Here is a 72,089-nt window from a genome sequence, read left to right as displayed (position 1 = left end):
TCATCATCGCTTCCTCATAGTTTGTAGGTTCGTCATGGTCAAGTAACATGACCTCCAAAACTGGATTACCGTACCACTCTGGTGCGGATTTCATTCTGGTTGACCTACGAGGTTCGGTAGTAACTTGATCTAAAGTTACATGATCATCATCATTAGCTTCCTCACTAATTGGTGTAGGAGTCACAGGAACAGATTTCTGTGATGAACTACTTTCCAATAAGGGAGCAGGTACAGTTACCTCATCAAGTTCTACTTTCCTTCCACTCACTTTTTTCGAGAGAAACTCCTTCTCTAGAAAGGATTCATTCTTAGCAACGTATGTCTTGCCTTCGGATCTGTGATAGAAGGTGTGCCCAATAGTCTCCTTTGGGTATCCTATGAAGACATATTTCTCCGATTTGGGTTTGAGCTTATCAGGATGAAACTTTTTCATATAAGCATCACAACCCCAAACTTTAAGAAACGACAACTTTGGTTTCTTGCCAAACCACAGTTCATATTGTGTCGTCTCAACGGACTTAGACGGTGCCCTTTTTAACATGGATGCAGCTGTCTTTAATGCATAACCCCAAAACAATAATGGTAAATCGGTAAGAGACATCATAGATTGCATCATATCTAATAAAGTAGGTTACGATGTTCGGACACACCATTACACTATGGTGTTCCAGGTGGCGTGAGCAGTGAAACTATTTCACATTGTTTTAACTGAAGACCAAACTCGTAACTCAAATACTCTTCTCCACGATCAGATCGTAGAAACTTTATTTTCTTGTTACGATGATTTTCCACTTCACTCTGAAATTATATGAACTTTTCAAATGTTTCAGACTTCTGTTTCATTAAGTAGATATACCCATATCTGCTCAAATCATCTGTGAAGGTCAGAAAATAATGATACCCGCTACGAGCCTCAATATTCATCGGACCACAACATCAGTATGTATGATTTCCAACAAATTTGTTGCTTGCTCCATTGTTCCGGAGAACGGCGTTTGTCATCTTTCCCAAGAGGCATGGTTCGCAAGCATCAAGTGATTCATAATCAAGTGATTCCAAAATCCCATCAGCATGGAGTTTCTTCATGCGCTTTACACCAATATGACCTAAACGGCAGTGCCACAAATAAGTTGCACTATCATTATTAACTTTGCATATTTTGGCTTCAATATTATGAATATGTGTATCACTACGATCGAGATCCAACAAACCATTTTCATTGGGTGTATGACCATAGAAGGTTTTATTCATGTAAATAGAACAACAATTATTCTCTAACTTAAATGAATAACCATATTGCAATAAACATGATCAAATCATATTCATGCTCAACGCAAACACTAAATAACACTTATTTAGGTTCAACACTAATCCCGAAAGTGTAGGGAGCGTGCGATGATGATCATATCAATCTTGGAACCACTTCCAACACACATCGTCACTTCACCCTTAACTAGTCTTTGTTCATTCTGCAACTCCTGTTTCGAGTTACTACTCTTAGTAACTGAACCAGTATCAAATACCGAGGGGTTGCTACGAACACTAGTAAAATACACATCAATAATCTGTATATCAAATATACCTTTGTTCACTTTGCCATCCTTCTTATCCGCCAAATACTTGGGGCAGTTCCGCTTCCAGTGACCAGTCCCTTTGCAGTAGAAGCACTTAGTCTCAGGCTTAGGACCAGACTTGGGCTTCTTCACTTGAGCAGCAACTTGCTTGCCGTTCTTCTTGAAGTTCCCCTTCTTCCCTTTGTCGTTTTCTTGAAACTAGTGGTCTCGTCAACCATCAACACTTGATGTTTTTCTTGATTTCTACCTTCGTCGATTTCAGCATCACGAAGAGCTTGGGAATTGTTTCCGTTATCCCTTGCATATTATAGTTCATCACGAAGTTCTACTAACTTGGTGATGGTGACTAGAGAATTCTGCCAATCACTATCTTATCTGGAAGATTAACTCTCACTTGATTCAAGCGATTGTAGTACCCAGACAATCTGAGCAGATGCTTACTGCTTGAGCTATTCTCCTCCATCTTTTAGCTATAGAACTTGTTGGAGACTTCATATCTCTCAACTCGGGTATTTGCTTGAAATATTAACTTCAACTCCTGGAACATCTCATATGGTCCATGACGTTCAAAACATCTTTGAAGTCCCGATTCTAAGCCGTTAAGCATGGTGCAGTAAACTACCAAGTAGTCATCATATTGAGCTAGCCAAACGTTCATAACGTCTGCATTTGCTCCTGCAATAGGTCTGTCACCTAGCGGTGCATCAAGGACATAATTCTTCTGTGCAGCAATGAGGATAAACCTCAGATCACGGACCCAGTCCGCATCATTGCTACTATCATCTTTCAACTTAGTTTTCTCTAGGAACATACATAAAACTTAGGGAAGCAACAACGCGAGCTATTGATCTACAACATAGATATGCTAATACTACCAGGACTAAGTTCATGATAAATTAAAGTTCAATTAATCATATTACTTAAGAACTCCCACTTAGATAGACATCCCTCTAATCCTCTAAGTGATCACGTGATCCAAATCAACTAAACCATGTCCGATCATCACGTGAGATGGAGTAGTTTCAATGGTGAACATCACAATGTTGATCATATCTACTATATGATTCACGCTCGACCTTTCGGTCTCAGTGTTCCGAGGCCATATCTGTTATATGCTAGGCTCGTCAAGTTTAACCTGAGTATTCCGCGTGTGCAACTGTTTTGCACCCGTTGTATTTGAACATAGAGCCTATCACACCCGATCATCACGTGGTGTCTCAGCACGAAGAACTTTCGCAACGGTGCATACTCAGGGAGAACACTTATAACTTGATAATTTAGTGAGGGATCATCTTATAATGCTACCGTCAATCAAAGCAAGATAAGATGCATAAAAGATAAACATCACATGCAATCAATATAAGTGATATGATATGGCCATCATCATCTTGTGCTTGTGATCTCCATCTCCGAAGCACCGTCATGATCACCATCGTCACCGGCGCGACACCTTGATCTTCATCGTAGCATCGTTGTCGTCTCACCAATCTTATGCTTCTACGACTATCGCTACCGCTTAGTGATAAAGTAAAACATTACAGGGCGATTGCATTGCATACAATAAAGCGACAACCATATGGCTCCTGCTAGTTGCCGATAACTCGGTTACAAAACATGATCATCTCATACAATAAAATTTAGCATCATGTCTTGACCATATCACATCACAACATGCCCTGCAAAAACAAGTTAGACGTCCTCTACTTTGTTGTTGCAAATTTTACGTGGCTGCTACGGGCTTAGCAAGAACCGTTCTTACCTACGCATCAAAACCACAACGATAGTTTGTCAAGTTGGTGCTGTTTTAACCTTTGCAAGGACCGGGCGTAGCCACACTCGGTTCAACTAAAGTTGGAGAAACTGACACCCGCCAGCCACCTGTGTGCAAAGCACGTCGGTAGAACCAGTCTCGCGTAAGCGTACGCGTAATGTCGGTCCGGGCCGCTTCATCCAACAATACCGCCGAACCAAAGTATGACATGCTGGTAAGCAGTATCACTTATATCGCCCACAACTCACTTGTGTTCTACTCGTGCATATAACATCAACGCATAAAACCTGGCTCTGATACCACTGTTGGGGAACGTAGTAATTTTAAAAAATTTGCTACGCACACGCAAGATCATGGTGATGCATAGCAACGAGAGGGGAGAGTGTGTCCACGTACCCTCATAGACCGAAAGCGGAAGCGTTAGCACAACGCGGTTGATGTAGTCGTACGTCTTCACGATCCGACCGATCAAGTACCGAACGCACGGCACCTCCGAGTTCAGCACACGTTCGACTCGATGACGTCCCTCGAACTCCGATCCAGCCAAGCTTTGAGGGAGAGTTCCGTCAGCACGACGGCGTGGTGACGATGATGATGTTCTACCGACGCAGGGCTTCGCCTAAGCACCGCTACGATATGACCGAGGTGGATTATGGTGGAGGGGGGCACCGCACACGGCTAAGAGATTCAAGGGATCAATTGTTGTGTCTATGGGGTGCCCCCCTGCCCCCGTATATAAAGGAGCAAGGGAGGGAGAGGCGACCAGACAGGAGGAGGCGCGCCAGGAGGAGTCCTACTCCCACCGGGAGTAGGATTCCCCCCTTCCAAGTAGTAGGAGTAGGAGTCAAGGAAAGGGGAGAGAGAAGAGAATGAAGGAGGGGCGCAGCCCCTCCCCCTAGTCCAATTCGGACTAGGCCTTGGGGGGTGCGCAGCCCCTCCTCTCTCTTTCCCCTAAAGCCCAATAAGGCCCATATACTCCCCGGCGAATTCCCGTAACTCTTCGGTACTCCGAAAAATACCCGAATCACTCGGAACCTTTCCGATGTCCGAATATAGTCGTCCAATATATCGATCTTTACGTCTCGACCATTTCGAGACTCCTCGTCATGTCCCCGATCTCATCCGCGACTCCGAACTACCTTCGGTACATCAAAACACATAAACTCATAATATAACAGTCATCGAACTTTAAGCGTGCGGACTCTACGGGTTCGAGAACAATGTAGACATGACCGAGACACATCTCCGGTCAATAACCAATAGCAGAACCTGGATGCTCATATTGGCTCCCACATATTCTACGAAGATCTTTATCGGTCAAACCGCATAACAACATACGTTGTTCCCTTTGTCATCGGTATGTTACTTGCCCGAGATTCGATCGTCGGTATCTCAATACCTAGTTCAATCACGTTACCGGCAAGTCTCTTTACTTGTTCCGTAATACATCATCCCGCAACTAACTCATTAGTTACAATGCCTGCAAGGCTTATAGTGATGTGCATTACTGAGTGGGCCCAGAGATACCTCTCCGACAATCGGAGTGACAAATCCTAATCTCGAAATACGCCAACCCAACAAGTACCTTCGGAGACACCTGTGGAGCACCTTTATAATCACCCAGTTACGTTGTGACGTTTGGTAGCACACAAAGTGTTCCTCCGGTAAACGGGAGTTGCATAATCTCATAGTCATAGGAACATGTATAAGTCATGAAGAAAGCAATAGCAGAATACTAAACGATCGAGTGCTAAGCTAACGGAATGGGTCAAGTCAATCACATCATTCTCCTAATGATGTGATCCAGTTAATCAAATGACAACTCATGTCTATGATTAGGAAACATAACCATCTTTGATCAACGAGCTAGTCAAGTAGAGGCATACTAGTGACACTCTGTTTGTCTATGTATTCACACAAGTATTATGTTTCCGGTTAATACAATTCTAGCATGAATAATAAACATTTATCATGAAATAAGGAAATAAATAATAACTTTATTATTGCCTCCAGGGCATATTTCCTTCAGTCTCCCACTTGCACTAGAGTCAATAATCTAGATCATATCACCATGTGATTTAACATCAATAGTTCACATCACCATGTGATTAACACCCATAGTTCACATCGTCATGTGACCAACACCCAAAGGGTTTACTAGAGTCAATAATCTAGTTCACATCGCTATGTGATTAACACCCAAAGGGTTTACTAGAGTCAATAATCTAGATGCAGCCGCGAGGAGAACCACGGGGCGGCGGCGCTGCGGCCCGACGGGGCAACGCAGCAGCAGCCCGATGCTCGATCGGCGGAGAGGCGCGCGATACTTGGGACGATCTTCACGGGACCTGCGGAGGCGCGCGTAACCGACAGGCCAGGTCGGTCGCGCGGCGTAGATGAGGCGGATCGCGACGGCGAGCGGGTGATCAAGCCGAGCGCGCGCGAGGTCGAGGACGCCGCTCGGTGGAGGCGGGGTGGCGGCGGAGTCCGCGATGAGGCCGGCGACGACGAACGGCGTGGGACGTCGCACGGACGAGCTTGTCAGCACCAGCACCCGGGCTGCCAAAGCAGCGCCAACGCCCGGGCAGCGAGGCCCGAGCGACCATGGGAGCAGTGGCGCCCGAGTTGAGGCAGCCGACAGCCTGACGTAGCCATCCCGACGCAGCCGAGAACGAGGCCGGCGAGGTAGACCGCCGGGCCACCGTGCAGACGCGGCAGAGGCGGGTGATGTGGATCGATGGGCGGGCCGGCGCGCGAGCGACGACTATGATTGGTCGTCGCTTGGCGCGAGGCCGCCGGGTCGGGGCGATGCAGGTGTCTCGGTCGGAGCAGGGCGTTGACGGCCGGCGCAGGGCGACGGGTGGACCGACGCGCCGACGGCGGCTGGCCCTGACGGGCCGCCTCGGCGCGCATGGCCGCCGGGTCAGAGGAGAGGCCGGTTGGTCGCGCCGGGTCGGAGTAGAGGCGCACGGGGGTCGACGGCGGCGGCGGGCGACGCAAACCGATCAAGAATAGATCGAAAAACCAAAAAAGAAAAACGCCGATCAAAACGACTAGCGAGAGAGCGAAAAAACCCGGAGCAAGGGCTCGGGAAAAAGACTCTCTAGGGCAGCCGGCCAACACGGCCGGCGGACGAACCCTAGGTACGGGCGGCGCGGCCCCCGGCAGCGGTCATGGAGGCCGACCGCCCCAGGGGCGGCGCGCAGGTGCGGAAGTGTCGGCTGCTAGGATTTAGGATCGACTTGCGATAGATACCATGTTAAAAGGAAGAGAAAGGATTGGTAAAATTGTTCGTTGTATTGCTTGAGCCGGGCATATATATAGGAGTATAATTATCTACTTGGTGATCTTTTGAATTGATATGCACATTTCAAAGCAAAGGGGAAGAGATCTATGTATATACCTCAACAAAATTGCGATGGTGCTTTGCTGTCCGCCCGGTCCTGCCTCCAGGCACCAAGTGCTTGAGCTGGAATGACAAAAAAGCAGGATATTGCGTTGAAACCAATTATCCCCACATCCTTGAGTACAGAACCGACCATTTCTCCATGAGATATCGATCCCTCCACATGCGACAACGTCGCTAACAGAAGACCGACGCCAAATAGGAGGAAGAATGACACATCTGCGATCAATCCAAGCACCACAACGCGGGGTAGCCTGTACGAGTCTGGAGCCAACTCCCACTTGATTGCTCCCAAGGCACCCTAAGGACGAAAATTTCAGCAAAGCCACATGGATGGGCATGAGCATTTATGCAGACGAAGTGATGAACTCAAATGGAACACTAGTACTACTGCTACTCATCTGCTGATCTACTAGTGTTGTAATTCGGCCAGAATAAATGTTATTAGATTGAGTTAATTTGCATGATATACCTTCTTGAATTCTGAACCGGATCCAGATAGAACTGCAACCGCGTACGCCACGCAGAGGACGCACAAGAGCAGCGCGGCAAGCGCGAGCGAGACAAGGGAGCTGCAGGCCAAGACCAGGAAAGCCCAGTCCGTGAGCGTCTTGAGGAAGAGGAAGGAGGCGGAGCCCTCGCCCCAGGCGCGGCGCGCCACCACCTTGGCAGCCTCGGCCACGGAGAGAATCCACGCAACGGTGAAGCAAAGGTAGCAGAGGACCCCCGCCACGACGGGGAGGGCGCGCCCGAGCGCCGGCAGCGGGTCGAGGACGAAGCACACGAGCGCCAGCACCGCGACGACGATCTGCGGCGGCGAGGGCAGCACCGCGTCGGCGACGGCCATCGGTACGGAAAACCCTAGCTCCTGGAAGCTTCCACCTTCGATGGGAGTGGAGACGCGGAGTGGGAGTGGGAGTGGTTGGTGGGAGTGTGAGTGTGAGTGGTTGGGTACTTGGGTTGACGGAGCGAGGGGAGGAAATGGGGACTAGCGATGAGCACGGGAGGATTTTTCTTTGCCGCGAGGCGAGCTCCTCCGTTTGCGACTGTGAAGTTTTGAAGACCGAACTCCAGGGAGCTGGTATTTAAAAAAAAATCAAAACGCATATTTAAAAGTTTCAAAAAAATCTGAAAATTTTCATGGAAACATATATTTATTCCATAAGAACTTGTTAAATTTCGTTTCAAAATATTGTGATTTGTAGACTACACAAAAAAACAAAAAATACGGCCCAACAACAAAAAGAAAAGGCCCATTTAAAAATGCATGTTTCTATTTTTTTGCACGCCACGTGTGAAAGTATAATGCTATGAAATTTTGCACATACGTAGTATACATGTGTATGTGTGTCCATAAATAAATTCGAAAATTTTGTGCTGTGGAAATTTGAATTTGAAAAACGAGCTCCCTGTATCTCGGGCTCTATTGGCATTTTCAGATTTTACACCCGCCTATCTAAAAGTTCTAACCGGGTATGCAGCGATGGATCGTTTCAATTTTTTGCAGATTCAATTAAATGTTGGAGAATAAGCAGAGCACAATGAGGTCGAGGTGGGGGTGACACGGCCGACTGTGGCGTCTCCGACGTGCCCTCAGGGGGGCCATGCCAGAGAAGTTGTTTTAGTGTTTACTTGCTGCTGGAAAAGCCGAATAATGACCAGACGGTGAGGGGTAGCACCCTCTCGGAGGACAGTGCTTTTCTAGGCGTATATAATTTGGCATGTTTGCAGCTTTATGTTGGATGGCTACTAGTTCTTCGGAATTGGTTGGTCCTGTGACAGTTATCATAGAATTAATGTTGTGTTTGCAGTGGTCTGCACTACAATTTTGTGGAGTATGTTCATTCTTGTCGTGTGGATATTTCGTAGGCAAAGCTCATATCTTATGTAGCTTACGCTTTAAAATAAGAGGTGGTGATCTTGAATCTATAACTACAAATGTTTAAAAGGAAGGGTTACCTCTTAAGTATTTTGATTTTGAAATCAATTCTTGTGGGTTAACATTTCTTTGTACTGTTCTTCGGATTGTTTGCATTGAAGGCATGCCTCAACTCCGAGGCGTATACATTGTTATATAGTTGCCCAAGTTTTGTTCGTACCAACGGCAAGCAATTCTCATATGTGCATAATTGACTATTATTCACGTCAGTAAATTATATTGAATTGCAACACTATTTGAATATAGTTCCTGAAACTGGGTTATCCCCAACAAGACGGTACAGATATTAGAATGAACATGTTCCGGGGCACACTTTCCTCACACCCTAATCTTCACCTCGTAACCTGGACTCCAAGCTATATTCATGTTCATGATGAAAACCTGGACTGTAAAGTGGTTATGGGTATGAACCCCCTAGCCACTGCCATCCACTTGACTCCATGTGGCACAAAAATCTCATCTTCAGAAACAAGAAATCGAATTCATGTTCCTCCAATCCCATTAGCTTGAGCAATTCAATGATATATATGACCATCCTTGTTCTTCCTCGGATTATCGCTACCCCTGTCTCTAGATGAGGAACTCGCTTGCACACCAAAACCCTAATCGCAACACCTAACGTCTCGGTCTCCGGAGCACCACGAAAGCCCGGCAAGTGCACAAGTCAACCCCCCCCCCCCTAGTCAGCTCGAGCAAGCGTAGTCGGGGGAGAAGATGGACTCGCATGGGATATTGGAACTCACATCGGGAGGAGAGAAATCATAGTCGCGGGGAAACATGAGAAAAACAATTCTCCCAACCGTAAAACACAAATTAACTATTATTCTGTTACACATGCCTAATGGTGAACGGGTAATGTTTGACTATGCCATAGTAATAATGGCACTGCCACATGGAGTGAAGGCAGGTGTTAGCTTAGTTTGTCCTAGCCGAAATACGTTGCACTGATTTCTTCTATTGTTATCCACCCGAACATAAAAATGAATAGTTGTGGTTGACGAGTGATGCATTGAACTTAAAGTCCACCATGGAAAATATATATGCATGAAGCATAGAAGAGTTGGGTAACAAAACAACAAAATTTGCATTTAGTCAAGCAAGATTATAGTAACATAATGCAATGCCAAACGTTTAGCCTGCTTGTGTTCTCCCACCCGACCCTCTTTATTTAGTGTGGACATTTGCGGCTCCAACTAGGTTTTCCACCTCCTACCAGTAAGGCGGCCGATCTGCCTCGTCTATTGTGGCCTTAGGGCCATGGAAACGTGTGGATCCCGACCCTCGCCGAGGGAGGGCTCCTTCTTCCTTTTAGGTTTTTTTGTGTTTTTCTAGGGTTTGTGTCTTACCCAGTAAGGCGAAGCGGCGATGGCACCCTGAATATGGAATAAGGTTCGCCCTGTCTAGCCACGTCCGTGTGGTGTCCCTAGCGTCACAGGAGGACGTGTGGAGGTGTGTCTCCAACAGATCTCATGGAATTCGGTCGGTGTTTGTTTGCGGTGGATCTATTTGGATTCAGTCTTCGTTTGTCTGCATAGGTATGTCTACATGTCGGTGCTACTCACGATCCAGAGGATCAAACTAGGCTAGAAGCTTGATTCCATGGCTATGTAGACGAACTAGTTGTATTACTAGATAAATTCCTCCCGAGCTCTCCCACCTCTGTTCTAGTACTGAATTACAAGCCGACCGAAAGGCCAATTCCTTCTTCGCCAAGTTGATCCCTACGACTAGACTAGTATATTAGGTAATGAGCTTTTACGGGGTTTAGTGGACCCATTCTCGGCCTGCAAGCCGAGCTGGTAGTTTAGCTTCGCGTCTGGGCTGGGCCGCCGGCCCAATAATTGAATTAGAGTTGGCGTCGTTGACAATCCCCCCCTTCTTGAGTACTGACTTGATCCCAAGCCTTTGATCGAGGAAATTGTTGGCGCAATGAATCCAAATCTTCCCAAGTAGCATCTGATGCATCCGTCCCACACCATTGGATGAGAACTTGTGGGATAGTACAGTGACCCTGACAAGCATGGCGATGCAAGACTATGATAGGAACCTACAGTAGAGCATGAGGAGGAGGCAATGTCGATTTTACCTGATTTTGACACTAGTGCATAAATACTTGCACATAATCATAATTGGTGGCGCGCCATTTTCTATCCACACCACTACTATTTTTTTTTGAAATTGTGATGGCATGGGTATATTTCGTATGCAACCACTATCCCATTACTGGTGGCGTGTGAGCAGGAGGCTACACGGCAGATGTGTGGGCCCAATAACCTACCCATTCGCGGACATAATTGGTGCATCAGGTACACGGAACACCACTGATTAATTACCTAGCTATGGCGCGGCCTAAGGCGGTTGGGCATGCACAATTATTAGATGGTTTGATGCTCCGATGAAGAAGCCTTTAGGGTCTGGCACAATGGCACCCATGGGACAGATTAATGTAGCCTCATCAAAGGAAGTGTTGTATTCAACTTCACCATGCCCTTCAATGGTCGTTCCTGGGCATGTCCTCTGTTAGCACTGTAATTAACATAGTCGATCTATTAGGGGATTGAACTCTCTCTCCGTTCACATGTTTCTTTCTCTCCACCAAATGTTCCAAGTACAAACTACAATCATAGTTTGAAGTTGTGCATGGCCAAGAACCGGCGATTTGTAATTTGCATCACAAATTAAATGTTCCAGCAACACTTTCCATGTTGTATCAACTTGGGACACTTCCTTAATTAACGGTTGGAGTCCTCGGGCTTACCAAATAGATGTACTAGTTCGACCACAGGTGAATAGAACATCACAAATCCCCTATTCCATGCTCGCATACCGGCCATTGTGCGCCGACCTTAAGTAGTCGATTTGCTAGGATAGCACGAAATGGTAGAGTGCCATGCGAAGCCTTCTACATGAATATCTACACCTTGGATATAACATGTAACTTCCACAACTTGTACCAACACATGATTAGTATGGGTCGACTTGATGTCGGCCTATCTGTGTTGATGCTCGGTTCTACATAAATAAGCTTATTTTACTGTTAACACTTTAGTCTTGGAGTGGGGCTGAACAAGAAGAAATTCTTTCGTCGATTTGGAGAAGGAAATCCTAAATATTCGCTCGGCATCTACGGGCCAAAGCACATCTCGTATCAACACTACTTCGTCCCACTACTTATCTCGTGTCAACAGTACTTCATCCCACTACTTACCTTTGAATTAGGGTTTTGGAGTTGGAGGCGCAGCGGATGGAGTTGGATCGGGGTCCTTCAAGAAAATGGCTTGGTTTGACTTAGACGGAGCTGACCGCTGGTTCAGGTTTTTGGTTTCCATCGACTCACCTAAGTGGCATACCCATTTGTATATCCAAAGCCAAATTGTTTACTCCCTCCGGGTGTGAACAAGTCAGACACAAGTGTGTAAGTCTTTGGTTTGATTAGCAAAAAATTGGTTTGTCACAAAAAAATAAAAAAATAGTTTTACATTCATCGTTGAGTGAAGTTTCTAAACATACTTCTTTTGGCATTTTTTTAGATCTCTTTTGGCATATTATATATGTTCCACTTGTTAAATTGACCACCTAAGTTCCCGTGCCCATAATGACCAAACTTATATTCCCATCCAGAAGGAGTACTAAATATTAAATACAATTGCAAAAGCTAATCATATCTTCTTTCTTTTTATTTAAACTGAAAGCTAATCATTACACCAATACTTCACGGGGTAGCATCAACCATCATGACCAGACCAATAATGACCCAACAAACTTCATGACTATTGACGGTTACGATCTAGTAATAGCAGAAATAAGCAGGTCTACAAAAGTTTCATGGCTAATGATGATTAGGGTCTACTAATAGTACTCACTTCGTCTGCCAATATATAACCCAACCAAAGATTTGATCAAATTATACCACATAAAAGAGCATTGACATATCAACATTAAGCATCCAATAGTATAGTTTCAAGTACTATAATCTAAAGGTTATGCCACTCATTTTCCAGCAATGAAGTAATTCTACCTTGTGAAATGGTATTGAATTCGATTTGTTCTTGTCCTTTCAGTCGGGAGTGCTAAAAAACACACAACTGATGACACGAACTTGCAACGCCAGAAATTCGTTCTCAAAGGAACGTCTACCAAAATGTAGTGGCATGGCACCACCTTGAAGTACTAGATGTGTGTGTGTCCAATTACTGTCATGTTATTTATTTACACGATCAAACAGTTTACTTCTTTTTACTAAACTATAAAAAAGCATTAAATTGAGTCATAGAACAGGGGACAGAGACACAATGGCACTTCTACCAAAATGTAGTGGGCATAGCGCCAAATGGAAGTTGGTAATCGTTAAAAGGACTAGAAGTGTGCCGTTTTACTGTCATGTTATCTATTTACATGATCGAACAGTACACTTCTGTTTACCAGAGTCACAGAACATGGCACAAAGTCACAATTGCCAAAAGCGGCCAAGTAGAGTATACTCCTATGGAAAATACACAGGAGCACATGGGTGCTCCACCTCCTATACAAAAATTAAATTCAAAAAATACCAGGAAAATTCAAAAAAAAAAATCCAAAATCTTGGGATCTCGAACTTGGGTGCCTAATCTACTCCCGTATGAAGTTTCGTAGAAAAATACCAGGAAATGTATCCGTGGCGAAGAAAATACAATCCGAACTAAAATCCATCCAAACAGGGTTTTTTTCAACATAGGAATTGTTTGTCTTTTTTGCGACGGATACGTTTCCAGGTATTTTTTTCACAAAATTTCACATGAAAGTAGATTGAGCACCCAGGTTTCATATCCCCAAATCCCACATGTTTTTTTAATTTCGTGGTGTTTTTCTGAACTTAATGTTCATATAGGGGTGGGGAGCACCCAGGTGCTACAAATCCTCTTCCATACTCATATGCCAACTTAAAGACATTAGGTCTTTCCATTGCGGTTTCAATAGAGTAATTATCAATGATGAGAGCTCTCAAGAAAGTGGCTTGGTTTGACTTAGACGGAGCTGACTGCTGGTTCAGGTGTTGGTTTCCATCGACTCACCTAAGTGACATACCCGTTTGTATGTCCAAAGCCAAATTGTTTACTCCCTCCGAGTGTTAATACAATTCAGACACAGGTTTGTAGGTCTTCGCTTTGATGAGCAAAAAATTGATTTTCATAAAAAATTAAAAAATATATGTTCAGATACATCCTCGAAAGAAGTTTCTAAACATACTTCTTTTGGCATATTATATATGTTCCACTTGTTAAATTGACCACCTAAGTTCCCGTGCCAAACTTATATTCCCATCCAGAAGGAGTACTAAATATTAAATACAATTGCAAAAGCTAATCATATCTTCTTCCTTTTTTTATTTAAACTGATAACTAATAATTACACCAATACTTAACATCATCACCAGACCCATAACGACTCAACAAACTTCATGAAGATTGACAGTTACGATCTAGTAATAGCAAAAATAAGCAAGTCTACAAAAGTTTCATGGCTAATGACGATTAGGATCTACTAATAGTAGAAAGAAGCAAGTTTGCAAAGACTCTTTTTCCTCTGAAAACTTGTGTCTATTGGGATCACTCACAACCATCACAGGAATGGGCACTGTAGCTCCTTGCCACATTCTCCGGACATCTTCTCTTCTTAGCTTCGTCTGCCAATACATAACCCAACCAAAGATTTGATCAAATTATACCACATAATAAAGAACATTGACATATCAGCATTAAGCATCTAATAATATAGTTTCAAGTACTATAATCTAAAGGTTATGCCACTCATTTTCCAGCAATGAAGTAACTTCTACCTTGTGAAATGTTATTGAATTCGATTTGGTCTTGTCCTTTCAGTTGGTAGTGCTATAAAACACACAATTGATGATACGAACTTGCATCGCCAGAAATTAGTTCTCAAAGGAACGCCTACAAATGTAGTGGAAAGTACTAGATGTGCGTCCATTTACTGTCATGCCATTTATTTACACGATCAAACAGTTTACTTCTTTTTAGTAAAGTATAAGAAAGCATTAAACTGGGTCATAGAACAGGGGACAGAGACACAATGGCACTTCTAGCAAAATGTAGTGGGCATAGCGCCAAATTGAAGTTGATAATTGTGGATGGACTAGAGGTGTGCCATTTTACTGTCATTTTATCTATTTACATGATCAAACAGTACACTTCTGTTTACCAGAGTCGCAGAACATGGCATAAAGTCACAGTTGCCAAAAGAAGCCATGTAGAGTATACTCATATGCCATAGGCAAAACTTGAAAACATTGGGTCTTTCCATTACGGTTTCAATGGAGTAATTATCAATGACGAGAGCTCTCAAGAAATGTGTTCGCGACAGTTTAGAGGCATGCAAACATTGTTATAATCTCACTCGCTGCAAAGATACAACAATCACAGGGGGCGATGGAGGGTAAGAAATTAATATTATTATTTTTCTAATACATGGAAATGATCATTTATATTATCATTACTTCGTAACAAATTAAAAGCATATGGTAGAATTGCATCAGCTGGCTACTCTCACAAATATAAGATCCATGACAATCCAAATTTTATCATGAATGCTAGTATGCAATGACCAGAGGAAATAGCAGAATCCTCATCGATCAGTTTTATATACAAGAACACTCCATCTTAACAAATATCAACACGAGTAATCAGTAAACTAAGATGAATGATTCCATGTATCTATGCGCCATAATATCGTTCCAATTGAAGTGCGTATTTCAAAGCAAAGGGGAAGAGGTACCTCAACAAGACTGCGATTGTGCTTTCCTGTCCGCCTGGTCGGACCTCCAGGCGCCAAGTGCTAGAGCTGGGATGATAAGAATGCAAGACGTCGCGTGCATTCCAAAAAACCCCACATCCACGATTACAAAACCGACCATTTCTCCCCGAGATACCGATCCCTCCACATGCGACATCATTGCCAACAAAAGGCCGGCGACAACTAGCACGAAGAAGGGCACAACTGTGATGAACCCAAGCACCGCCATGCGGGGTAGCCTAAACGAGTTAGCAACCGAATCCCACGTGATTGCTCCCAGGGCACGCTGAGGAGCACAACAATTTCAACAAAAACACATGGATGGGCATGAGTATATTTGCAGATGAAGTGATGAACTCAAATGGATACAGTACCGCTCTTCATCCACTGCCACTAGCGTGTATAGTGCTGTAATTCGGCCAGAAGAAATGTGATAGGGAGTTGATTTGCATGAGATACCTTCTTGAATTCTGTACCGCGTCCAGATAGAAGTGCGATTACGTACGCCACGCACAGGCCGCACAACAGCAGGACGGCGAGCACGAGTAGGACGAGGAAGCCGTAGGTGCAGACCTTGCAGGCAGCGGACGTGAGCGCCCGGAGGAAGAGGAAGGGGGCGGAGCCCTCGCCCCAGGCGCGGCGCGCCACGATCTTGGCAGCCGAGGCCGCGGAGATGGCCCACGCGAGCGCGAATGCCACGTAGGGGAAGACCCTGGCCGCGACGCGGAGGGCGCGCCGGACCGCCAGCATCGGCACGAGGGCAGAGCGCATGAGCGCCAGCGCCGCGACGACGATCCGCGGCGGCGGTGGCGGCGTCGGCGGCGTCTGCGGCGACGGCGAGGGCGGCACATTTTCGGCGACGGCCATCGATCGGTGCGGGAAACGCTAGCTCCTCGCCCTGGGCTCGATGGGGGCGGAGTGGTTGGGCTGCGCAGCGAGGGGGCAGGGGGTTTGTGGGAAATGGGATTAGCGACGAACGCGGGAGTTAAACTGAATGTGTGCATGGTTACAAGCATACATGCGTGAGAAGGAGAGGCTAACCGTATGCCCTCTACAGATGGCCTACGTGAGATCCTACAAACCAGGAGTGGAGTGCATGCGTGAGACTAGGCAAACGTACGACAATAAACACGCATGGCGCTTACTTCAGGACCCTGATTTCCATGGAGACTTCATGGACGCGCAGTTGGGCAATGCTCCATCTCAGGTTTGGCAGGGTATCTGTGAAGGCATTACTCCCTCCTTTTCGGTTTAGAGGCTCAAATCTGAAATCTCATCAACCATGGCATTTTGTGAGTGGAGGAATATATCTCGTACTTTACAAAACTACTTCAACTAAACTTATGCATTAATTTGGATTAATTGCAGTGCATGTTGTTGGATCTAATACATCTCTAGGATGCCATTAGCAGGAACTCATTGCATCTAGATCACCTTAAAAGCATGAACAGAGGAGAAGGGTTTAGGGGATCGTTACAGGTCACGGAAGTCGACATGATCGTCTGCTCGGTGCAGGCGTGATCGAGGGGTGATGTACTCGAGGTAGAGGTTCTCCTCGACGTCTTGATGCCCTCTGGACGCCACCGGCACTGGCCTGGGACAGCTGCGGCCGCCGACTTAGGTCTTCCCGTCGTTGCAGCGCTCCCCCTGATCGGATGGGGTGAAAATATCGGGAGGAGAAAAAACCTTACGTGAATTGTGATCACACAGGTGCCAGCTCTCTCCCGTATCCTTTAATATAGCGCCGGCGACAGGGGACCCAAAACTTGAGTTGGTTTTTGAGCGCCCCCGATCAGGGCGAGTTAGTCCTGATCGAGGCTCACGTACGTTGGTGCGTGGACCCCTTCACTTCTCTTTATCCGTTTACCTTTTTTCGGTTAGACTAATAGATCTAACTGGCCTGCTTTAGCCGTCAGATCGAACCAACATTCTCCCTCTTGATCGTTAGGCTTAACTTCATTCGACCATTCTATATAGGAATGATGTACCAAAGTGAGGTGTTACAATGGCTCGAAACGCCATAGAACTCCAACACTTATAGCACACCCGCCTATTTCGAAATGCAAAACATTTTACTAATTGGGGAGTGGTTTATTTTAATGGTCCTCTCATTCCAGAATCATAAGGCTTCCAGTAATCCCATGCCGGCAACATGCTCATGAAAAATACTGGGTGGTAAGCCTTTAGTTAACAGATCCACAAGCATATGCTTCGTTCTTATATGTTTAACATCAACTGTTTGATCCTGGATTCTATCTTTCACAACACGATACCTGATGTCAATGTGTTTGGCAGCATCACTTGACCTGTTGTTACTTGTATAGAAAACTATGGGTTCATTATCGCAGTATAATAAAATTGGTTTAGATATGTTGTCAACCACTTTAAGTCCGGGAATAAAATTCTTTAGCCATATAGCCTGCCCGGTAGCCTCAAAACATGCTACAAATTCTTCTTGCATCGTAGATCCAGCAGTTAACGTTTATTTGGAGCTTTTCCACGATATAGCCCCCCGACGAGTGTGAATATATAACCTGATGTGGATCTCTTACTATCCACACACCCGGCAAAATCAGAGTCTAAATAACCAACAATTTCTAGGTTATCAGTTCTTTTATATGTAATCCTTAGTTCCTTGCATATAACGCAAGACTTTCTTTGCGGCCTTCCAGTGGTCCGGTCCTGGATTTGATTGGTATCTGCCAAGCATCCCGGTTACAAAACATAAATCAGGGCGTGTACACACTTGAGCATACATGATGCTTCCGACAGCTGAAGCATAAGGAACCGACTTCATCTGATCAGTTTCATACTGGTTCCTCGGACATTGAAATGTCCCAAACTTATCGCCCTTAACTATAGGATCAGGTGAGGGTGAGCACTTATGCATATTGAATTTCTTCAGCACTCTCTCAAAGTATGCCATTTGAGATAGTCCCATCGTTCCTTTGGACCTGTCTCGATGAATCTCGATGTCGGGGACATACGAGGCTTCACCAAGATCTTTCATATCCAAATTGGATGACAAAAAATTCTTGGTCTCATGCAGCGTATCCTTATCGCTACATGCCAACAATATGTCATCAACGTATAGGACTAAAATTGTGAACTTACTGCCTTTAAACTTAACATATATGCAGTTGTCCACAAAATTTTTGATAATTTTATAAAACTTGAGGTACCACTCTCTTGAAGCTTGCTTCAAGCCATAAATTGATTTCTTTAGACGACATGCTAAATGTTCCTTCCCTTCCACAACAAAACCTTCCGGCTGAGCCATGTAAACGTTTTCTTTAGGTCACCATTTAGAAATGTCGTTTTAACATCCATTTGGTGTAGTTCTAGGTCGTAATGAGCTACTAATGCCATTATGATTCTGAAAGAATCCTTCGTTGGCACAGGAGAGAAGGTTTGCTTATAGTCAATTCCTTCTATCTATGTATACCCTTTTGCCACTAGCCTTGCCTTGAGTTGTTCGACATTCCCTTTGGAATCATACTTGGTTTTGTAGACCCACTTGCAGCCTACTTTCTTAGCTCCATCGGGAACTTCTACTAAGTCCCAAACGTCGTTTGAGCCCATAGATTTCAACTCGTCTTCCATGGAAACCAACCACTTGGACGAATTTTCGCTTTTAGTGGCTTCCTTATAAGAGGTTGGATCCTCCACCTTTCCCATATCATTCATATCATCAATCATGAAGGTGACATAATCATCTCATATGGCTTTCTTCCTCTCACACTGGGAGGAGGTGGTGGTGGTACATCATCATTTTGAGGATCATTATTTTCCTGGTGGTCCTCATTTGTGTCTGGATTTTCATTATTAGTCTCCGGATCACCATTTGACTGAGAAACTGAACCGTGAGATTCAGGATCATCAAATGTCACATTTCTTCGTATTGGAAGAACAATCTCTTGGCTAATTGGGGACGGTGCACAAACCCACTTCTCTTTAAGATCAATCTCCCTTAAATTTGTGACCTTATTATCCTCAAATAATACCGCTTGCCTAGTCTCCACAAACTTGGTGGTGTGACTTGGACAAATAAAACAATATCCCTTTCCCCTATGAGGGTATCCAACGAAGAAACAACTAACTGTTTTTTGGATCCAATTTCTTAAGTTGTGGGTTGAAAACTTTAGCTTCGGCAGGGCAACCCCACACCCGTAAGTAATTCAAGCTCGGTTTCTTTCCCGCCCACATCTCGTAAGGTGTGTTCGGTGCTAACTTAGTTGAAGCAAGATTTAGTATGTGTGCGGCTATCTTTAATGCCTCTATCCAAAGGCTTACTGGTAAACTCGAGTGACTAAGCATGCTTCGCACCATAAGGGTGCGATTGTGACGCTCAGCTACACCATTTTGTTGTGGTTCACCAGGCATTGGGTATTGAGCAATGATTCCATTTTCAGATAAAAACTTGGCAAAGGGTCCAGGAATCTGCCCATAAGGAGCATGCCTACCATAATACTCTCCCCCGTGATCAGACCGTACAACTTTGATTTTTGCGTTCAGTTGATTTTCAACCTCAGCTTTATAGACTTTGAATTTCTCCAAAGCTTCCGACCAGTCGATTTTTCTGACTGTTGGTGATGTTTGAAGATTTGTGCTCCCTTTTTTTCTGTTGTGTGATGTGTCTTGTTTTGGACTGGAAATTTTTGACTGGCCTCTCTATTTTGGGTCTATCAATTCCTTAACAGGTCGGCCCATTCGCTTTTGCAATCCAACAAGCTCTATGTAGCCCATCTGAACACCCAGCCCTTCCCTCCCTCCCTTTATTTTTTCTATTTTATGTTTTTATGTGTTTTTATTTTGTTTTTTTCTTTGTTTTTTTTTCAAACAATCTGGTTACTTTTGTGTTGACGAGCAGTGTGCGCAAGAGTGTAATCGTGTGGCGAAGCAAGCGTAACTCAAATGGTTAGGTTTCTTGTGGTGGAACCAGTCCACCAGGGTTCAAATCCTAAACTTGGCACTAGTGCTTGCATTTTCCTAGATTTATTCTAGTCCTTCTGTCAATGTTCCTTCAGTGGAAGGAGAAATTTCCATCGACTATGAGGCGCCCCTGGTGACTTCGTGGATAACAAACATCACCAATTCACCATGGCAAATTTAACCTTTATTGGCATGGAAATTTAACTTTATTGGAATGGAAATTTTTATTTAACATACATGGCAAATTTACATACTGTCACTCATGGCAAATTTACTTCTGTGGAGCATGACAAATTTTACTTTTATTTTCCATAGCAAAAAAAAGTACCTTACGTTGACGGCAATTTTTTGCCTTTTTCCGCCGTTCATGTGATTTTTTCCCCATGAACCTTTCTCTTGTGCCATTTGCGATCTTTTTCGACCATGGCATTTTTTGCTTTATAAAGGTGATGGAAATTTTTTGTTTGAATCCATTGGGTATTTTAGTGGTATCTTGTTTTTTATTTTCTATCTATCATGACAAATTTATTTTTCGATCATTCCAATATATTTCAGAGTATGGCAAATTCTGGCCTTTATTATCCATCGGCAAAAGTGGGCTTATTTTGGTCACAGTTTTTTTGGCCCAAACTGGGCTGCAAACTGGCCTGTGAGGATTGTGTTCGCGCTGGGCGCTTCTCGTCCCGAACAGAATCGTTCGATCGATGGACTGCCTTCTTCCGAACGAGTCGTTCGGTCTGGCTCCTCCCCAGACCGAAAGTTCATTCAATATCGACGTCCATTTTTTTTTCTTGGTTTTCTAGACTGTTTTTTCTTGTTTTATTTCTCTTTTCTTTCCTTTTCATTTTTATTTTCGTTTTTTCCTTCTTCCTTTTTATTTTTTCTATTCTATTTTTTGTATGTGCAAAGTTTTTTCAAAATTGTGATTTTTTTCACATAAATAAACAATTTTTTCAAACCACATTTTTTTTTCAAATTAGTATTTTTTAAATCGACAACCTTTTTTAACATTCTTGATTTTATTTGAAAATAAGTGATCTTTTTCTAAATTCATGGTTTTTCTTCAAAATGTACGAACTTTTTCATATCCATGAACTGTTTTTTCCAATCTGTGATATTTTTTTTCAAAATTCTTGTTTTTTCAAATTCATGAACTTTTGTTAGAAAATCCGTGAACATTTTTCCAAATTGATGAACTTTTTCTAAATTGGCAAATTTTTTAAAATGGATGAACATCTTTTAAATTGGTGAACTTTTTTTCAAAATCCCAAACTTTGTTTGAATTTGGTGAACTTTTTGTTTTTTGTCAACATTATTCTTTTTTATCTTTTTTTCTTGAAAGTCGAGAGTCAACTGCAACCACAAACCTAGAAAACCAATGACTCCCTGAACCAGCAACCGCCTTCTTTTATTGGGCCAATCCATGAGGCATGAGGGGTGGAGCGTGAGCGCCAGCTACTCTTCCCAGCGCTTAAGGCGCTAGGGAGGAGCTCTCGTGCAGCACACGAAAGATCCCCTAGCACGAACACCCTCCCCCAGAGCTCTACTGGCCTTTTTAAACGGGCCTCACCTCTCCCCAACGGTCACCATTACACCACAACCAAAAATGACATTGAAAAGCCCCAAGGTTTGTGACTCCTAAAAAAACTTGAAATTGGAATTTGTACCAAAAGTCTACATAATTTTGAATACACAATTTTTTCCATAAATTACCATGTATAATAAGTTCCCATCATGCTAGAAATGGATCAGAACTTTAAAAACTTAGCAATTATATGTTTTAAAGCTGTGTCGGTACGAATAGATCAAAACAATTATGAAACTACAAAAAAAGTGCCAAAAATTTAAATACATAGAAGAACCTTTGGCAAAATTATGGTGAACTAAAAGTTTGTCATTGTTTCAAAAAAATGTTTGCCAAATTACCATGTTGTATCATAAAATTTGTCATGTTCCAAAAAATAGTTTACAGAAAATGAATGATGGTTAATAACAAGATTCCTTGGTGGTGTAAAAACATGAAGGTGTGAAAACAAGAAAGTTTGCCATGATTAAAGTAATGAAGTTGCCATGGTCTAAACAAAAGCTTTACCATGGTTAAAGTTATCATTTTTAGCTAGATGTAACTTGCCTGGAAATAGAATTTGGGTCAGTTGATATTTCTGACTGTTGGTGATGCTTCATGATTTGTGCTCCCTTTTTTCTACTTTGTGATGTGTATTGTTTTGGACTGACCTCTCTATTTTGGGTCTATCAATTCCTTAACAGGTTGGCCCATTAGCTTGTCCGACCCAACAAGCTCTATGTCGCCCATCGGAACACCCAGTCCTTCCGCCTCTACCTTTGTTTTTTCTGTTTTTGTTTTTATGTGTTTTCGATTTAGAATTTTATTCTTCTTTATTAGTTTTTTTCAAACAATCTGGTTATTTTTGTGCTGACGAGCAGTGTGCGCAAGAGTGTAATCGTGTGGCGAAGCGAGCGTAACTCAAACGGTTAGGTTCCTTGTGGTGGAACCAGCCCATCAGAGTTCAAATCCTAAACTTGGCACTAGTGCTCGCATTTTCCTAGATTTATTCTAGTCCTTATGTCAATGTTCCTTCAGTGGGAGGAGAAATTTCCATCGACTATGAGGCGCCCCCGGTGACTTCGTGGATAACAAACATCACCAATTACGTACCTAGAGCCAGGGCTCCGCCTCCTCCTCCTCCTCCTCCTCCAAGAAAGAAAGTTAAGGTTCGTGCCTCTCGCCGGCGTCGGCGCAGGTCCGCCTCGTCTCCGGTGGCCCTATGGCCATGGAGGCGCGGTGGATCCTGGCAAGAGCCGGCGGAAGGGCTCCGTTTTTAGTCGTTTTTTTCAATCTTGTTAGGGTTTGTGTCCTACTCAGGAAGGCGAGAGGGCGGCGGCTCCCTGGAGATGGAATAAAGGTCTCCCCGCCTAGCCCCCGTTCCGGCGGTGCGTCTAGCATCGTTGGTGGGCGTGTGGAGGTGTGTCTCCGGCAGATCTATCTTTGGTGGATTTGCTCGGATCTCATTGTTGTTCGTCTACGTTCGTGTGTCTTCCGTTTGGATCCTTCCGATCTACGTTATTTTTCATCGGTGGCGGTTGCTGTTCTGGGGTGCTGGTCCTATTGGGCCTTAGCACGACGACTTTCCGACTATCTACTACAACAAGTTGTGCCCGGCTCCAGCGATGGTGGGGCGATGACGGCGCCGCGCCTTCGGCTTGCTTCGGTGCTTGTAGTCGTCTCTAGGTGGTGTACGGATCTAGATGTAATTTTTATTTTTGATGTTCGTTGTACTGCCATGATTGAAGATGAATAGATTGAAATTTTTTTCCAAAAAAAAAACATCACCAATTCACCATCATCAAACGTGGGCACAGGCATCCCAATGACATACACACGATCTGTGGGTAACAAAAGAAGGAAAGAGTAACTGAACCATAGCGCAAAAAAAAAACCACACCTGAACCATAACGCAAAAAAAAAAAATTAACCATATTGCAGCTCGCACAGTCACATCACGTTGAGACGGCGAGTACGTGGTGCCGCGATGGCACGTACGACCACCAGGACAAGCTGCCATGGCGACGCCGTCCCCTAGCTCCCTTGCACCCACGCTACGTAGGGTACAGAAACGTCGTCGTCGTCCACGGAGACCAAGAGCACGTCGTCGGTCCTTGAAATCTACTGGCTCGACTTGGCGAAGCGGCCGTTGATCCTCACCCGGCCGTCGGCGCGGGCCTTGCGCGACTCGTACCGGATCTGCTTCCCGAACCTGATTCAAATCAGATGCAGCAGTCAGCGCTACGAGCTAAAGAAAATCTCTGGTGTGCCGCGGGGCATTTCTCAGATGTATATCTCACGTACATCCTGTTCTTCCTCTTCTCCTTGTAGCGCGAGATCACCTTGCCGCGGTCGGGGTAGACCACGTCGTAACCGCCGACGTTCTTGGTCGGCTGAGCTGGTTGCGCCGGCGCCGGCGCCGCCGCAAGGGGTGCCGGCGACGGGTGATCGTGTCCGGCGTTGGCGGCGTCGTCGGCGCTGCTGCCGCTGCGGCTCAGGCCGGGGCAGACCTCCGACACCTCCACGAACGACGACAGGCTCGGCTCCGCCGACGAGGTCGCGGAGACTTGCTCGGAAAGTTCATTGCAACTCGTCGCGATCCACGCCTCCTGCAGCTGCTGCGGTGTGACAAGACCAGAATCATCATATATTCATATGGCTGGCAAATTTTCTACTGTTGTTGTATTGAAACCTGCAATGGATGGTACTGAAACATGAGCTGGTTGTCATGCATTCTTGGCTTTGTACCGAAAGGGATTTCGGTTGGTGGTGCCCGAAGAAATATCAAGATCCTATTAGTGGCACTATCAAATACTCCCTCCGTTTCTAAATATATGTCTTTTTAGAGATTTCACTACAAACTACATACGGATGTATATAGACATACTTTAGAGTATAGATTCACTCATTTTACTTCGTATGTAGTCCATAGTGAAAAAGACTTATATTAAAGAACAGAGGGAGTATATATCAATGTCATAATGATGGCTCTAAGACTAGTACTACTACAGGAGTATACTAGGCCGTTGCAACCGAAAGGATCCTCCTTAGGTACTCCTGTCGTTGTCGATCTCATGCCTTTTATGTGATGGTGTACAAGTTGTGAACGTTTTCCTTCACTAGATGGATGGCTACGGTCCGCAACTTGGACAGAAATGGAGATGTTACGTCGGGATTACTAATCTAATAATGCCTTGGCCATCTCATTTTCCTACAAATTAGTACAATGGTGGTAATTTTTCTGGATGCATGGCTCCAGTGAGGGAGGGACAATGACAGCGGCGTGCCCTCGGCTTGCTTTAGTGCTTGTATTCGTCGCTAGGTGGTCTGCGAACCTGTACGTAATTTTTATTTCAGGTGTTTTTATTTGTACTACCTTGACAGTTAATATACAATTTGGAAGTTTTTCCAAAAACAAAAAGGAACGGAAAGGGCTCGCGAGTTCTTGATGGATCGGTCTGGTTCACAAATTCAGAGTTCAGTCTACGGTTGCACTTTTTTGGGGTTAATTAATATAATTTTCCAGGGACAAGGCAACTTTGTAAAACTGCATATATTCTTACTGCATTCTGTAAATCTGATGGTATCAACAAACACGCAAATATAGCTAGTCAGGAAGGGAGATCAGCGTACAAAATGGATTAAAAGTCCCAAACCTGACAAGGAGGTACATGCAGGATTGCTGCCGCGCAGATGGCCTCGGCTCCAAGAGCCCCAAGATCACCATCCCCAATAGCAGCGTAATCTGAAGATTCCCATGGCGGTGCGATCGGGCGCCTGTGCGCCAGGGAGCCACGTCCTATATAATATGCTAAAAGAAGTATGTTTAGAAACTTTATTCAACGATAAATGTAAAACTATATTTTTTTAATTTTTTATGACAAACCAAATTTTGCTAATCAAACCAAAGACCTACACACTTGTGTCTGACTTATTCACACCCGGAGGGTGTAAACAATTTGGCGTTGGTTATACAAATGAGATGTGCTTTGGCCTTGATACCAGATGTGTTTTGGCGCGGGCTAAATCGGTTGGCCATGCGCAATTAGATCTGCGGCGTTCCATGTACGTGACGCACCACCGATTATGTTCGCGAATGGGCAGGCTATTGGGCCCACACGTTTGTGGCGTAGTCTCCTGCTTGCACGCCACCAGTAATGGGATAGTGGTGGCGTACGAAATATACCCATGCCATCACCATTTCAAAAATAGCAGTGTCGTGGATAGAAAATGGTGCAGCACCAATTATGATTTTGTGTAAGTATTTCTGCACTACTGTCAAAATCAGGTACAATCGACATTGCCTCCTCATGATGCTCTACTGTAGGTTCCTATCGTAGTCTTGCACCGCTGTGTTCATCAGGGTCACTGTACTATCTCACAAGTTCTCATCCAATGGTGTGGGACAGATGCATCAGATGCTACTTGGGAAGATTTGTATTCGTTGCGCCAACAATTTTTTCGATCAGCGGCTTGGTGTCAAGCCGATACTCAAGAAGGGGGATTGTCAATGACGCCGACTCTAATTGAAATATTGGGCCGGCAGCCTAGTCCAGACGCAAAGCTGAACTACCAGCCCGGCTTGCATGTCGGGAATGGGTCCATTAAAACCCGTAAAAACTCATTTCCTTATATACTAGTCTAGTCGTAGGGATCAACTTGGCGAAGAAGGAATTGGCCTTTCGGCCAGCTTGTAATTCAGTACTATAAGAGAGGTGGGGGAGGTTGGGAGGAATTTTCTGATAATACAAGTAGTTCGTCTACATAGCCATGGATTCGAGCTTCGTATCTAGTTTGATCCTCTAGATCGTGAGTAGCACCGACATGTAGACATATGTATGCCGACGAACGAAGACCGAATCCAAACAGATTCATCGAAGATAAACATTGATTGAATCTCTTGAGATATGCTGGAGATACACCTTCACACGCCCTCCGATGATGCTAGGTGCACCACCGGGACGTGGCTAGGCAGAGAGAACCTCATTCCATCTTCAGGGAGCCGTCGCCGCCTCGCCTTCCTGAGCAGGACAAAAACCCTAGACAAACACAAAAAACACCAAAAAGGAAGCATGGGCCCTCCCCCAACGAGGATCGGGATCCACAAGCTTCCATGGCCCAACGGCCACAAATACGAGGTAGATCGGCCGTTGTACCGGTAGGAGGCGGAAACCCTAGTTGGAGCCGCACGTGGCAAAAAGGGCAGAGACATTTTTTTTCTGCGGGTGAAAAGGGCAGAGACAGTTTTTTTTTGCGGGTGAAAAGTGGTATTCAGAGCAAGGTTGATCACGATACAATTTTTTTCCTGCTATTTGATTCAACTGTTTGAAGATGGTGAACTCACAGCATGACAAATCTGATCATGAGGAGGTCGATGAGCTTCCGGAGGGTATGGAGATAAGTGATGATTTGCGTATTCATCTGATGGCGATCAAGGGAGCCAACAAGAAGCTTGGGACAAGGGTTGAGGAATTGTCTGCAAATATTGTAGGCGTAGAGGACAGGTTGAACGAGCGTTTGACTGCCAGCGACCGACAACGCACTGATAGTCTACAGGTGGTGACTGAAAGTCTTAATCGGCTCACCGCAACAGTTCAGCGCCTTCAGGCGAGAGATGTGGCACCCCGACAGTCCGCTCACCACGACAACGTCGTGACCGCGACAACGACGATGATGGTGATTTTTCTGAGGATTCTGATGCCCGTGGAGGCTTACCTCACCGACCACGGCATGATGCTGGGGCTCACCACCATGCTGGGCGGCGCCATGACTATGGCAGCAATGGTGCCCACGAGGATGATGGTTTGGGTCGAATCAAGATAACCATACCTGAATTCTCTGGACGTTGTGCTGACTCGGAGAAATATTTGGAGTGGGAGATGCGCGTAAATCAGATTTTTGACGGTCACAACTACTCCGAAGAGAAGAAGGTTCGTGTTGCATCTATGGAATTTACAGAGTATGCTCTTGTATGTTGGGATAATAAGAACTATACTCACGAGCGACCAGCGACCTGGGCTGACATGAAGCGAATCATGAGGGAACGTTTTGTGCCTGCTTATTACACTCGCCAGCTTCATAGTAGACTGCGTCGTCTAGTGCAAGGTACAAAATCAGTTGATGAGTACTACAAAGAGATGCAAGTTTTGATGATCTGTACAGCTGTGCGTGAGTCTGCGGAGGCGACCATGTTCTTTGAGGGGTTAGAAGAAAAGATTCATGATCATGTTGATTTAATGCAATATAATGATATTCATGAGTTGCTTCATCAAGCGGAGCGTGCTGAACGTTGGGTATTGGAGAAGCAAGCTTCAGAGACTCTGTTGGAAATATGCCCTAGAGGCAATAATAAAATGGTTATTATTGTATTTCCTTGTTCATGATAATTGTTTGTTGTTCATGCTATAATTGTATTAACTGGAAACCGTAATACATGTGTGAATACATAGACCATAACATGTCCCTAGTAAGCCTCTAGTTGACTAGCTCGTTGTGAAGGGGAACGCAGCAGAAAACAAAAAATTTCCGACCTACGCACCAGCCCAGGACCACTATGGAGACTGCATACATGGTTTGATCTTTTTCGTTACCGACTCGTAGTGCAGCGGGAAGTAGAGTCGATGACGATCGGCGGTGCAGATCCCCGCAGCTAGGATTTACAACCTCCCAACCGTGAGGATGTATACCCTCATCTGCTCCTCAGACAACCCTCCGGGAGGCGGTCGAACAGCCCCCCCGGACGGTGTCGCGGACAGCCCTTCGGGAGGACCTTCGAAACTCGAACGGTCACTCGGACAGCCCTTCGGGAGGACCTTCGAAACTCGGACGGTCACACGGACAGCCCTTCGGGAGGCACTCACGAACTAAGACCGAAACTACGATCTCTCTACAGAGTTGCACACATACGGTGTCATCTATCCGGCAGGGCTTCGCCGTCCAGAACTAGTTCCTGCCGGAACCCAGACAGCCTTACGGCTCTACAAAACTCTTTTCGTGGGAGGGAGAGAAGAAGCCAGATAATGCATGGCATGTGTATGAGAGCAAGGGATGATCCTTTAGGCAGCCCCCTCCACCCCTATTTATAGGCCAAGCCCAAGGGTGGCTTCTCCAAGAAGCCAAGGGGGAAATACCAAAAAGGCCCTCAAGGTGGCTTAGCCAAGCAAAAAGCACTTTCACTATTCATGACGACATTTTTCAGCGTCCATTCGAACTGAAAATATTTATGTGGGCTCAGAACATTTCCAGTACCCACTAAAATAATTTTCAACGCGTTCCGAAACAATTTCGGTTTAGTGATTTTCATCTGTGAAAAGCAAACAAGAATGCGTTTTCACTATTCATGAAGACAATTTTTTCGCGTCCACTAAATCCGAAAATATTTCTATGGGTCTTAGAATAATTCCAGTACCCACTAAAATGATTTTGGATTCGTTCTGAAACAATTTCAGATTAGTGAATTTCATCTGCGAAAAACAGCCAAAGCGGTACCGGCAGCTCTGAAACATTTTCGGTTTTTATTTCTGAAAATTCCAAAAAGTTTCCAGAATGATTCTGGCACCCTCCAAGAATTATCAGGCATGTGCCGAAACCATTTTGACTTAATGGCATACCCCGAAACAACTTTTTCGGTTTCACCGAAACTCATCCGGTGACCTCTCTCTGCAGAACTTTTCCGCTGTCCGAAACTTTTCGGTGTCCGAAACTTTTTCGGTGATTTTCTCTCAGACTCCCTATCTAGTATTCAACAGATAGATGACCCTTAAGCGTGTGACCCTATAGGTTCGGTGAAGTATAGACATGACCCGGAACCCCTTCCGATCAATGATCAACATCGGAGCCGTGGACACCCATATTGACCCCTATACCCACACGAATAAATATTCGAGTGAACCTCCAGTTGCCGTGTGCTATTCCTGTTGCTTCACGATATATCACAAACACCTGAGGTGAGATTTATTGCATCCCCGTGGGCCAACACTTTGTCCACTATGCAAGTTACCTCGTTACCGGTTTTGTTCTCTTTTCTCGTTTCGTGTTCCGGCATCCCCGTGATCAAATCACAAAGTGTCTGGCCAGACGATGATGGACACCGTAACACCGAGAGGGCCCGAGTATATCTCCATCGTCGGAGGAGCAAATCCCAATCTCGAGCTATCAAGTTACTTAACATACTTTCCCATGAATCCGTAAGCCGTTGTAATAGCCATCCAGTTATGGATGACGTTTAACAAACCCCAAAGTTCATGAAGCAAGCATGAAGAAACTCGATACTCTCATGGTCTAAGGAATTATGCAAACATTAACTATCTCTGTGTTATAAACCATTAACTTGTGACGAATGTATCTCATAGCATAACATCAATTTGGGTCGATTCAACACAAATGTCCTTCCTGACATTGTGCCCTCAAAGTTGCTTGGCATAGACATGCCCATGATTGGGAAAACATAATCATTATGCAACACTTGAGCTAGTCTTAGAGGCACGACTAGGAATACATTTTACCGTTTATTATTCCACACGTGCATATGGGTTCTCCCCAGAGCCTTTATGGATATACGGGCTCGGGAACCAAAGCAGTTATAGCATGGAACATAAACATAATTATGAATAGGGAGATAATCAATAACATTTATTATTTCCTCTAGGGCATATCTCCTACACGTTGATCAATAGATGGTTATGGTTTCTTGACCATGGACATTGGATGTCATTGATAACGGGATCACATCATTAGGAGAATGATGTGATGGACAAGACCCAATCCTAAGCATAGCACAAGATCGTGTAGTTCGTTTCCTAGAGCTTTTCTAATGTCAAGTATCATTTCCTTAGACCATGAGATTGTGCAACTCCCGGATACCGTAGGAATGCTTTGGGTGTACCAAACGTCACAACGTAACTGGGTGGCTATAAAGGTGCACTACATGTATCTCCGAAAGTGTTTGTTGGGTTGGCACGAATCGAGACTGGGATTTGTCACTCCGTATGACGGAGAGGTATCTCTGGGCCCACTCGGTAATGCATCATCATAATGAGCTCAATGTGACTAAGGAGTTAGCCACGGGATCATGCGTTACGGTACGAGTAAAGTGACTTGCCGGTAACGAGCTTTCTTAATGGTGACACTTAACAGCCATTCGTCGGAATCCGGGCCCACCATCAGTTCTCCATAGCTCGTAGGTTCATTGTTGTCTAGCAACATGACTTCCAAGACAGGATTACGTACCACTCTGAAGTAGTACGCATCCTTGTCGTCCTATGAGGTTTGGTAGTGACTTGATCTGAAGTTTCATGATCACTATCATAAGCTTCCACTTCAATTGGTGTAGGTGCCACAGGAACAACTTCCTGTGCCCTGCTACACATTAGTTCAAGTGACGGTTCAATGACCTCATCAAGTCTCCACCATCCTCCCACTCAATTCTTTCGAGAGAAACTTTTCCTCGAGAAAGGACCCGTTTCTAGAAACAATCACTTTTGCTTCCAGATCTGAAATAGGAGGTATACCCAACTGTTTTGGGTATTCTATGAAGATGCATTTATCCGCTTTGGGTTCGAGCTTATCAGCCTGAAACTTTTTCACATAAGCGTCGCAGCCCCAAACTTTTAGAAACGACAGCTTAGGTTTCTCTAAACCATAGTTCATACGGTGTCGTCTCAACGGAATTGCGTGGTGCCCTATTTAAAGTGAATGCGGTTGTCTCTAATGCCTAACCCATAAACGATAGTTGTAATTCGATAAGAGACATCATGGTATGCACCATATCCAATAGGGTGCAGTTATGATGTTCGGACACACCATCACAATATGGTGTTCCAGGCGGTATTAGTCGTGAAACAATTTCCACAATTTCTGAATTGTGTGCCAAACTCGTAACTCAGATATTCATCTCTATGATCATATCACAGACATGTTATCCTCTTGTCACGACGATCTTCAACTTCACTCTGAAATTACTTGAACCTTTCAATAATTCAGACTTGTGTTTCATCAAGTAAATATTCTCAGCATCTACTCAAATCATCTGTGAAGTAAGAACATAACGATATCCACTGCGTGCCTCAGCACTCATTGGACTGCACACATCAAATGTATTACTTCCAACAAGTTGCTCTCTTGTTCCATCTTACTGAAAACGAGGCCTTTCAGTCATCTTGCCCATGTGGTATGATTTGCATGTCTCAAGTGATTCAAAATCAAGTGAGTCCAAATGATCCATCTGTATGAACTTTCTTCATGCATATATACTAATAGACATGGTTCGCATGTCTCAATCTTTTCAAAAATGAGTGAGTCCAAAGATCCATCAACATGGAGCTTCTTCATGCGTTTTATACTAATATGACTCAAGTGGCAGTGCCACAAGTATGTGGTACTATCATTACTATCTTATATCTTTTGGCATGAATATGCGTATCACTACGATCGAGATTCAATAAACCATTAATTTTAGGTGCAAGACTATTGAAGGTATTATTCAAATAGACAGAGTAACCATTATTCTCCTTTAATGAATAACCGTATTGCGATAAACATAATCCAATCATGTCTATGCTCAACGCAAACACCAAATAATAATTATTCAGGTTTAACCCCAATCTCGATGGTAGAGGGAGCATGCGATGCTTGATCACATCAACCTTGGAAACACTTCCAACACATATCGTCATCTCACCTTTAGCTAGTCTCCGTTTATTCCGCAGCTTTTATTTCGAGTTACTAACACTTAGCAACCGAACCGGTATCTAATACCCTGGTGCTACTAGGAGTACTAGTAAAGTACACATTAATATAATGTATATCCAATATACTTCTGTCGACCTTGCCAGCCTTCTCATCTACGAAGTATCTAGGGTAGTTCTGCTTCAGTGACCGTTCCCCTCATTTCAGAAGCACTTAGTCTCGGGTTTGGGTTCAACCTTGGGTTTCTTCACTAGAGCAGCAACTGATTTGCCGTTTCATGAAGTATCCCTTCTTGCCCTTGCCCTTCTAGAAACTAGTGGTTTTACTAACCATCAACAATTGATGCTCCTTCTTGATTTCTACTTTCGCGGTGTCAAACATCGCGAGTTGCTCAAGAATCATCATGTCTATCCCTGATATGTTATAGTTCATCACGAAGCTCTAATAGCTTGGTGGCAGTGACTATGGAGAACCATCACTATCTCATCTGGAAGATTAACTCCCACTCGATTCAAGTGATTGTAGTACTCAGACAATCTGAGCACATGCTCAACGATTGAGCTTTTCTCCCTTAGTTTGCAGGCTTAAGAAACTTGTCAGAGGTCTCATACCTCTTGACGTGGGCATTAGTCTGAACTCTCAATTTCAGTCTTTGGAACATTTCATATGTTCTGTGAAGTTTCAAAACCGTCTTTGGTGCCACAATTTTAAACCATTAGCATCACACACTGAACTATCACGTAGTCATCAAAATGTGTATGTCAGATGGTTTGTAACATCTACAGACGACGCTCGAGGTTCAGCACACCGAGCGGTGCATTAAGGACATAAGCCTTCTGTGCAGCAATGAGGACAATCCTCAGTTTACGGACCCAGTCCGCATAATTGCTACTATCAACTTTCAACTAAATTTTCTCTAGAAACATATCTTAGTAGAACTAAAGCGTAAGCTACGACATTATTTGCAAAGACCTTTTGACTATGTTCATGATAATTAAGTTCATCTGGTTATTTAATGAACTCCCACTTAGATAGACATCCCTCTAGTCATCTAAGTGATACATGATCCGAATCGACTAGGCCGTGTCCGATCATCACGTGAGACGAACTAGTCATCATCGGTGAACATCTCCATGTTGATCGTATCTACTATACGACTCATGTTCGACCTTTCGGTCTCTTGTGTTCCGAGGCCATGTCTGTACATGCTAGGCTCGTCAAGTCAACCTAAGTGTTTTGCTTGTGTTCCGAGGCCATGTCTGTACATGCTAGGCTCGTCAACACCCGTTGTATGCGAACGTTAGAATCTATCACACCCGATCATCACGTGGTGCTTCGAAACAACGAACCTTCGCAACGGTGCACAGTTAGGGGGAACACATCTCTTGAAATTTTAGTGAGGGATCATCTTATTTATGCTACCGTCGTTCTAAGCAAATAAGATGTAAACATGACAAACATCACATGCAAATCATAAAGTGACATGATATGGCCAATATCATCTTGCGCCTTTTGATCTCCATCTTCTAGGCGCGACATGATCACCTTCGTCACCGGCATGACACCATGATCTCCATCATCGTGTCTTCATGAAGTTGTCTCGCCAACTATTACTTCTACTACTATGGCTAACGGTTAGCAATAAAGTAAAGTAATTACATGGCGTTTTTCATTGACACGCAGGTCATACAATAAATTAAGACAACTCATATGGCTCCTGCCGGTTGTCATACTCATCGACATGCAAGTCGTGATTCCTATTACAAGAACATGATCAATCTCATACATCACATATATCATTCATCACATCCTTTTGGCCATATCACATCACATAGCATACCCTGCAAAAACAAGTTAGACGTCCTCTAATTGTTGTTGCATGTTTTACGTGGCTGCTATGGGTTTCTAGCAAGAACGTTTCTTATCTACGCAAAAGCCACTACTTTGTGTTCTACTCGTGCATAGAATCTACGCATAAACCTGGCTCTGATACCACTGTTGGGGAACGTAGCAGAAATTTAAAATTTTCTATGTATCACCAAGATCAATCTATGAAGTCATCTAGCAACGAGAGAGAGGGGAGTGCATCTACATACCCTTGTAAATCGCGCGCGGAAGCGTTCAAGAGAACGGGGTTGATGGAGTCGTACTCGTCGTGATCCAAATCACCGATGATCCTAGCGCCGAACGGACGGCACCTCCGCGTTCAACACACGTACAGAGCGGGGACGTCTCCTCCTTCTTGATCCAGCAAGGGGGGAGGAGAAGTTGATGGAGATCCAGCAGCACAACGGCGTGGTGGTGGAAGTAGCGGGATCCCAGCAGGGCTTCGCCAAGCGCAAGCGGGGAGGAAGAGGTGTCACGGGAGGGAGGGAGGCGCCAGGGCTTGGGGTGCTGCTCCCATGCGCCTCCCCACTATATATAGGGGTGGAGGGGGCTGGTTTCTTGCCCTCCAAGTCCATTGGGGCGTTGGCAAAGGTGGGGGAAAGAAATCCCATCAGACTCGTCCAACTTACAACTGTGGGCGACGTGGTTCTTCTCCTATTGATGGTGGGTTTAGTGCTAAACCGACTCTTTCTTATAAGTCGGGAAACATTGAACAGAGCAAAGTGGCGGCTGCGCCAAAGGAGGTTTCTCAAGTTTCATCTAGTGCAACGTCTTCTCATCACCATAATATTATTTGCCACAAGTGTGGAGGACGTCGACACATGAACCATGAATGTTCCAATCAAAGAAGGGTTCTACTTGTGGATGCAGAATATATTTCAGAATCTGAAGATGAGACACCTAAGTTAGAGGATGGAGTCGAAAGAGGTCATGGTGATACCATACTATGTTATCCTCAAGATGATCCTGATATGGAGAGTTTGCTAGCACATAAGGTCCAGCGAGATGACAAGACCATTGTTGAACAAGGACAACGACGGAGTATTTTTCAAACTGCATGTACCATCAAGGGAGAAGTGTGCAAACTGATAATTGATGGCGGCAGTGCTAGCAACATGATTAGCAAGGATGTGGTGGAGTCTCTTTCTTTGCCAACTTGGGAGCACCCAAAACCATACTATATGAAGTGGATCAATGATGTGGGCAAAGTGAAGGTTACTCACAGGGTGAAGGTGCCTTTTTCTGTTGATGGCTATGTTGACAAAGTGGAATGCGACGTTATGCCACCGCATGTCTGTCATCTTATTTTGGGGCGTCCGTGGCAGCATGACGTAATGCTCTTCATAATGGACGAACAAACAAGTATACTTTTATGCATAAGGGTGAGTTTTATACTATTCTTCCCAAGGATGCAAAGAATATAAAGTGTACCGTTGAGGTGTTCAAAAGAAATACAAGGTATAGGTTAAAACCGAGGACGGTTTCCCTTCAAGGTTGATGAGTACTACTACTGTGCCTACCTGCTATGTAACCGAGAAGCATGATGTTGTCGACAACACCGAGTGGGGCTGCTCTCGTTCTGGTTATTATTTTTGAATAAGAAGAAACTACCATGTCCACAACTAAATAAAAAGCGTGGGAGAACATAAGCAGACTACATTTGGCATTGCAGTAATTATGTTACTATAATCTTGCTTGTCTAAATGCAAATTGTGTTGTTTTGTTACGCAACTCTTCTATGCTTCATGCATATATATTTTCCATGATGGATTGTAAGTTCAATGCATCATTCCTCAACCACAACTATTCCTTTTTACATTCCGGTGGACAACAATAGAAGAAATCAGTGAAACATATTTCGGCTAGGACAAACTAGGCTAACACCTGCCTTCACTCCCCGTGGATGTGCCATTATTACTATGGCATAGTCAAACATTACCAATTCACCATTAGGCATGTGTAATAGAATAATAGTTAATTTATGTTTTAAGGTTGGGTGAATTGTTTTTCTCATGTGTCCCTTGCGAGTATGGTTTCTGTCCTCCCGATGTGAGTTCCGATCTCCCATGTGAGACCTTGGTGGTGCTCCGTGGCGGCGAGTTCCTCATCTAGAGGCAGGGGTAGCGATAATCCAAAGAAGAAAGGATGATAATATCATTGAATTTCTCAAGCTAATGGGATTGGAGGAACATTAATTCGATTACTTGTTTTTGAAGATGATATTTTTGTGCCACATGGAGTCAAGTGGATGGCGGTGGCTAGGTGGTTCATACCCATAACCACTTTACAGCCCAGGGTTTCATCATGAACATGAATATAGCTTGGAGTCCGGATCATGAGGTGAAGATTAGGGCGTGCGGAAAGTGTGCCCTGGAACATGTTGTCCTAATTTCCCTACCGTCTTGTTGGGGTTAACCCAGTTTCAGGAACTATATTCAGATAGTGTTGCAGTTCAATACTTCAATGTACTGTACTCAGAAAATGATAAGGGTGATGTGAACAATAGTCGATTATGGACACGCCACACATGAGAATTGCTTGAGACAGGAGGTTTTGAACCATGGCTCGTTCGAACCTAGGATCAGCGCCGTCTGATCTAGAGTAGCTCACATATGGACACGGGCCATGTCAAGGTTCAAATTTCTCTTATGATGTACTGTCATCGTTAGTACATCTCTCCGTAGGGAAGCCTAGGCCTGGGCGGGCTTTAAATTTTTTAGGACATGTTGGCCTGGCACTCCACCCTATTCCACTATACCACAGTTGCCCAATGGCAAGGATACAAAAAAAGAAATATTGCATGTCGGCACTATTCATCTTCCTTCACCATTTTAATCCCAGCTTAGGAGCGTAGCAGACCAGAACTCCATTGTTCTTCTTGGGCTAAAGTAAAAAATTGATAAGTTTCTAAATATTTCTAGCAAAAATAAACTATATGTTTTGTTCTGTATCCTGTACAAAGCTGATATTTTTTGAGTTTCTTATAGTTAGAATTACTAGTCAGGGATCTATGGTATAGTTAGAATTACTAGTCAGAGATCTGTGGAGTTTTTCCTTTTACGAAGCACCGCAGATTAGTACATCACGGAATCTTTGCTTGAGCTCACCATCTGCTACTATAATTTTTCTTTATAAAATGATTAGTTTTCGAATAGTTTTTTATATATTTTTAGTTTCTTGTAGTTAGAATTGCTCTTCAATTATCTATAGAGAATTATTTGCAATAGACCATGGATAGTACAAGACAGAATCCTTGCGTGAGCTGTCGTTCTACTCTAATATTTTTATTATGCTATTCCTTCTCCCTAAGCACATATATGAATCCTCTCGTTTTGACCGGGCATGCATGACACAGATGACCCGCATAGCGATGCACTAAACAAAGGTGAATAGTAGACTGCATGGGAGACATCATTTGTTTCTTCCGAGACCAGTCCACTATTTTATTCGGTATGATGGTAGAGTCCGGTAGGTTTATTAACGCAGGATGTCCGTTGATCCTTCCCGCCAAAGTCTACCACACCCGCCATGCACAATCTCCAAAAATGCTGTCTTGTGATGTGTGGCACCGAGTATAGGTTCGGCAGAACCATGATCCTGTACAATATTATCGGAATTGGTTGACATTTTTACCGTTGGTACGAACAAAGAACTTGGGACAACAATACCCGCTGAGGCCACGTCAGAGACGCCACGGTCGGCCGTGTTACCCCACCTCGACCTCGTTGCTCTGCTTCTTCTCCAGCATTTAACTGAACCTGCAAAAAATTGAAACTATCCATCATCACATACCCGGTTAGAACTTTTAGATAAGCCGGTGTAAACTAGCAAACACACCATCGCCGCATACCCGGTTCGAACCCGAACCCACCAGAGGAAATGGGTTAGAGAACCCGCAAAAGGAAGAGCTGGCGGCAAAAAAAAACAAAAGCTCCCGTGCTCATCGCTAGTCCCCATTTCCCAGAAACCCCCGCCCCCTCGCTGCGCCAACCACACTCCACTCCCACTCCCAGTCCCAGCCACTCCCACTCCCACTCCCAGTCAGCCCCCATCGAAGGCCGGGAGCTTCCAGGAGTTAGGGTTTTCCGTACGGATCGATGGCCGTCGCCGACGCGGTGCTACCCTCGCCGCCACCGCCGCCGCGGATCGTAGTCGCGGTGCTGGCGCTCGTGCGCTTCGTCCTCGACCCGCTGCCGGCGCTCGAGTGCGCCCTCCCCGTCGTGGCGGGGGTCCTCCGCTACCTTTGCTTCACCGTTGCGTGGATTCTCTCCGCGGCCGAGGCTGCCAAGGTGGTGGCGCGCCGCGCCTGGGACGAGGGCTCCGCCTCCTTCCTGTTCCTCAAGACGCTCATGGACTTGGCTTTCGTGGTCTTCGCCTGCAGCTCCCTTGTCTCGCTCGCGCTTGCCGCGCTGCTCTTATGCCCGTCCTCTGCGTGGCGTACGCGGTTGCAGTTCTCTCTGGATCCGGGTCAGAATTCAAGAAGGTATCATGCAAATTAATTATTCTGGCCGAATTACAACACTAGTAGATCAGCAGATGAGTAGCAGTAGTACGAGTGTTCCATTTGAGTTCATCACTTCATCTGCATAAATGCTCATGCCCATCCATGTGGCTTTGCTGAAATTGTCGTCCTTAGGGTGCCTTGGGAGCAATCAAGTGGGAGTTGGCTCCAGACTCGCACAGGCTACCTCGCTATGTGGTGCTTGGATTGATCCTAGATGTGTCAGGCCCTGTTTGTTTCATAAGTCCTAAGACTTTTTTAAGTCCCGAGTCCCTACCTGTTTGTTACAGGATTTATCATGGGCTAGAGGTTATTAAATGACATGCTAAAAGACCCAAATCACCACTATAAGTCCCTATAAGTTCCTTCCTGAGAGTCTTTTTTGATAAGTCCCAAATCACCACTTTAAGTCCCTATAAGTCCCTCCTGTTTGGTTTAGATGGGACTTATAGGGACTTTTTTAAGTCCCTAAACCAATATGTCCCTGGAAACAAACACCCTCTCATTCTTCCTCCTATTTGGCGCCGGTCTTCTGTTAGCCACGTTGTCGCATGTGGAGGGATCGATATCTCATGGAGAAATGGTTGGTTCTGTACTCAAGGATGTGGGGATAATTGGTATCAACGCGATATCCTGCTTTTTTATCCTTCCGGCTCAAGCACTTGGTGCCTGGAGGCAGGGCCAGGCGGACAGCAAAGCACCATCGCAGTTTTGTTGAGGTATATACATAGATCTCTTTCCCTTTGCTTTGAAATATGCACATCAATTCAAAAGATCATATGGCTCACATGTACATGGATGGAGTCATATATCTTAGTTTACTGCCTACTGGTGTGGATATTTGTTAAGATGGAGTATTGTCGTATATTAAACCAACAAGGATTTTTCTATTTCCTCTAGTCATTGCATATTAGCATTCATTATAGAATTGGGAGTATTATATTATGGATCTTAAATTTGTGAGTAGCCAACTGATGCAGTTTTACCATATGGTTTTGTTACGAAGTAATGATAAGAGAAATGATCAATTTCCACGTATTAGAGGAAAATAATCTTGATTGCCTGTGCTCCATCATCCCTTGTGATCGACTGATCGTTATATCTTTGCAGCGAGTGAGATTATAACAATATTTGCATGCCTCCAAACGGTTTGCAAGCACCTTTCTTGAGAACTCCTGTCATCGATATTTACTCCATGGAAAGATCCAAAGTTTTCAAGTTTTGGCTATGACATATATGAGCCTACTCTACTTACCTGTTTTTGTCAATTGTGACTTCGTGCCATTGTTCTGTTGCTGGTAAATAGAAGTAAACTGTTTGATCATGTAAATAAATAACATGGCAGTAAAATGGCTCACCTCCTTTAACAGTTATCAACTTCTATGTGGCGCTGTGCCACTGCATTTTGGTAGAAGTGCCATCGTGCCTCTGTTTCCTGTTCTGTGACTCGGTTTAATGCTTTTATACTTTAGTACAAAGAAGTAAACTGTTTAATCATGTAAATAAATGACATGGCAGTACCTGGACGCTCATCTAGTACTTGTAAGGTGGTGCTATGCCACTACATTTTGGTAGACGTGCCTTTGAGAACAGTTAAATTCCAACATTGCAAGTTCATGTCATCAGTTGTGTGTTTGTTAGCACTACCAATTGAAAGGAGAAGAAAGATTCATACTCATAAAAGAACAATCATATGGAAAATGAGTGGCATGGTCTTTAGATTAGATTTACAGTACTTGAAACTATCCTATTGGATGCTTAACGTTGATATGACAATGTGGCAATATGAATATATGATCAAATCTTGGGTTGGGTAATTTGCAGATGAAGCTATGAAGAGAAGATGTCCGGGGAATGTGGCAAGGAGCCACAGTTCCAATTCCGCTGGTGGTTGTGACTTGTGACTTAGGAGTGATCCCAAGAGATGCAAGTTTTCAGAGGAAAAGGAATCTTTGCAGGCTTGCTCCTTTCTACTATTAGTAGACCCTAATCGTCATTAGCCATGAACACGTTTGCAGACTTGCTTATTTCTGGTATTACTAGATCGTAATCATCTATAGCCGTGAAGTTTGGTGGGTCATTATGGGTGTGGTGATGATGTTTTACTCCGGGCTACTTGCTTAGAAGTTTGCACCAGAGTATTGGTGTGTATATGATGGTAGAATTCGTGCTCTCTGTTTGTAATAGCCATATCGGAAGACAATGATTCCACGAGACATTAATCTGGTGATGAATTGGTATGACTGTCGTCGGTTTGCACTATTCTTATGTTGAATGGTACTACAAGGTAGTAACAATTTGCAATGAAGTGTTGATACGAGATAGATGTGCTTTGGCCCGTAGACGCCAAGCGTATTTAAAATTTCCTTCTCCAAATCGATGAAAGAGTTCCTTGTTCGGCACCACTCCAAGACTAGAGTGTTGACAGTAAAGTAATACTCCCTCCGGCCCAAAATTCTTGTCTTAGATTTGTCAAGATACGAATGTATCTAATACTAAAATGTGACTTGATGCATCCATATCTAGACAAATCTAAGACAAGAATTTTGAGACGGAGGAAGTATTATGTAGAGCGGAGCATCAATACGGACATAAGTTTCGTAGAATGGCCGACATCGAATCGACTCATACTAATCATGTGTTGTGCAAGTTGTGGAAGTTGCATGCTATATTCAAGGGGTAAAAATTCGTGTGGAAGGCTTTGCATGCCTAGCGGATCGACTTCTTAAGGTCAGCGCTCAATGGCCGATATGTGGGCATGGAGTAGGGGATTTGCGATGTTCTAAACCTGTGATCAAGCTACATCTATTTGGAAAGCCCTAGGACCCCAACCACTAATTAAGGAAGTGTTGCAAGTTGATACAGCATGACAGGTGTTGCTGGAACATTTAATTTGTGATGCAAACCACAAATCACCGGTTCTTGGTCATGCACAACTCAAACTATTGATTGTAGTTTACATGGAACGTTCGGTGGGAATGAAGGAAACATATGACACTAGTAGAAAAGGGGGCTTTTGTCCCGGTTGGTAAGGGCCTTTAGTCCCGGTTTTTGAACCGGGACTAAAGGGTCGTTACTAATGCCTCCCCCCTTTAGTCCCGGTTCTTACACGAACCGGGACTAAAGGCCGTCCATGTGGATGCAGCCTGGAGCTCCACCTTTAGTCCCGGTTGGTGTTACCAACCGGGACTAAAGGAAATTTTATGATATTTTTTTTTGAAAAAATAAATTTCGATTTTTTTAATTTTCAAATTTTTGAATTATTTTAACCTCTAATCTCTAATCACCACCCCTCATCACTGCTCAATTTATCCTCTAATCTCTAATCACCCCTCATCATTCCAAATCATCTAACTTCCCGGACGGTCACCCATCCTCTCACTACTCCAGCCTGAGCACGCTTAACTTCCGGGTTCTATTCTCCCTCTTCCAAGTCTGCACTTGTTGTTTTCCTAACAATAGTAAGATGTCAATTCTATTAACCCTCAGGAATTTAGCTTGAGCATGAAGTGACACATTTCACTGTTTGAGTTTGAAACTATTGTTTAAAAAATAATTATTATTTAGTAACACTAATATTTCTGAAATAATTAGTTTGACCATTGTTTGACCACAGTTTGACCAGATTTGACCAAAATTCAAAAAAACTGAAATAATTATTTAGTAACACTAATATTCTAGAATAATTAGTTTGACCATTGTTTGACCACAGTTTGACCACAATTTGAAATTTTTTGAATTTTTTTGCCTCTCCAGATCTTAAAAGCCTCGTATCTTTTTTTCTGTTAGGTTTTTGAGGATTTTGAAAATGTTTAATGGGGTTTCCCCAGTTAAATTCGGATGTAACTTTTCGAGTAGATGATTTTTCATATAAAAAACTTTTTCATCCGAGTTCGTATGCAAAAGTTATGCCCATTTTAAGAAATTCCAGAGAGATTTTGCAAATAAAGTCGAAATTCATATTTGTTAATTTTATCAACAACTAGACCACATATCACATGGAAAACTTATTTTATTTTATTTTATTTACATTTCCATCATTTTTTTTTGTTTTTTCTAAAACTGAAAAGGCGATCGGGGGGTAGAGTTTGATGGGCCCTTTAGTACCGGTTCGTGCCATGAACCGGTACTAATGCCTCAAAGCCCATTAGTACCGGTTGGTGTTGTTTTTTCTAAAACTGAAAAGGCGATAGGGGGGTAGAGTTTGATGGGCCCTTTAATACCGGTTCGTGCCATGAACCGGTACTAATGCCTCAAAGCCCATTAGTACCGGTTGGTGCCACCAACCGGTACTAATGGGCATCGCACCCTTTAGTCCCGGTTCGTGGCACCAACCGGGACTAAAGGGCCCTGGTGAACCGGGACTAATGCCTTAGCCGCACGAACCGGGACCAATGCTCACATTAGTCCCGGTTCGTGACTGAACCGGGACTAATGTGAGTATTGCCCTGTAACGAAAGCCCTATTTTGTACTAGTGTGAACGGAAAGCGAGCTCAGTCCCCTGAGAGATCGACTACGTCAATTACAGTGCTCACAGCTAATTTTGGGTCGGCTCTAAAAAGAAGAATATTGGGATTAGAAGACATGCATGGGAACGACCACTGAAGGACGTACATGGTGAAGTTGAATGTCAACACTTCCTTTGATGAGACTACCACCTTAGGTGCCATTGTGCGAGACTCTGAAGGCTTCTTCATCGGAGCATCAAACAATCTAATTGTGCATGGGCAAGCGGTAATTGATGCTATGAAACCCTATTGATGCTATGAAACCATCTAACTGTGCGAGAACTTATACTCTAAGCTAACGGCGCGGTAGACGAGTTAGATAGGCAAGCCAGTAGAAACCTTATCGATCCATGGTTGGATGAACCTCCTAATTTTCTTCTGCCTGTGCTTGTAAAATGCTTGATGCTCGTTGAGCAATAAGAGGTTGCTTTCGCTGTAAAAAAGAGCATCTCATGCAAAAAATTCTAGTATCCCACAAGAGTCTATGCATTCAATGTTGCTAATATTGCTGAGTGGTACTTAAGCTAGGATGACGAGTAGTACTCCCCTACTGAGTACTTAAACTTTGGAGCCCAGTATATTTTTTTGTCGGATCAACTGCTGCTCATCAAAGCTTGGTCAGCTTCATACGCCTCTCTTGCCTCCCTCACGTAATGGGCCAATAGTGGTAGCGTCTTATTCCTAAGGCCACGGGCCGACACCATTTGGTCGAAGGCAATCTTGCAAGGCACCTTCAATATTTTACCTTCGTACAGAGGTCCATGATGCACTAGCTTGAAAAACTCATCTCTTGAGAAAACCTGAAAAGATAGTATACTTTAACCCATTGCTTGATTAACAGGTTCCCTGCAAAAGCGCACATCGAGAAGCCAAGAATATATCAGCTAAGTGCCATGGTTTACCGGTCGAGGATCACCGGGAAGTCCCTCGTCGGGGTAACATAGTATCTTGAGAGCAGCCGCTATTTTAACTAAACCCCAATGCCGAGAGTCGATGTCTGATATCTTCTTAAGGTGCTCACCAGCAGACCGCATAAAGTCGGAATGTTTGTTGACACAAACATCAGAACTATACAGAATGCCTGTCTTCTCAATGATAAGTTTATTAACCTGGACAGTAGAAGAAGAAATCAAACGGCAAAAATATGGGGGGGAATTGCATCAAAATACTTTGGTCGCTGGAAATTGGTGGCACTAGGCGCACAGAAGTGTAACGATACGTGACTGGAGTAATAAAGCAGAAAGGAATCGGCGCACTGGAAAATGAAGGAGGTGATGAACTCACCATCTCCAGTTCGACTTCAATTTTATATCTACGCAGGAGAATTTTCATCCCTTCACTCATATGAAGGCGATCCTCCTTAGTCAGCTCCGACTTTTCTTCAGGCACTAAATACTGCATGCAATTCTTCAGGCCCCACATCAACTCCATGATAGTACCATCAAACAGGCAGGAAATTCCCTGAAGAAAGCCACAACAAAATCGGTACTCTAATTGTTCAGAATAAGCAAACAAGAGGGTTAACACCGACCAACTTGTCTTCAATGATATCTTTATATTCAAGCTTTCCAACAGCTATTTTCTGCTTAGGTTCGATGTGCTTCTGAATCATGGTAGTAAGCTGTTCGTTAACACCAGTAACAGGGTTTATGGCGCTGGTCTTGTCCTTGAAAGTTTGAAATTCTTCAAACCAAACAACCTGATACAAAAATAAACAGGTACAATCATGTTAAGGGGGAAAGATACAATTATCATGTCTCCCAAAAATGGCTGGAGGAGTAATTCAGTAGGTATACAAGCTCAATTGTATGTTCAAATCCTAACCTATTACAGTGTAACTCAGAATATATTAATGTGCTAAGCTAACACAATGTATTCTGAAAAAAGAACATATGGCCGCTCTTTGGTATTAAATACCATCATCATGTCAGGAAGGACTGATCATCGATCCCTAGCAAATAGGAACGGTGGGATTTTAAGAACAAATGCCAATCGATCTTAGATATATCTTCGCACCCACGGTGGCCTTCTAGGAAACATAGTTTTGGGACAGAACACATAATAAGTAGTACTCCCTCCGTCTTTCTTAAATGAATGTATCTAACACGAAGTTAGTCCTAAATACATCCATTTGAGGAACAAGCTTTTTTGGATGGGGTTAATATAATAATAAGAGGATACTACTTGCTTTCCAAACTGTTTAATTTAACGCGGACTGCATAGAAGTTATAGCAGTGGCAAACACGAACGGCGCGATCACTGCCCAGTTTAAATTGGCTGGCATACAAGGAATAATCAACCAGAAGGAAAGGGCAGGGGCACTAACTCGTTTTGCCCCTTGGGCGCCTCGTGGGCAGGGGCACGAGGCGCCCAAGGGAGTTCACCGGCAAAGCTGTGATTTGGGCGCCTCGTGCGTGGCGATTGCTGGATGGGATGGGATTCAGTCATGCGCACCTATGTTTTTTCCGACCGTTTGGTTTCAGGAGGAAGCGGCGCGAAGCTCTACTATTTGTTGCCATCATGGGACATGTCGACTTTTTCGTTTCATGGTGAAGTCAGATGCAGAGATTGTCATGTAAGCTGTGATTTGAGGACTAATAATGGTGGTTCGAGTGTTTGAGGTGATGAGGAATTTGCTTGGTGTTACGGGACTCTAGCAGCGGCATGCAAGTGGGAGCGATAGCACATGAGAAATTCAAGGTCTTACCTTTCAGGGTAAAAATACAAGGTCTGGCCTTAATTGGTTGTGCCTGGCAATGACCTTTTTGAAGGCATTGTTTTGAGAGCGTGGAAACCTATGATTTGGCCCAGGGTGAAAACCTATGATCTATGATCGGACGACGACGACGCTTGTGCATTGTTTTCTTTTTAGAGTCGTCGTTTTTGGAGAATTTGGACTTCAGATGCTGTCTTGGTGGTGTTTGTACTGCTGCTTCAAGGACTAGATCACTGTAGCGGGACTTTTCTTTTTAGCTCATTTTTTTATGTGTGCATCCGTAGTGCCATTAAAGCATTGCATTGTTGCAGCGGTATAGTATCTCCGTGATATTAATATGTTTCCTTTGGTCGAAAAAAAATGGCTAATGCCTATTTGGCGCCTTAAGCGTCCGAGTTATAAGGTAGCGTGCAAACCAGTGCACAACCCCCTCCCTTCCTACAATTCTTAACAGGCCGGCCCATGAAGCGCTTGAGGGTACGAGATGGTAGGTTGACCCATTTATATTTTGTGGCTCCCGTCTTATTGTTTGCGCCATGTCGAGAGGAATCGTATTGTTTCTTGTCTAAATCATTGTTGCGGCAATTTTTGTCTGTTTTTTTTGCTTTGAGCTTTCCGGTCGGTACTTTTAGCATAAAACATAACCTTTTTATAAAAATGTGAACATATTTTAGTTACATGAACAATTTTCGAAAATTTCATATAATTTTTTGAAAAAGAAAACCATTGAGGAGTTAAATAAAAAAGCATGAACCTTTTTACAAAAAGTTCACGGTGTATTGAAGAAAAATGGTCACCCCGTTTTAAAAAAGATGACCATGTGTTTAAAACATGCTCATCCTTTTTAAAAGAATGTTCACGGTGTACAAACAGTAATGTTCACCGTGTTTGAATTTTCTTTTCACTTTGTATCAGAAAAAATTCATCATGTTTTTAAGATGTTCATCTTATATCTAAGAAAATGCTCATCGTATATTTAAAGATGTTCAATGCGTATTTTGGAGGGAAAATATACACAATATTGTGTCTATGTATAGTATAAGAAGATATATTCATCATGTATTTAGAATAAATATTCATGGCATATTGAAAAACATGATCACTATTATTTTGAAAACATTAATGTGCACATAAAATATTTATATAAATGAAAAGGTTGGGGGAAATGAGAGAAAATAAATAAAAATGAGAAAACAGATGGAAAAAAACAGCTGGAAACTAGAAAAGGAATAAAAGAAAACCAAAAAACCAAAGAGAAACGGGAAGAAGAAACGCAGAGCGCTCTCAGAACCCTACGGAAGAAAATCTAAAACTATCAGACTCCTAGCGGTAAACATTGCCGTAGACCGTAATTCGGCTGGCCCAACTCGTGGGGTGGATCGTTTACCTCCAGAAAAGAAACTCACAGCCGTGTTGTTTTCGTTTTCCTGATTAGCACTCGGAGCTCAGATACGTAGCCGGCACGGTCCAGAGGAAACTCGTAGTCCACACGTACTCGGACCTCAGATTAGAATCAAAGTCAGAGCACCAGCCACCTACAGTGAACCTATAAATATTTTTTTTAACACAGTACAGATACAAGCGCTCATATACACGCGCATACACTCACCCCTATAAACGCGCACACACACCCTACCTATACTAGAAGAACGCCCGTGTGTTGCAACAGGGCCACGTTAACTTTAAAAGTTCAATATTAATATTCTCATATATATCAAGTGACATTGGCGACCTTTTTTACCATCAAATCCTCACACGCACTCTCTCCCTCCCTCTTCCTCACTCTCTCTCCCCCTCTCCCTCTCTCTCTAACACACACACACATATCCATCTTATTGGGTACGAGACCATAATCCATCTATTTCACACATACACACGCTAGTGCATAACAATATGGATTATGTGTATTATATTTACCACCACGACTGAGGGAATTAATTTCATGTAAATCGGCCAGCCACAGCTCCAAGAATACGCGGAGGAGGTGGCCCGGGTCGGCGTCGGCGCCGTCCGGCGCGGGCCACGGGCCTGCTTCCAAGTGCGCTGCGCGCTGGCTACCCACGCCGGGTCCTTCAAGTGCCGCTTCCACCGCACCAACTCCCAGGGCCACGGCCACGGCCAGGGCCAGGGAAGCCGCCCTTCTTCGCCCCCTTCACCAGCCGCGGCCAACGCGTTGCCGCGGCACCCGGCCTCGCCGTCCTCATCCTCTGGCACCGTCGTGACCCAGTGACGCAGCCCAAGCATCAGCCTCGAGAATCAAGAACGCTCGACAACGGAGAGGGAAGGGAAGATCATATACATGTCATAAGAAACGGAGTTTATTTACTGCTCCCTCGATGTATTGTTCCTTTGTTTGGAGATTGATTACCATCCGTGAGTTAAGGTAAGGTTAATGTGATTGAGCGATTTTTCTGAAAATTAATTATTTGTTTTCTAATTAATGTGATTGAGTGATTTAAGGTAAGGTTAATTAATTTAGATTTGATCTTTAAAGATTGTTCGTGATTGATTCTACATTACTAAATAACTTGCGACGGTATGGAAAGTTCTGATCTGTTCAGATTTCTTTCGTTGTGTGAGAGGGTGACGCGAAAATAAACCGATGAAGTGGGGGAGGGGACGAAAAAAATCTACGAAAAAAACCAGCAAAAGTGGGAGGAGGTACCAAAAAACCATGGGAGGTGGGACGAAAAAAACCCTAAAAGCGAGACTACCAACTGCTCCATTAGGAGTAGAGATGAGCACTTCCGAAAGACTGCGCCGGCATATTATCTTGAAATTTACGAAGTCACCGAATAAATGCGAGCACCAGAACATGAAGATACCACAGCGTACGAATATAAAAGACACATATTCCAAAGGCCTGGTAAAAATCTGGAAAAGATATACTTTGTATTTTCAGAAATACAAAAAAGAGAAAATTCTGACAAATGGCACCCTTTTTATCCTATATACTGTGAGAAATTTATTATTTTTCTATAGCACAAAGCAAAACGAGACTTCTGCCGAAACTTGACGTGTGTAATTGAAATGTGTATATGTATCCCGGGAAAAAATTCACATTTTTTTGAAACTTCAAAAACTCGAATTTCAAAATGTTCAAATATAGAGAGCAGTGGAGCTCGGTTGCTGCAATGCCTCTCCCCGGCCGCTCACCCTATTGTCTCCACCAAAAAGCATCGACCGGACCAGATAGAAATCCGCCGAAAAGACTCGAGCACTTTAGCCAACGTCCACGTGCGTACGATGAGCTCGACCTAGTAAATTAGCAAAAACAATGGGCTGCTGCATGAGCCGGTTCGTCAAGGCGACGATCGCAGTCGTCTTGCTCGTCATGATCTTCATGTCCGGCGCAACGGCAGCCACCAGCTTTGATGCCACCAAGATCCAACAGCTGCCGTTGGCGGACGGACTTCTTCAAGGGCCAGAGAGCATCACCTTCGACGCCCAAGGGCACGACCCATATAGCGGCGTCTTCGACGGCCGCGACCTCAGGTGGAATGGGGACAAGATAGGCTGGACCACTTACGCATACGGCCCTGGCTACGATGAAGACATGTGCAGGACTTCGATATTCTGCCCGGCAACTTCCACGGAGAGTCAGTGTGGCCGGCTGCTTGGTTTGCAGTTTCACCACAAGTTTGGGGATCTATACGTGGCCTACGCATACAAGGGACTCATGCGGGTTGGTCCTGGTGGTGGGGAAGCCACATTATTAGTCAATGCGGTTGATGATTTACCTCTCCGCTTCACCAACGGGGTTGACATCGACCAGGTCACCGGTCAAGTCTACTTCACCGATAGTTCTATGAAGTATGACAGGACGCATCATGAAATGGTCACAAGATCAGGGGATTCAACAGGGCGTCTCATGAGGTACGACCCACGTACAGGTGATGTCGCGGTGCTCCAAACACGCCTGGCGTATGCAAACGGCGTCGCTATCAGCACCAACCGTACACATCTCATTGTCGCATCTACTGGGCCGTGCAAGCTGCTAAGGCACTGGATCAAAGGGTCCAAGACGGGGACGTGCGAGCCTTTTGTAGATCTCCCAAGCTACCTCGATAACGTGAGGCCTGAAAGATGGGGAGGTTACTGGGTGGCGTTACACGGCGAGAAGAATGAATTGCCCTCTTGCCCCAATAGCCATCTGCTCGCTGTGAGGATCGGAGCTGACGGCGAGATACTCGAAGAGATGAGGGGCCCAAGCGTGTGAAGCCTGCAGAGGTCATGGAAAGAGACAATGGAAAATTTTACATAGGCTCTATTGACTTGCCGTATGTCTGCATAATTGCACGCAAGTGAGGCAAATAAATGTAATTTCTTTATGCATATTGATTGTCGATAAATTATTTTGTATGTCTTTAGTTCCTCAGAACCATTAAAGGTTTTTTTCTTGATTGATGGCAATAATCGTGAGTTTCTTTGTTGACGGAAAGGTTATCAATCGTAAGTGCCTTTTCCATACGACAAACTGTTCATTAATCTGATGCATGCTTTGACGATGATTTTCCCGTGTTTGGTGTGTTTGTTTGAACCAGAGAACATTTTATGTGCAGTGATTATCAGAATAATTTGAACTAAAATCATGACAAATAATTTGGAACGGAGGGAGTAGTAGTGGATTCGTCCGTCCAGACTGTGGGAAGGTGGCCGTATTTGCCGTCGATTGCCATATTGAGCTGTCTCGTAGGAGTATTCCGTAAGGCAATAATACTCTGATTCGGAGGGAAATCAAAAGATCGTAGTTTGGAGGCACAGACTGAAACCAGGATCAATGGATTTGGACTAAACCTGGTTTTGTGAAGAAGCTTCCCAGAGGCCCAGACCACTTTTGGGAAGCTTCCAAACCTGATTTTTTTCGGAATCTATAAGTGCCGAACGTCAGATTTTGGACGTTTCAGCCCGAATGTGTTGGATATCATTGGTTGTGGGCGCACGAATCTTCACGCACGGAGTGAGCCACGTCAGATTATCTTTTCGTTCGGTAGGACGTGTCGTTGTGCCGAACGGCGACCGCAGCTTATCCTCTCGCGGTCTCCTCTCCCCACTCACTAGAAAGTAGAAACCACCGCTCCCCAATCTCAATCTCAGCCACATCTGCGGCGGAGGCCTTCGCCCACATCCATGGCGAGACACGACGAGCTCCGCAGCTCCCGCGACGGCCTCGTGCAGAGGAGCGCGGCAGGTCCCGCGGCATGGGCGCGACTCCGCCTAAGGACTACCGCATCGGCGGTTGCCGCGCATCGACGGCGACACACGACGAGCTCCGCAGCTCCCATGACGGCCTCACACGGAGGAGTGCGGCAGGCCCCGCGACAGGCGAGCGCGCCCGGCCGAGGACCACCGCATCGGCGGTTTCCGCGCGACGAGGAGCCCCGCAAGTCCCACGACGACCTCGCGGGAAGGAGTACGGTCGACGACGACCGCGCGACGGGAGCTCCGCGGCTCTCGCGATGATGAGCTCTAGTACAAGCAGGCCATGGCGTCGTCGAGGACTTGCGCTACGCGGAGAGGCACGCCGTCAGATCTTGCGCCGTCGAGGTCGAATCGCGGGAGCTGCGTATGGGGGGCGATGCGGTAGACGACGGGGTGCGCCCCTGCTACTGCCCCGGGTGCTGACGCGGCTACGCGAGCGCTGCGGTCTGGGATGGGGCTTGCTGCCCGCCGACCCAATGCCAGACTTGGGCAGCTCCACCGCCGCGAGTCGCGACCTGGTAGACGATGCGGCCGACACCGACGACCGCGCTGTGGAGTTCGATGGCGAGAAATGACCGTGCTGCTGGAGGTGTGGTGCCCTGCGGCGTCCTCGTCATGCTGCTCATCTACAACGAGCCCAGCGAGCTCGTCCTCGAGGTATCTGTGTCCACATCCTACACCTTCACCTCTGTTTCATTTCATTTGTGTACATTCAATTTGTTTCATCTCTGATGCACTTGTCAAATCTATGTGCCCTCTGTATGCCTTTACCCAATTTACACCGCATGGCAATTTTTGTGTGTAAAATGAATGGACTGACCCACACGGCAATTTTTAGGTATAATTATGTTATCTAGATTTATTTTTGTTCGTGGCAATTTTGCCACTGTTTTAGGGAATAATCATTTTTATTTGTTATTTTTTGTTGATGGTTTATCAGTTCTCAACAGTTGCTATGTCTCCATATTTGCCAGAGAGACATGGCTAAAAATCTGACAACATGCCCATTTCACCATGGTCTACTTTTTTGCCGCTGGTCCCGCTTTTGTTATGAATTTTCTATGATTTTTTATATACCATAGCAAATTGTTAGTAAATAGTTGCCATGATTCATCTATAACTTTGTTCAGTAAAATATTTGCCATGATGCCATGGCAGAAATTGCTATGATTTCAGAACAATTAGTAGCAAGCTTTCCCTATCTTTTTGCCATGTCAAAACATCATTTTGTCTTGCAAACATGACAAATTTAGGTCTTTTTGCAACACTACCGTCGCAAGCTTTAGGATTATACCATCACAACAAATTTTCTTCCTGGATGATGTCAACTATAATTATCACATCATGGCAAATTTAGTTCTCGGATCACGACAAATTTATTGCATTCTTGCCATGGCAACTTTAGATTTTGGATCATGGTGCAAATTTACTGTTTTTACCATGGCATTTTTTTGGTACACCATGGCAACTAATCTTATACATTTGCCATCTAACCATTAAAAATTTAGTTTATTGATCATGGCAATTCTAGTTTTCAGATCACGACAAATTTATTTGCATTCTTGCCATGGCAACTTTTGATTTTGGAACATGGAATATATATGTGTTTGCAATTCATATGGGACTATAAAAGCAAAAGTCCATGGCAAATTTAGTAATTAACCATGGCAAACTCTTCATTTTTATTACCATGGAAATTTTGCTTTTTTTCCATGCTAATTATTACTTTTTTATTTTCGACCACGGCAAATTAAACCTTTTATTTGCCATGGCAAATTTATCTCTATCGCCATGGCAATTTTTATTACATACATGGAAAATTTACTTTTCGGCACTCATGGCGAATTTACTTCTATTTAGCATGCCAAGTTTTAATTTTTTTTACATGGCAATTTTTTTACATCGTTGGCAAAATTTGCCTTTTGAACCGTTAGCTTTTCTAAGAACATGCCATTTTCACTTCTTATTGCCATGCCTTTTTTACTTACATTTTTGCCATGCCAATTTTTGCTTATTTTCAACCGTGGAAAAATTAACCTTTTTATTGCCATGACAAATTTAACTTTATTGGCCTGGAAATTTTTGTTTAACATACATGAAAAATGGCAGAATTAACCTTTTATTTGCCGTGGCAAAATTAACCTTTTTATTGCCATGGCAAATTTAACTTTATTGGCATGGAAATTTTTATTTAACATACATGGCAAATTTACATACTGTCACTCATGGCAAATTTACTTCTGTGGAGCATGACAAATTTTACTTTTATTTTCCATAGCAAAAAAAAGTACCTTACGTTGACGGCAATTTTTTGCCTTTTTCCGCCGTTCATGTGATTTTTTCCCCATGAACCTTTCTCTTGTGCCATTTGCGATCTTTTTTGACCATGGCATTTTTTGCTTTATAAAGGTGATGGAAATTTTTTGTTTGAATCCATTGGGTATTTTAGTGGTATCTTGTTTTTTATTTTCTATCTATCATGACAAATTTATTTTTCGATCATTCCAATATATTTCAGAGTATGGCAAATTCTGGCCTTTATTATCCATCGGCAAAAGTGGGCTTATTTTGGTCACAGTTTTTTCGGCCCAAACTGGGCTGCAAACTGGCCTGTGAGGATTGTGTTCGCGCTGGGCGCTTCTCGTCCCGAACAGAATCGTTCGATCGATGGACTGCCTTCTTCCGAACGAGTCGTTCGGTCTGGCTCCTCCCCAGACCGAAAGTACATTCAATATCGACGTCCATTTTTTTTCTTGGTTTTCTAGACTGCTTTTTCTTGTTTTATTTCTCTTTTCTTTCCTTTTCATTTTTCTTTTCGTTTTTTCCTTCTTCCTTTTTATTTTTTCTATTCTATTTTTTGTATGTGCAAAGTTTTTTCAAAATTGTGATATTTTTCATATAAATAAACAATTTTTTCAAACCACATTTTTTTTTCAAATTAGTATTTTTTAAATCGACAACCTTTTTTAACATTCTTGATTTTATTTGAAAATAAGTGATCTTTTTCTAAATTCATGATTTTTATTCAAAATGTACGAACTTTTTCATATCCATGAACTGTTTTTTCCAATCTGTGATATTTTTTTCAAAATTCTTGTTTTTTCAAATTCATGAACTTTTGTTAGAAAATCCGTGAACATTTTTCCAAATTGATGAACTTTTTCTAAATTGGCAAATTTTTTAAAATGGATGAAACATCTTTTAAATTGGTGAACTTTTTTTCAAAATCCCAAACTTTGTTTGAATTTGGTGAACTTTTTGTTTTTTGTCAACATTATTCTTTTTTATCATTTTTTCTTGAAAGTCGAGAGTCAACTGCAACCACAAACCTAGAAAACCAATGACTCCCTGAACCAGCGACCGCCTCCTTTTATTGGGCCAATCCATGAGGCATGAGGGGTGGAGCGTGAGCGCCAGCTACTCTTCCCAGCGCTTAAGGCGCTAGGGAGGAGCTCTCGTGCAGCACACGAAAGATCCCCTAGCACGAACACCCTCCCCCAGAGCTTCTGGCCTTTTTAAACGGGCCTCACCTCTCCCCAACGGTCACCATTACACCACAACCAAAAATGACATTGAAAAGCCCCAAGGTTTGTGACTCCTAAAAAAACTTGAAATTGGAATTTGTACCAAAAGTCTACATAATTTTGAATACACAATTTTTTCCATAAATTACCATGTATAATAAGTTCCCATCATGCTAGAAATGGATCAGAACTTTAAAAACTTAGCAATTATATGTTTTAAAGCTGTGTCGGTACGAATAGATCAAAACAATTATGAAACTACAAAAAAAGTGCCAAAAATTTAAATACATAGAAGAACCTTTGGCAAAATTATGGTGAACTAAAAGTTTGTCATTGTTTCAAAAAAATGTTTGCCAAATTACCATGTTGTATCATAAAATTTGTCATGTTCCAAAAAATAGTTTACAGAAAATGAATGATGGTTAATAACAAGATTCCTTGGTGGTGTAAAAACATGAAGGTGTGAAAACAAGAAAGTTTGCCATGATTAAAGTAATGAAGTTGCCATGGTCTAAACAAAAGCTTTACCATGGTTAAAGTTATCATTTTTAGCTAGATGTAACTTGCCTGGAAATAGAATTTGGGTCAGTTGATATTTCTGACTGTTGGTGATGCTTCATGATTTGTGCTCCCTTTTTTTCTACTCTGTGATGTGTCTTGTTTTGGACTGACCTCTCTATTTTGGGTCTATCAATTCCTTAACAGGTTGGCCCATTAGCTTGTCCGACCCAACAAGCTCTATGTCGCCCATCTGAACACCCGGTCCTTCCGCCTCTACCTTTTTTTTTTTCTGTTTTTGTTTTTATGTGTTTTCGATTTAGAATTTTATTCTTCTTTATTATTATTTTTCAAACAATCTGGTTATTTTTGTGCTGATGAGCAGTGTGCGCAAGAGTGTAATCGTGTGGCGAAGCGAGCGTAACTCAAATGGTTAGGTTCCTTGTGGTGGAACCAGCTCATCAGGGTTCAAATCCTAAACTTGGCACTAGTGCTCGCATTTTCCTAGATTTATTCTAGTCCTTCTGTCAATGTTCCTTCAGTGGGAGAAGAAATTTCCATCGACTATGAGGCGCCCCTGGTGACTTCGTGGATAACAAACATCACCAATTACGTACCTAGAGCCAGGGCTCCTCCTCCTCCAAGAAAGAACTCCTCCTCCAAGAAAGAAAGTTAGGGTTCGTGCCTCTCGCCGGCGCCGGCGCAGGTCCGCCTCGTCTCCGGTGGCCCTATGGCCATGGAGGCGCGGTGGATCCTGGCAAGAGCCGGCGGAAGGGTTCCGTTTTTAGTCTCTTTTTTTTCAATGTTGTTAGGGTTTGTGTCCTACTCAGGAAGGCGAGACAGCGGCGGCTCCCTGAAGATGGAATAAAGGTCTCCCCGCCTAGCCCCCGTTCCGGCGGTGCGTCTAGCATCGTTGGTGGGCGTGTGGAGGTGTGTCTCCGGCAGATCTATCTTTGATGGATTTGCTCGGATCTCGTTGTTGTTCGTCTACGTTCGTGTGTCTTCGGTTTGGATCCTTCCGATCTACGTTATTTTTCATCGGCGGCGGTTGCTGTTCTGGGGTGCTGGTCCTATTGGGCCTTAGCACGACGACTTCCCGACTGTCTACTACAACAAGTTATGCCCGGCTCCAGCGATGACGGTGCTGCGCCTTCGGCTTGCTTCGGTGCTTATAGTCGTCGCTAGGTGGTCTACGGATCTAGATGTAATTTTTATTTCTAGTGTTCGTTGTACTGCCATGATTGAAAATGAATAGATTAAAATTTTTTCCAAAAAAAAAACATCAGCAATTCACCATCATCAAACGTGGGCACAGGCATCCCAGTCCCAATGACATACACACGATCTGTGGGTAACAAAAGAAGGAAGAGTAACTGAACCATAGCGCAAAAAAAAAAATCACACCTGAACCATAACGCAAAAAAAAAAAACTGAACCATATCACAGCTCGCACAGTCACATCACGTGGAGGCGGCGAGTACGTGGCGCCGTGATGGCACGTACGACCAGAGGACAAGCTGCCATGGCGACGCCGTCCCCTAGCTCCCTCATCCCACCCACGCTACGTAGGGTACAGAACGAACGTCGTCGTCCACGGAGACCAAGTGTACGTCGTCGGTCCTCGAAATCTACTAGCTCGACGACTTGGCGAAGCGGCCGTTGATCCTCACCCTGCCGTCGGCGCGGGCCTTGCGCGACTCGTAGCGGATCTGCTTCCCGAACCTGCAGCAAATCAGATCCATCCAGTAATCAGCACTGCGAGCTAAAGAAAATCTCTGGTGGTGTTGCGGCATTGGTCTCTGGTTATATATATATCACGTACATCCTGTTCTTCCTCTTCTCCTTGTAGCGCGAGATCACCTTGCCGCGGTCAGGGTAGACCACGTCGTAGCCGCCGACCTTCTTGGTCGCCTGAGCTGGTGCCGTTTGCGCCTGCAATGTCACGGGTGCCGCAGCCGGCGAAGGGTGATCGTGCCCGGCGTTGGTGGCGTCGTCGACGCTGCTGCTGCCGCTGCGGCTCAGGCCGGGGCAGACGTCCGACACCTCCACGAACGACGACAGGCTCGGCTCCGCCGACGAGCTCGCCGAGACCTGCTCGGGAAGTTTGCAACTCGTCGCGATCCACGCCTCCTGGTTCTGCTGTGTGACAAGGCCAGAATCATCATATGTTCACATGGCTGGCAGTGGCAGCTCGATGGAATGTTCCTGGAAAACATCTACTGTTGCTGACTGAAACATGCAATGCATGGTACTGAAACATAACTGGTTGTCCCGAGTGCATCCTTGACCGGTGTTCGACTCCCCTCGGGAGCGATATGTCCAGATGCTAGTGTCCATGGATCTCATCTTTCTTTCTTTTTTTAACTGGTTGTCCAGCGTTTTTGGCTTTGTACTGAAAGGGATTTCGGTTGGTGGACCGAAGAAATATCAAGGTCCTATTAGTGGCACTATCAAATATATCAATCAATATCATAATGATGGCTCTAAGACTATACTACTAGGCGGTTGCAACCGAAAAAATCATCCTTAGCTACTCGTGTCATTGTCGATCTGATGCCTTTTATGTGATGGTATACTAGTTGTGAACGTTTGCCTTCGCTAGATGGATGCCTACGGCCCGCAACTTGGACAGAAATGGAGATGTTAGGTTGGGATTACTAGTCTAATAATGCCTTGGCCATCTCATTTTCGTACGAGTTAGAACTTATAGGCTAACAATTGATGGTGGTAATTTTTGTGGAAGATTATGCATGGCTGGTAATTTGATTAAGAAAATGGCTTGTGAGTTCTTCAAATCCAGAGTTCAGTCTACGGCATTTGCACCTTCTATTTTGGGGGTTGGTTATTATAATTTCAGTGGAGAGACAACTTTGTAAAACTGCATATATTCTGACTGTATTCTGTAAATCTGATAGTACTATCAACAAACACGCAAATATAGCTAGTCAGGAAGAGATATCAGCGTAAAAAAAAGAATCTGTTCAAAGTTGCAAACCTGGCATGAAGGTACATGCAGGATTGCTGCCGTGCAGATGGCCTCAGCTCCAAGAGCCCCTAGATCACCATGCCCAATAGCAGCGTAATCTGAAGATCCCCATGGTGGAGGCAGCTGATCAACGCAGGCCAGCTCTGTCGCCGCCTCCTCCGACTTGGCGAGCTCCCCTAGCTGCCGGAGAACCTCGCCGTCCAGCTCCCCGCAGGGCGGGCTCCGGTTCTTGCACACATCATACGTAAAAAAACATCAGAGAACGAACTTTCTTTTCCTTTTCGTTTTGCCGGACGGTGAACAGTAGCTGCATGCTACGGTGCCGGCAAGTCAGCAACCAACCTTTGGAGAGGACGATGCGAGGAGGGGCTGGAGGCCATGGCAGGCGGTGGTCGGCACGACGACGTCGTCGAAGCTGAGCACTTGGGGCTCCTCCCAAAGAGGCCACCACGCCTCAGCCGCTTTGTCGCCGACGACGATGCCGAGGATCGCCGCGAGCTCGCCCACCGAGGGGCACCCGGTGTAGCCCTCGACCATGCCACGGTCGTGCAGCAGCGGCACCTGCGTTAGCTCCCCGTGCTGCTGCTCCTCGAAGTCGCAGTTCGAGCAGAGGAACCGGGCAGCGCCGCGGCGGACGGTGGCCGCGGCAGCGCGGCAGACCGCGCAGAGCGGGGCGCGGGCGTGGCGGCAGGAGACCGTGTTGGCGCCGTGGACGTGGCGGTCGCACGGCAGGCAGAGCCCCGCGGCGTCCGCACGGCAGTACACCACAGCCGGAGCGCCGGCGCAGAAGTAGCACTCCCCGGTGGGCGTCGCTGCCGCGTCGGCAACAGCCACGGTCACCGCGCCGGTGCCGGACATGGCTTTCTCCGCCCCTTCTCCTCCTTCCTCTTGGCGCGGATGCACCGGCTTCTTGTTACTAGTAGTAACTAGTACTAGTAGGATGCGCTATGCAGCGGGTGCAGAAGAGACAAGCAAGGGGGCGGTGGCACCGTCGGTACGGGTAGGGAAGAGGTGGGCGCCCGTCGCCATGAATGACGCAGGACGAGGAGGAGGACAAGTGCGACGAGCGGGGAATTGATGGGCTCGAAAGCGAGACGAGAGGAACGCAGAGGACAAGCTCCTATTTGCTCCCAAGACTCTCGGGCGATTCCCTCGCCATGTGGGCGAGTGAGTCGACGCTCGAGAGGACGCTTGGCTCACTTCACACGCACACTGGCTGCCTCGTCGCCGGGCGCCAAGGCTGTGAATCATTGTCCGCCAAAATTACAAGGCCAGCAGACCACATACGTCGCGATGGAGGAGGCAGGGGAAACAGTGGCACTCTGGGAGGACACTGTAACTGTCACTCCCGCCGGATCTGCACGCACGAGGCAACCGTATTTTTACGCCGTGTAATCACGCGCACCACACACGTGAAGCAAGCACATCTCCTAATCGCCACCGGTCACTCCTCCATCGTCTGGCTTCTTCCCCACGTGAGTCGTGACCATCGTCCCACTTGGCGTTTGGAAAAGGGTCTCAATCAACTGCCATAACCTATAAGAAAAAAATAATCTTGCACGGATCTCCATGCAATATCACATGGATACAGGATGGACTGAGACGGTCTCGGTCGACTGAGATTTAGCAACACTGTTTGAAAAAACAAAGGCGGGGAGATGCAGATAGTAGTGCAATTAGTCTCTCTTAATTTGGACGCCTGTTGCTCCGGCACATCCAAGTGCCAGAAGAGGACACGCCAGCAGGCACCTCCTCCTTCTCCGAGGTTGCCTGCCTCGTTTCGGATCATGGTGCGAATCCGAGACATGGTTTTGTTGTTGCTCGGAGCAAGTGTTGTTCAAAGACGATGAATGTGGTTTCAAAATAAATGAAATCCAAGGGCGTGCTCTCTTTTTGGTAAACAAAGAAAAGGTGATGTTGGTGTTATGTTGTGCTATCTGGAGCAACACAGTGTTTGCTGACAGGAAACTCAGCTTGGAGCATGTTCGCTGCATCCATCAAGATGGTCGTTGGCAATAGAGCATCCGCCCTCTTCTCTGAGGACCAGTGACTAGCTGTAAATCTCGCACCAAGCGGGACACAGTCGTGCTCATCTACTAGACCACTAACATTAGGGTGACCCTCGGACTGCTAGCCCTGTGGTGTACATCTGGTTTTGGGTGAGGGTGCATCAGGTGTAGCTCATCATAGTGTCGGTCGTGTTGGTTGGGCATTGGACCCTTGGACTCAATGCTTCGGCAAATTTTGGTACATCAACCTTTTTATGGGGCGTCACTTCAAGATCTTCACTATTGGGCATCTTCAAGTGTGAAGTTATTAATTTGGCTTGCTTCCCAAGAGCGGTGTAGGACTGCTGAGTGTCTCACTACAAGAGGCATGCAACTAAGTGTGCATCTGTGTTGCGACCAATCGGAGGAGACCATGACCCACCTCCTCACTACTCGCTCTTCTCGTGTGCCCAGTGGCGTGGCGCGAGTTCATATCTTGGATTCGGTCCACCATTGCGCCTCTAGTTGCGAGTGAGGACTTTGTAGATTGGTGTTAGCAGACCACCCGTTTCACCCCAGCCACGATGCACAAGGGGGCACCTCCTAGACGACCATGCTCGTGACTTTGTTGGATTCGAAAGCATGGCAATATTGTCTTCAACAACGTGCGACCTAGCATCGATGTTTTGATCGACACAATCATGACTACGGGCGAGGGAAGGGTGATGGGTCTTGCCTCGATCCTCCCAGCGGTTTTTTCGTTGCGAAGCTGCGCAACGTTGTACTTGGGGTGTTTGCCTGTCTAGGTTTGTGATGTACTACCTCCGTTTTATTTACTCTGCATACTATGTTTGTCTAAAGTCAAACTTTATAAACATTTATCAAGTTTGTAGAAAAATATACTCCCTCTATTCCTAAATGTAGTGCGCATAAAATTTCTTAGAAGTCAAACATTGTTTAGTTTGACCAAGTTTAGTGAGAAAAGTATCAACAAAAATAATACCAAATAAATATATGTATAGTGAGGCATCTAATGGTATTTACTTAATATTATAGATGTAGATATGTGTCCTCTATAAATGTAGTCAAAGTAGGAGGAGTTTGACTTTTAAAACTTCCTATGCGCACTACATTTAGGAATAGATGGAGTATGAATATATACACCACCAAATCAATACTATTAGATTCATCGTTGACTATACTTTCACATCATAGATATTTGTTACTGTAAATTTTCATATTGACTTCAGCCAAAGCCAATATGCAAGGGAGTGCTATCCTTCATCTTATGTATCAATGCATCGAAATGCAAGCCTTTATTTTCTCGGAAAAGTAGAAAAACAAGATGATCAGAAGGTTTGTTTTTTTCATACGACCCCAAAAATGGATCGGGTTCCACCTATCATAAAGATAATGGAACAAAAATGAAAAAAAAACTTATATGCAACGAAAAGGTAAACGAGGTTTCAGTTGCCGCATGTACCGCTAACAGCAAAAGAGAAGTCTAGTGCTAAAAGCTTGGCCAAACTGGGCTATAAGTGAAGCAATATTAATTACATGAGGAAAGACCACAACCCAATCAGCCAAAAACACACACTACCACATGTTTTCAAAAAGCCCATGATGAGCAGCAGTTAGAGCAACTCCAACGCGCCGACTCAAACGGACACAATTTTGTCTGTTTTTTATCCTTTGGGTCGGCCGCCTGCTTAGCGTCCGTCCTATTTATTATTTGAACCGGCAGTGCGCCCAATGCACCGACACATATTTGCAGGCGTGGCCGGCTGGCCATCCTTTTTCAATACATATGCACACATCTATCTACCTATCTATCTATCTATCTATTATATACTTAAAACAAGAGTAAAACAAGCCACTACATTTACAAACATTTGCTAATATTATTACTGTCGTTTGATCAAAATAACAACGGCTGAAATTTAAAAGTTTATACGTAACATGTAAACATATATGTGTTGGCATATTGAACTGTCACGTCTATTTACGCGTGCATATAAAGCGATAAGCTCAGAAACATCGGCTGAGATAGATACAACCAAACCCTGTGTAATTGGCTCCATAAAAAGAATCGTATGCACACGGCTGAAAAGAAAAAGAAAACGTGGGCGTTGATTTGGAAAAATAGAGTCATAGTCCATCACGTGTCCGCATGCAAAAAATATATACTAAAGTCTGCACCTTACAGGCTTGCGCAGCTTCACTCGGACTTGTCGAGAGGCCAAGGGATCAAGTAGCCGGTAGCCAAATTTTCATGCATAAGGACACGAAGCCGGGCTCACCTTTTCTTAAAGAAAACTATGGACTCTGCCATGCATTAAAGGCTACATGAGACTTAATGTAAGACTTTTTTAATTATAGTGTAGCGTCAAAAAACGTCTTACATTATGGAACGAAGGGAATAGGTGGGAAAACTAATCTGCAAAAATAAATACGTTCAAACATACAAAATGTCTATGCTCCATAAGAAAAGAGATGCGTACAGCCTTGAATATATTTCTTTCAAAAAGAAAAATTGGCACTAACGTTCAAAATTACATGCTCTGGAAAATAAATAAATATACATTTGAATATAGGTTTCTTTTCGCTAGAAACACACATTCATATTTTGCCTCACAATGAGAATGCAAAGTCGATCATATATGGCTTTCTAAGGATATCGAGAATTAGAAAATGAAGCATTATGTAATGCGCCAAATTGATGCCAAAATTTATGTATTAATGGTTGAGATTTAAAAGATGTAGCGTTAAATATAAATATGTCATATATAAATAGTTTCACATGTCCCAGACAAATATTTGAACACATCTTTGGTCTAACTCATATGCCTTTCTATTAAAATATCAGTCCAAGGAAACCAGGCATAGCGTTCCAAAGGAAGACTCTGATTAAAAAGAAATGAGAACAAGGAAAGAAGAGACCGAGTCCAGGGAAGCCAGACATACGTTCGTTGATGTCGTCCATGATTTCAACAATCTTAGGCGTCTGCGTTAAAAAAAGATAGTCCAGAGTCCAGACTCTTGATTACTGCTTCATGTTAGGCTATCACAGGTTCTCTTCCGAGAATGAAAAGTAGATAAGAAGTGTACGTATGCATATTAAATACAGGGGGCCAAAATATTATAGAACAAAAACTTTTTAAATAATAACATATGCCTAGACTGGGATATTAATTGCAATAAAAATATTTAATGAACAACTCAAACCCATGTAAGTGATAAAAATTTATATTCCATTCTCACAAACAAAAATAATAATAAAGCATGCTGCATGTTCTAATTACAAGGGTCGAGATTCTAAAAATCAATATAAATAAATAAGGCGTGAGAATGCTTCAGTTTGTATAAAGTATTGTTCATTGAAAATATTCATGAGGAGGACCATGTGAAAGAATCTACAATGTACATGCCTAGAGAAAAAATACCACATCCGTATCAAAATGTAAAGTTCATAATTGAACATGCAGTTAGTGCTTAGAACCTTTGACCAGTAATATATGCAAAATTATATGGTTTGGATAAACCAATTGGCGTATTGACCACAAACTGTTTTTTCTATGATATTCCATTTTTACTAAAAAAAATATTGGGATACTCATAGGTTCTCCAAGAGTTGTGCGACTTTTCCATGATGGTAGTACATGTCGATCTACTATAATTACACAATGTTTCATATGTTCCAAAATATATCATACATTTGATTATTTGCATTTTCCAGTTCACAAATTTAGCTACAGTTTCTATTATCGTACATATTTTTTTCTTTTTTGATTGGAATTCTTATCCTAGCTCCCAATTCATTACAATATACGTGGCACCATAAGTAAACATGATGTCAGTGTTTAAAACCTTTGACCACTATTATATACAAAAGTATATGGGATGGGCAAATAAGAACTAATAACGTTGTATTGACCGCAATATACCTTTTTTGGCATATGTTATTTTATTATTCTTTTGATTTATAATAATGGAAATCACAACTAAAATAGATAAGTACACCAAATCTGAGAGGGTTTTCTAAGAGAGGAAGAATGCAAAAACTATTAATTATATAAGAAGATAAAAACTGTCAAAAAAATAGGTAAAAGATAGATGTCATGATAAAAGAAGTAGAGACTACAATACAAATGTTTGCGTGAATTTTCTAATATTAAAATATAAGTGCCATGAACTAAAGCCCAAATATGGTTTTATTGAGAAAATTAATGTGTCTATGGAATATATTAATTATACAATTTCATCTGGACTTTGACATTTGAAAAATCCATTGTAGAATTGAATATCGTGGAATATAAATTAACACCGAAGTACAAATTACCAACAAAAATCACTAAGCATGACAATATCTAATAAATCTGCGAGGTAATGCACGAGGCACCACAACGCTAATGCCGATGTGGTGATGGAACATAAACCCATGCTTAGATGTAAGACATCAATACTTAGATATAGTTCATGGGTCAAATTTTATTTATAATTTTTTAAAATATCATAAATTACTATCCCTCCTCGGTGTCGACATTGCAAACTGATTATGTATAATACACGAATAGATAGAGAAGAATGTGTCGAACTGCATAAAATTATGCGTAAATAAAATAATAATATTTTGATTTTCCAGGTGAAATAGTATCAGTATATCAATGACTTACTTTCAAAACTAACATTCTATAAAGTATATTCATATAGAAATAGTGATCAAAATATTGATATGGAAACCCTATTACAAATCTAAAATAGCATGTGTAGATATATGTCAAAACTCTAGCCGCACAAATGTGTGGGGGACCCTGTTAGTTTTGCATTATTTCACAAGCAAACATATAATAGCATAGTTTCACAACCAAATAAAGCATAGTTTCACTATCAAATAAATTAAGTATAGTTTTACAAGCCGAATAAAAATTAAATTGTCTCAAATACATGTGAAAAAAAGATACATCTATTGGTTGCCAACATGAGCCCATATATACTCAACCAAATCATTTTGCAGTTGGATGTGAGTTTCCCAATCACGCATTTCATGATGAAATTGGGTGAACTGTTCAAACGTTGCCGCTCCTCCATGCTCAGGCACAACATTCTCACCCTGAAACTGAAACCCTTGATCGTAGATACGTTTCGGGCGCTCATCTTCTACAATCATATTGTGCATGATCACACAAGCAGTCATCACCTCCCACAGTTACTTGGTGCTCCAAGTCCTAGCAGGATACCGAACGATGCCCCATCGAGATTGCAAAACATCAAAGGCATGCTCGACGTCCTTCCTAGCACTCTCTTGCTCTTGGGAAAACTTTTCCTCTTCTCTGCGACAATGTTGGGAATTGTCTTCACAAGAGTGGTCCACTAAGGATAGATATCGTCACCTAGGTAGTATCCTTTGTCGTAGTTGTGGTTGTTGATTGTACCATTCACCGGTGGGCTGTTGCCTTCGGCATGCCTTGCAAACACCGGCTAGCGTTGAAGCACATTGATATCATGGTGTGACCCGGCCATGCCAAAAAAGAGTGCCAGATCCAGAGATCTTGTGAGGCCACGACCTCAAGGATGACAGTGCAAGCCCTGACATGGCCCTTATACCGCCGTTGCCAAGTAGAAGAGAAGTTCTTCCACCCCCAGTGCATGCAGTCTATGCTGCCAAGCATCCCTGAGAAGCCCCTGCTGGCATTCATCGCCAACAAGTGGGCTGTATCTTGAGGAGTCTGTCCTGGGAACGAGTCTGGCAGTAAGAGTAGGGGGTACGTAAGAGGAGGAAGGATCCTAGCTACGACGAGGATGTACACACAGATTTATGAGTTTAGGCCCCTCTCGGAGGAGGTAAAATCCCTACGTCTCGGTGCCGCTGAGGCTGGTCGATTGGATGTGTGTTCAAGTTACAGGGGGTGCGAACCCTTGTCCCAGAGGAGGGGGTGGCTTATATAGAGTGCACCAGGTCCCTCCAGCCCTCGGTTACCCAGGGTTCAATGTGAGTTAAGACAGGGGCGTTACCGGTAACGCATGCCTGCTATTAATGATCTTTATGACTACGGAGTGAATGTCTGACCGTTGCCATCCTTGGGTGACTGTAGGCCTTCTGCGGTCTGAGTGGTTCTTTTGTATGGTCGAGTGTAGTGATCAGGTTGAGTGGAATTGGGATATCCGAGTGGAATCTTCCGTCGAGTGGGTTACACTTCAGGGTGATTTCAGCCGGTATCTTCTGTAGAACTTCGTATGTCTTTGACTCTAGGGCAGTGTCCTTGGGTAGGGTGTCTAGGTCAGGCCTATGACCCTACCCTAGGTACATGTCATCGTCATTAGCCCCCGAATGGATTGAGGTCCGAGTGAGGAAGGGTTGAAGTTGGTTCCGACTCGATTCAATGCTTCGGAGGCATTTCATCAAGGTCTAAAAGCACTCAAGTACTTTAACCCTGCACCAGTCGCCTCGATCGATTCTGGCTTCTGAGATTGCCGAGTGAATTATGCGGTAAATCTTCGAGTGAATTGGAAAGTGATATCTTTGATGCGATTGACTGCTCTATGGTCTCCGGATCTCACGGGATTCGAAATTTTGGAGAAGCGCGCGGGACGGGGCGTAGCACAGTAAACGGAACGAGTAGATAGGGGCTCCTCGATTTTTGCGCCACCTTTTTCACCACGTATCGAGCCAGTGTCTGTTACAGGATGAAATAGGATCGCTCGGGCCCACGGGTCAGCCACTCAAAAGCGGGCCCATAAAAAGCACTGAGGCCGATGCGAGGCACTGTGCATTCCATTCATTCCCCTTTGTCTCCACTTCTCTGCCTCGTCTCTTCCTGCTCGCCACGCCCTCGCCCGTTCCTCTCGAGCTCCGTCGCCATGGTGAAGGAGAAAATCGCGGCTCTGGAGCGCGCGAAGAAGGCGACGGCGAAGGGCAAGAAGACGGCTCGGCGGTCGTCATTGCGGTCCGGTCTGCCGCCTGGTTGGATCCAGGGGGACTGGATCCGCTCCACTATCGTGAAGGAAGACTTGGAGAATCTCGCCCACGACGACCTGATTGCTCATGGGTCCTGGAGATTGCCGGAGGGGGAATCCGAGCCCCAGCCGCGCGAGGGCAAGCGCGTCCTCTTCACCACCCACGTCGAGCGAGGTTTCTCCCTGCCCCCGCATCCGTTCTGTCGGGGTTTTTTGAACTTCTTCGGTACTCAGATCCACCACTTTCCTCCCAACACAATCTCGTATCTTGCCGCATTTGTTTCACTGTGCGAGAACTTCCTTGGGTATCAGCCGCACTGGGGTCTGATCAATCACATTTTCACTTGCTGATCTCAGTCGGTAAAGAAAGCTAACCCGGATGACAAAAAGACGCATGTGATCCAAATGTGCGGGGGGTTAGGAATCCAAATGAGAGGCAGGAGTACTTTTCCTCCCATGATGTTTCCCGAGTCAGTTAGAGGATGGCAGTCGACTTGGTTTTACTGCAAAGACATCCCGACTCCTGGCCAGTCGACCGGCCTCCCCCCTTTTACTCTAGATAGACTCCGTCAGCCTTCTTCACTGAAAGTAACCACGACTGAGAAGGGTGAGGTGTCCATGTTAGTCATCGCGGTCGTCGCATTGGTTCAAGGTGGAGTGACGGGTATGGATCTGTTGGAGGTATTCCTCAGTCGACGCATACAGCCCTTGCAAGCCCGTGACCACCCTATGTGGATGTACTCGGGTCCAAAAGACACCACTCGGACCCACCCGGAGACGGTGGCCCAATGGCTCCGGAGCATTACTGGCAACAAGGATAACCCCCGGGGTTCCAGGAGGATTTTGCCATTCGACGCCCAAAACGCACCCGGATAGGTCAGGCGTTTTTAGTCGAGTGTTTATGACTTCTTTGATATTTAACTGTCTTGAAACCCTACGGATACTTGTAACCTGTGTCTTGTAGGCTTTCACCAAGATGTACTCGATGTCGAACGGGGAGCAACACCAGGAAGGAGTAGAGAGTGATGGAGATAGCGCTGATTATGAGTATGCAGATGACAGTGAGGACTCTGGCAGCAGCGAGGAAGTCGACTCGCCACCCCGCTCTGAACGGTGTTCCAAGCAGTCGCAGGACCCTGCGGGAGGACGTGGCAAAGCAGTCCCGCCGAGTGCAAAAATTCCGAAGCGCACTCAGACTTCAACCCCAGAGCCATCGGAGAAGGTCGCGAAGCAGACCAAAGTTGTTCCACCAAAACCCCGGAAAGCCCTGCCCAGGATCAAGGTGGTCGTGCCTGTTGCTTCAGCGTAAGAGTTTCTTTTCCTTGCCTTTCGTTTCCACTATGAACTTCTTTTCTTGTTTAACCGAGTGAAATTTGGAACTTCCAGTGCTGCAACTTCTGCAACTTCTATGGACATTGACGAGGGGCGGGGTGATGCGGAGACCACAGACACAGCCACTTCTCGGGCAGGTATGATTCCACAGCCATGCTTTTACAAATGTCATCCAGCTTCCAGATGATGATGATGATGAGGAAGTACCTCAAAGGAGTACAGGGAGAAGGGGCAGGGCTTCTAGCAGGAGGGTACCTGCCAGCAAAGTGCTTCGCCCGGCATCTGAGCATGTAGTTCAACAACTTGATGATCCAGTACGAGCTACTGTCTCTTTTGCTGATCCTATGTCGACTCACCAGCCTTCGGCGTCGACTGCTGCTACCTCTTGAGCATGCGTTGGTTTTCCCTTGAAGAAGAAAGGGTGATGCAGCAAAGTAGCGTAAGTATTTCACTCAGTTTTGAGAACCAAGGTATCCATCCAGTAGGAGACAACACACAAGTCACCTAGTACCTGCACAAACAATCAAGAACATTGCAACCAACGCGATAAAGGGGTTGTCAATCCCTTCACGGTCACTCGCAAAAGTGAGATCTAATAGAGATAGTAAAGTAAATATTTTTGGTATTTTTGTTGTATAGATTGGAAAGTAAAGATTGCAAAATAGTAAATGAGATGCGATGTAAAGAGATGCAATATAATAAGAAAGAGACCCGGGGGCCATAGGTTTCACTAGTGGCTTCTCTCAAGATAGCATGTATTACGGTGGGTGAACAAATTACTGTCGAGCAATTGATAGAAGAGCGCATAGTTATGAAGATATCTAAGGCAATGATCATGAATATAGGCATCATGTCCGTGTCAAGTAGACCGAAACATCTACTACTATTACTCCACACATCGACCGCTATCCAGCATGCATCTAGAGTATTAAGTTCATAAGAACGGGGTAATGCATTAAGCAAGATGACATGATGTAGAGGGATAAACTCAAGCAATATGATATAAACCCCATCTTTTTATCCTCGATGGCAACAATACAATACGTGCCTTGCTGCCCCTGCTGCCGCTGGGAAAGGACACCGCAAGATTGAACCCAAAGCTAAGCACTTCTCCCATTGCAAGAAAGATCAATCTAGTAGGCCAAACTAAACCGATAATTCGAAGAGACTTGCAAAGATATCAAATCATGCATATAAGAATTTAGAGAAGAACCAAATAATATTCATAGATAATCTTGTTCATAAATCCACAATTCATCGGATCTTAGCAAACACACCGCAAAAGAGTATTACATCGAATAGATCTCAAAGAACATCGAGGAGAACTTTGTATTGAGAATCAAAGAGAGAGAAGAAGCCATCTACTAATAACTATGGACCGAAGGTCTGTGGTAAACTACTCACGCTCCATCGGAGAGGCAATGATGTTGATGTAGAAGCCCTCCGTGATCGATTCCCCCAAGTCTTCTGGTTTGCTTTCGGTCCAAGAAAGATCATCGCGAAGGTTTCATTCTGTTTGGAATCCGTTTGGTATTCCTTTTCTGCAAAGCTCTAAAATAGGCAAAAAAACAGAAACTGGCACTGGGCCTCCGGTTAATAGGTTAGTCCCAAAAATAATATAAAAGAGCATATTAAAGCCCATTAAACATCCAAAACAGATAATATAATAGCATGGAACAATAAAAAATTATAGATACGTTGGAGACGTATCAAGCATCCCCAAGCTTAATTCCTGCTCGTCCTCGAGTAGGTAAATGATAAAAACAGAATTTTTGATGTGGAATGCTACCTAACATACTTATCAATGTAATTTTCTTTATTGTGGCATGAATGTTCATATCCGAAAGATTCAAGACAAAAGTTTAATATTGACATACAAATAATAATACTTCAAGCATACTAACAAAGCAATCATGTCTTCTCAAAATAACATGGCCAAAGAAAGTTATCCCTACAAAATCATATAGACTGGCTATGCTCTATCTTCATCACACAAAGTATTTAATCATGCACAACCCCGATGAAAAGCCAAGCAGTTGTTTCATACTTTTGATGTTCTCAAACTTTTTCAAGCTTCACGCAATACATGAGCGTGAGCCATGGACATAACACTATAGGTGGAACAGAATGGTGGTTGTGGAGAAGACAAAAAGGAGAAGATAGTCTCACATCAACTAGGCGTATCAACGGGCTATGGAGATGCCCATCAATAGATATCAATGTGAGTGAGTAGGGAGTGCCGTGCAACGGATGCACTAGAGCTATAAGTGTATGAAAGCTCAACAAAAGAAACTAAGTGGGTGTGCATCCAACTCGCTTGCTCACGAAGACCTAGGGCAATTTGAGGAAGCCCATCATTGGAATATACAAGCCAAGTTCTATAATGAAAAATTCCCACTAGTATATGAAAGTGACAACATAGGAGACTCTCTATCATGAAGATCATGGTGCTCCTTTGAAGCACAAGTGTGGTAAAAGGATAGTAGCATTGTCCCTTCTCTCTTTTTCTCTCATTTTTTTACTTGGGCCTTCTCTTTTTTATGGCCTCTTTTTTCCCCTTTTTTCGTCCGGAGTCTCATCCGGACTTGTGGGGGAATCATAGTCTCCATCATCCTTTCCTCACTGGGACAATGCTCTAATAATGAAGATCATCACACTTTTATTTACTTACAACTCAAGAATTACAACTCAATACTTAGAACAAAATATGACTCTATGTGAATGCCTCTGGCGGTGTACCGGGATGTGCAATGAGTCAATGTATGAAAAATTATGAGAGGTGGCTTTGCCACAAATACGATGTCAACTACATGATCATTCAAAGCAAGATGACAATGATGGATTGTGTCATAATAAACGGAACGGTGAAAAGTTGCATGGCGATATATCTCGGAATGGCTATGGAAATGCCATAATAGGTAGGTATGGTGGCTGTTTTGAGGAAGGTATATGGTGGTTGTATGGTACCGGCAAAAGTTGCGCGGCACAAGAGAGGCTAGCAATGGTGGAAGGGTGAGAGTGTGTATAATCCATGGACTCAACATTAGTCATAAAGAACTCACATACTTATTGCAAAACTCTATTAGTTATCGAAACAAAGTACTACGCGCATGCTCCTAGAGGGATAGATTGGTAGGAAAAGACCATCGCTCGTCCCCGACCGCCAGTCATAAGGAAGACAATCAATAAATAAATCATGCTTCGACTTCATCACATAACGGTTCACCATACGTGCATGCTACGGGAATCACAAACTTCAACACAAGTATCTCTCAAATTCACAACTACTCTACTAGCATGACTCTAATATCACCGTCCTCATATCTCAAAA

At 44.2% G+C, this 72,089-nt stretch overlaps 5 protein-coding genes across 7 annotated transcripts; 2 read left to right on the top strand and 3 right to left on the bottom strand.

The window, feature by feature from the left end:
* Positions 1-4,586: 4,586 nt before the first annotated feature.
* Positions 4,587-8,310, bottom strand: LOC109739462 (uncharacterized). Its single transcript, XM_040399249.3, has 2 exons — positions 7,224-8,310; positions 4,587-7,052 (listed from the first exon to the last, which is right to left on the bottom strand). Exons 1-2 carry the CDS (start codon positions 7,596-7,598, stop codon positions 6,750-6,752), a joined length of 678 nt encoding a protein of 225 aa, XP_040255183.1. The 5' UTR covers positions 7,599-8,310; the 3' UTR covers positions 4,587-6,749.
* Positions 8,311-23,730: 15,420 nt separating this feature from the next.
* LOC109739463 (uncharacterized) lies at positions 23,731-24,623 on the bottom strand (the record flags this gene model as incomplete). The annotated part of the gene is made up of 2 exons (XM_020298551.3): positions 23,731-24,187; positions 24,280-24,623. Coding segments are annotated over 2 exons (435 nt in total), but the record flags the coding sequence as incomplete, so codon positions are not given.
* A 13,936-nt stretch (positions 24,624-38,559) lies between these two features.
* LOC120973516 (uncharacterized) lies at positions 38,560-41,289 on the top strand. Of its 2 annotated transcripts, XM_040399245.3 has the most exons (3): positions 38,571-39,031; positions 39,589-39,768; positions 40,874-41,289. In XM_040399245.3, exons 1-3 carry the CDS (start codon positions 38,646-38,648, stop codon positions 40,875-40,877), a joined length of 570 nt encoding a protein of 189 aa, XP_040255179.1. In that variant the 5' UTR covers positions 38,571-38,645; the 3' UTR covers positions 40,878-41,289. The 2 variants fall into 2 exon arrangements, with proteins under 2 accessions (XP_045088553.1, XP_040255179.1); XM_045232618.2 differs by lacking the exon at positions 39,589-39,768 and having other exon boundaries at positions 38,560-39,031.
* Positions 41,290-49,551: 8,262 nt separating this feature from the next.
* LOC109773405 (protein STRICTOSIDINE SYNTHASE-LIKE 10-like) lies at positions 49,552-50,493 on the top strand. The gene has a single exon (XM_020332098.1). The coding sequence runs from the start codon at positions 49,552-49,554 to the stop codon at positions 50,491-50,493; it is 942 nt and encodes a 313-aa protein (XP_020187687.1).
* A 5,265-nt stretch (positions 50,494-55,758) lies between these two features.
* LOC109773389 (zinc finger protein CONSTANS-LIKE 13) lies at positions 55,759-59,849 on the bottom strand. 2 transcript variants are annotated; one of them, XM_020332089.4, is made up of 4 exons: positions 58,827-59,849; positions 58,494-58,712; positions 57,321-57,634; positions 55,759-57,220 (listed from the first exon to the last, which is right to left on the bottom strand). In XM_020332089.4, the coding sequence occupies exons 1-4, from the start codon at positions 59,340-59,342 to the stop codon at positions 57,130-57,132; spliced, it is 1,140 nt and encodes a 379-aa protein (XP_020187678.1). In that variant the 5' UTR covers positions 59,343-59,849; the 3' UTR covers positions 55,759-57,129. The 2 variants fall into 2 exon arrangements, with proteins under 2 accessions (XP_020187678.1, XP_020187674.1); XM_020332085.4 differs by having other exon boundaries at positions 57,321-57,637; positions 58,827-59,727.
* Between the last annotated feature and the right edge of the window lie 12,240 nt (positions 59,850-72,089).

This window comes from Aegilops tauschii, chromosome 2, assembly GCF_002575655.3.
Source record: "Aegilops tauschii subsp. strangulata cultivar AL8/78 chromosome 2, Aet v6.0, whole genome shotgun sequence".
Lineage (NCBI taxonomy): Eukaryota > Viridiplantae > Streptophyta > Magnoliopsida > Poales > Poaceae > Aegilops > Aegilops tauschii.
The sequence above is the reverse complement of the archived record's forward strand: the minus strand, read 5'-3'. Positions and strand labels throughout refer to the sequence as shown.

Coding starts and splice junctions, on each gene's coding strand:
- LOC109739462 (XM_040399249.3), bottom strand. CDS start 7,598: ATGGCCGTCGCCGACGCGGTGCTGCCCTCGCCGCCGCAGATCGTCGTC. Junction 7,053..7,223: donor CCGGTTCAGAATTCAAGAAG/GTATATCATGCA, acceptor TTTCGTCCTTAG/GGTGCCTTGGGAGCAATCAA.
- LOC109773405 (XM_020332098.1), top strand. CDS start 49,552: ATGGGCTGCTGCATGAGCCGGTTCGTCAAGGCGACGATCGCAGTCGTC.
- LOC120973516 (XM_040399245.3), top strand. CDS start 38,646: ATGGCCGTCGCCGACGCGGTGCTACCCTCGCCGCCACCGCCGCCGCGG. Junction 39,032..39,588: donor CCGGGTCAGAATTCAAGAAG/GTATCATGCAAA, acceptor GTCTTCTGTTAG/CCACGTTGTCGCATGTGGAG.
- LOC109773389 (XM_020332085.4), bottom strand. CDS start 59,342: ATGTCCGGCACCGGCGCGGTGACCGTGGCTGTTGCCGACGCGGCAGCG. Junction 57,638..58,493: donor TGCATGTACCTTCATGCCAG/GTTTGCAACTTT, acceptor CTTGTCACACAG/CAGAACCAGGAGGCGTGGAT. Junction 57,221..57,320: donor GAGAAGAGGAAGAACAGGAT/GTACGTGATATA, acceptor GATTTGCTGCAG/GTTCGGGAAGCAGATCCGCT.